At 36.7% G+C, this 72089-nt stretch overlaps 3 protein-coding genes across 3 annotated transcripts; 2 read left to right on the top strand and 1 right to left on the bottom strand.

The window, feature by feature from the left end:
• Positions 1-5091: 5091 nt before the first annotated feature.
• Positions 5092-5793, top strand: LOC121368577. The gene has a single exon (XM_041493316.1). The coding sequence runs from the start codon at positions 5092-5094 to the stop codon at positions 5791-5793; it is 702 nt and encodes a 233-aa protein (XP_041349250.1).
• A 1797-nt stretch (positions 5794-7590) lies between these two features.
• LOC121368578 (toll-like receptor 4) lies at positions 7591-9645 on the bottom strand. Its single transcript, XM_041493317.1, has 2 exons — positions 9090-9645; positions 7591-8084 (listed from the first exon to the last, which is right to left on the bottom strand). Exons 1-2 carry the CDS (start codon positions 9643-9645, stop codon positions 7591-7593), a joined length of 1050 nt encoding a protein of 349 aa, XP_041349251.1.
• Positions 9646-19408: 9763 nt separating this feature from the next.
• LOC121368579 (NACHT domain- and WD repeat-containing protein 1-like) lies at positions 19409-51226 on the top strand. Its single transcript, XM_041493318.1, has 28 exons — positions 19409-19679; positions 23292-23827; positions 24295-24497; positions 25068-25183; positions 25545-25756; positions 26588-26719; positions 27499-27624; positions 28095-28306; positions 28990-29132; positions 29407-29512; positions 29747-29959; positions 30611-30941; positions 31486-31638; positions 32004-32153; positions 32646-32862; positions 33151-33307; positions 36702-36870; positions 37527-37892; positions 38828-39082; positions 40786-41080; positions 42391-42508; positions 44102-44264; positions 44531-44643; positions 45029-45278; positions 45780-45944; positions 47706-47869; positions 48685-48844; positions 49834-51226. Exons 1-28 carry the CDS (start codon positions 19546-19548, stop codon positions 50007-50009), a joined length of 5535 nt encoding a protein of 1844 aa, XP_041349252.1. The 5' UTR covers positions 19409-19545; the 3' UTR covers positions 50010-51226.
• The last annotated feature ends 20863 nt before the right edge of the window (positions 51227-72089 follow it).

Consider the following 72089-nt stretch of genomic DNA (forward strand, 5'->3'; position numbering starts at 1 on the left):
AATGCGCATGTCGTATAGAGGTGTTTTGGCAGTATTCTTATTTTCATTTTCTGTATTGACATTACCAATCATCGTATCATCTACTTCTACAAATCTACGAGTTTTGTTTTTGGGCCTGCCGGATTGTGGCTTCGATGTCCGTGGATCTACCCTATCCCCTGTTTGCACTAACTGTAAACGTTCTGGTGACAATTCTGCTTGATAACTGGACCCGTCAATCATAACTATATAATTACCGGAAGGTAGAGTTGCTTTGATTGTAGCACTTCCTTTTTTATCGATAGTAACGCTATCTCCGACTTCAAAAGACGCCATGTTTGTTTGTCAACAATTTTGACAGGTGAAAATAGTTCTACGTTTTCGGTATATAATTTGCATAATAATGTAATTTGCATACTTAACCGGTCTCAGTGGCGTCGTGGCAGGCCATCGGTCTACAGGCTGGTAGGTACTGGGTTCGGATCCCAGTCGAGGAATGGGATTTTTAATCCAAATACCGACTCCAAACCCTGAGTGAGTGCTCCGCAAGGCTCAATGGGTAGGTGTAAACCACTTGCACCGACCAGTGATCCATAACTGGTTCAACAAAGGCCATGGTTTGTGCTATCCTGCCTGTGGGAAGCGCAAATAAAAGATCCCTTGCTGCCTGTCGTAAAAAAAGTAGCCTATGTGGCGACAGCGGGTTTCCTCTAAAAACAGTGTCAAAATGACCATATGTTTGACGTCCAATAGCCGATGATAAGATAAAAAATCAATGTGCTCTAGTGGCGTCGTTAAATAAAACAAACTTTACTTTACTTTGCATACTTATGTCTCAAAATATGTGATTTATGTAATAGGCGTGCCCAATGCTATTCCTTAGTAGTGATAAGATAAAACACATGTGAAATGCACCACGGGTGTAGGTCTTGGTCAAGTTTTTTTTAGTTTTTTTAAAATTATTATTATTATATTTTTTTTTATAGTTTTTTTTTTGCGTTTTACGTAAACCAGTGTTAACCCTAGGTTTTAATATAACCCGGTGTTACGAAACCCAGACATATGAAATCGGACCTAAGGTTTATAAGCACGGGCCCTGGCCGTAACCAATCCAAAAGAGCTCAAAAGCATCTCAGGAATCAACAGAACAGTAAATTTTAATGTACATGTATAATTTTGTATAAATTATGTTTTAAATCTACGTATGAAGCTGATCAGTCATTTCAATGGTAAAACTATAAAAGGGCCTGTGCACATTTTCCACATCACCCTTCAAGAGAAGAAGACAAGACAATAACAATAACAATAATATTCACGTGACAATATGGTTGATAATAAACATATACAAAGACTAATAGATATAATTTTATAAGAACAAGGTGTATATCAAAAACTCTAAATGCATTAAATGCATGTACATATTTATGAACATCGTTAAACACATTACCACAGGTAGGTGTTCCTATAAGTATAGATAAAATCTAGATATACAACATATCTGACCAAGTAATTACAAGCAAATATATCATCGTAAAAAATAATAATTATATATTTTTGTTTGATTTGGTTAGGGACGTTTAAAATTATTAATAATTTATCAAATATGCTAATTTCTTTAATGTTCTAATTCGTTTACTGTTCATTAAGTCTTTACATTTATAAGTACTTGATCGTTTATAGTAATATGAATGTATATACTGGACGCTTGAATTATGTAAAAAATACAACAAAAACAATTAGTGAAACTCATCGCCAATATCATTTACGTCACATGCCGTACAAAGTCTCTCATCTATACGTATGTTATACCAACACCAGTTTCAATGGGTAAGTAATGGTTAGACGTTTAAAATTTTATGATAACTGACCACAGCTTTTAAAGAAGTATACTATAATAATTTTGAAGAAGTAATTTTTCTTTATACAGCTCATAACGTTTCCCTCTCGTATTGCCTTTGTTTGATTTGTTGCGAAAGACAAGAAACTGATATGAAAGATTGAGATATCCATACATTGCTCATTCCTAAGTTATCCACAAAAAAATTTGATAACGATGGTCCAATTATAGTTAGTTCCTTTAGTAAGATGATCATTTAACATAGCTTTGAATAATAAGAAAAACAGTTTTGATTCTTTTTCTGATATAAGCCGTGCCCAGTAACATATCATTCTTCTGTGTATAAGTAATTCAACTGGCATTCTTATTAAAAAAATTCAGAGCTCGCCAGAGTCACCACTAGATGTAGGATTTTTTTTATTTTATTATTATTTGTTTATAAAATGCATTATTTATAATATGTAAGGTAAGATTATTAATATCTATACTATAGGCATCCCTATACTATTATTATATTATTTGTTTATACAACGTATTATTAAAGCCGCACACCCTAGTTCCATCCAGCGAAAATAAATTATAATTTGGTTAATCTACAAACCTGTAACACACTTAGATCACGTTTTTATCAAATGGAGTGAAAAAGCAGGTTTTATATCGATAAATACCATGGAAATCCCCATGTCCCAATTGCTTGAAATAATTTTGAAAGTTAGTATTCTGATGTCACCGGTAGATGTCGCTCGAAGCACAACAATGCCTACGTCACGACAAATTTCACAGACTTGGGATGCGTTCGTTTCACCTCTCCTGGACATGTTCCAACTGTTCTGTCCTGGTTGTATCCCCTCTCCAGATATCGTAAGACTTAGCACAATTATTGGTTTTAACGATTTGTAACGTTTTGTATTGAGACACTTACTTGTCTGAACTTTATTGTTACTGAAAATGTTCACGAACTGTGAAGAAAAATCTCACAAATGAACAACAACAAATCGGATGTTGATTGCGCGAACCGTGCACGAGAAAACAAACCGAACCAAAATGATAACGGTCACGTGATATACCAACGTCTGTGACATTGAAATGGAAATATCCCCTCTAAAAATAGATTGGACCTCGCTTGCTTAACGGTTTTTTCTCGACAACACGTCTTGTGAAAAAAAAAGCAAAAAATGCATTTCGTGGTTTTACAAACGTCAGGATTACCAAAAAGCACTTCAGGTGAATGGAAATGTGTATTCTAAATAATAAAATGTAAGTAAAGTGCAATTTTATTTGTGAAAAATGGGGTTTAATAGCGAAAAACAACGCCGTAATGGTTAACAAATAGCCGTAACTAGGGTGTGTCCCTTTAATGTACAATTAACATATATCCCATGAAGACTATTGTCTGTTCGCACACACATAAATACACGACACACACAGTAACGGTTTAAAGAGTGATATTGCATCGTCATCTTATAAACTCCCGTTTCGGTGATTAGCTGGACCGTCAGTTCACATGGATATTAGCTTTTGTCATAGGAACGGGATCTAGCTAAATCAACAGCTTGCTAACCTGGGGTGCATGGAGTGTGATCGGAGCTCCTCTGTGGACCCACTCTTTGACTGCGTTTTTCTGCGTGGCAGTTACAGCCTCACGCCTGGTCTATCAAACGGCGTAGAATGTGCTGTCCTGTCTGTGGGGAAAGTGCATATACGGGTTTCCTCTAAGTCAATATGTCAGAATAACCAAAACTGACATCCAGTTGCTGATGATTAATAAAATCAATATGTTCTAGTGGAGTCGTTAAACTTTCGAGAATTATGCGACTATCATGACCTAATGGACTGGTCTCACAAATTTGAATCAAAGTGTTTTAAAAATACTGGGTCATTACATGATTCTACTGCAGCCAAATAACAAGCTAACAATACAATCAACTTAATAAACCAATGATGTTCTTAAATACTTTAGACCAGTAAAACTATGCTGAATATGGCCGAACCTAGAACAAATTGCTACAGAAGGTTTTTTTGTTTTAAACAGTTCCCTAGAACCCCCTCTACAACATATTAAAAATTACCCCAAAGTTACCCCCCCCCCCCCCAAAGGGCCTTAATTTGCATAAATTCAAGATGGCCGCCATGTCAGAATTCAATGTACAGCAAACTTTTTATGTGTGGTTTTAGGGCCTATAAATGTATGAACAACTAGACACCTTAAAGGGAAGAGCCTTCCATTGGTATTCAAGAAATTGCCCCTGGTCGAAGTGGCCGACAAACAGCATGGAAAACTGGACACTTTGTGGAAAGTATCATGGTCCCTTCGACCACGGCCCCAGGCTGGAGTGGAATGATGCAGGCGTTGCGCAAGGGGACCATCCAGGGAAGGCTAGTGTTCACTTCCTTCCTATGTTGAATCTTGACCCAACTGATATGACATGCATTTATTCTACACTCCACTTCGTTGCTACTGAACGCAAGCATCAAGGCACAGTTCCAGTGGTCACATTCGACCAGCCTCTCTGGAAATCTAGAACAATCATTCTGAATGAAGATGCAGCCAGCATTCTCAAGCCAATCATACTGATACTTGGTGGTTTTCACACCACAATGAGTTACCTTGGCAGTATCGGTCACATATCGGTCACATAAAGGATCGGGCCTGAAGGAAACGCTGGAGCTAGTTTATGCTGGCAATGCTGTGGAGTACATGTTAGCTGAAAAGGCATATGCAAGGGCTGTTAGAGGACACTTCCTGGTAGACGCTGCTTTAAATGCGATCCTCTTAACACGATGGTATGATGTACCAGTTTTTTCAGGAGAGGAAGACGTCCCAGATACCTCAGATGACTTTCGGGAGGCCCTGAAATGCTGTGATGCTTTCCTGGCAGAGGAGATGACTGACGAAGTGGTTTGCCAGCAGGATGTATTTGACCGGATAAAGGAGAAAATGGAAGCAGAGAAAGAATGTTTGTCCGAGTTCCCAACAGGAAGACAGGATCCAGTACATGGGGATGGTTGAGTTGTTGAAGACGTTTCTGAGATCTCAAATGACGGATGACTTTCAATTGTACCTGAGGTGTCTCCAGGACATGCATCCCTATCTTGCCGCATCTGGACATAACTTCTACGTGTAATCAGTGCAGATCCATCTTCAGGATATGCTGTAATTGAAAGAAACAAGCCCTGATGTCTACAACAAGTTGAGTTCTGGTCTTTTTGTCATTCGGCACAGTGACCGCTTCTGGGCTGGGTTGCCAAGTGATCTGGTCATCGAACAGGCTCTTATGCAGACAATCAAATCTACAGGGGGTTTGACAAGAGGCCGGGGTATGGAAGAGAAGCAGCGGACACGCTGGCTTCTTGCAATGCCCGCCTGTGCTGACATCAATGAATCAATGCAGGAACTTACAGGTGCAAGATACAGTACTAGTGATCAGCATAAGGACCTTTTTGTTGCACGGAAGGAACGCGATCATAAAGACACTTACGAGATCTTCCAGTACCTCAGTGACTACAACCCATTTGTGTCAGAAGAAGGAGCATTACAGAGCGTAGCCACTGGCGTGACTGCAAGTGCCTCGTGTAACCCACATGAAGCAAGGAAAGTCGGAGAAGCTATCTTGGACAAAATAGAGGGACAAAACGCATTTGATTTTGTCTTCAGAAGGAAGGACCAAATAGAAACAATGGGACTGAAACAGCTGGTTGTGGATGGCAAAAAACTAAAAATTGACCCTCAGCTTCTCTTTCAGAGGCTGCTAATTCTAACTAATAACAGTGAGTATAGCATGGACGATCTATTGAAATATGAACTTTCTGCGCAACCAACAGCATTGTTTGATAAACACGGTCTTCTCCGCCCTGCAGACAAGCCACAACTGGCTGATGCGCTACCGTCCACTCCATCAAATGAAGGCCAGCAAACCAGTGTACAATGTCCTCGATGGAGGTTCTCTTTTACAGATATTTCCCTGGAAAAGGGGTGAAACATTTGACTCCATAGCTTCTACATACGTCAAGTATGTGAAAAAGTTTTCAAATCCAATTGTCGTTTTCGATGGATATGAAACGGACATCTCCACAAAATATGTGATTCATCTCAGGCGATCAAAGGGTGCAGTTGGACCAAAGGTGTTCTTTACTGGCAGCATGGCGCTAAAGTCGAAAAAGGAACACTTTTTGGCAAACGACGAAAATAAGCAGAAATTCATCAATTTCCTGTCTGAAAAACTCCAAAACCAGAGTATTAAAACATTGCACTCCAAAGGTGATGCTGATCTTTTGATTGCATTAACTAGGGTGAAGTGCGCAAAAAATGGTGCTACACATGTTATCGGAGAAGACACCGACCTTCTGGTGTTACTTTGTCACCATGCTGAAGAGGACATGGATGATTTGATATTTCGATCGGACAAAGCAGTGAAACCAGATAAAAACACTAAAATTAGAGAGTGGCAGATCAATGCTTTGCAAACTTCTCTGGGTATAAAGCTTTGCTACCTGTTACCCATCATCCATGCCACTGGAGGTTGTGAGACACTTCCAGATTGTACGGGATTGGCAAGGGACTACCACTTAAAAAGGCAATGTCAAACTCTTCATTTGCAAAGCGGCTGGAGCAAATGTTGGATTGTTCCACTCGTGAGGAGCTGAAACACTCAGGGGAGAAGGTCCTCGTGGAATTATACGGAGGCAAGAAGACAGAGTCCTTAGATTCACTATGGATAAGGAAGTTCAAGGACAAAGTAGTGAGGTGCGCTACCAGCGTAGAAATACAAAATCTTCCACCCTCACTGGATGCCAGACAGTACCATATCTATCGAGCCTTTTACCAGGCTAAATGTTGGATGTCGAAGGATGAGGAATGTACATTGAGGGCAGTAGATTAGGGATGGCAGAATCTGCAGGGCAAACTTCTACCTAGAACAATGGACTGTCAGCCTGCCCCTGACTATATTCTAAGTTGATAAGATGCCAGTGTAAAGGGGACTGCTCCACAAACGGATGTAGCTGTAGAAAGCAAGGCCTGAAATGCACAAATGCCTGTAGTGAATGTTGTGATGACTGTTCTAATAGCACAGCTATAGTTGACGTGACTGAGGATGACACGGACTTGTACCTACGGGCTGAGACAAGTAGTACAGCTGATTTAGTGGACTAAGTATTTGGTCCCAAAGAGTCTTCTAGGGCTAAAGAAACAGCAATCAAAACCAAATTCTACAGGGAATTACAATAACAAGGTACAAAATATATATTTTCTGTAAAATCAGGGACTACGTCATGTCATGACGTAATACTACGTCATAGTGACGTCATATCATGACTGAAGTAGCCTTATTTGATAGATTGTTATCACATACCTATCTGTTGTTCATACATTTATGGGCCCTAAAACCACCCATAAAAAAGTTTGCTGTACATTGAATTCTGACGTGGCGGCCATCTTGAATTTATGCAAATTAGGGCCCTTAGGCGGGTAACTTTGGGATAACTTTTGATATGATGTTCAGTGGGGTCCAATGAACCAGTCAAAGCAAAAAAACCTTCTGTAGCAATTTGTTCTAGGTATTTTACAACTTTACTGGACTACTTTTCAAATGATTACTAGTATATATAGTTTATATATAATTGTAACAACGAAATAGCCCATGCACCGTAAACAAATACACTGACTGTCTTGAATTAACATGGCCGTAAACAAGTACATAATTATACAAAGTTAACATACCTTTACATATTAACTGCTATAAATTTAATTATAGTATGACAGACTAACATCTTCGTTAAATAAGTCGAACCAGGTCATCCCATGATGTCTCTACTTCCTGATCTGGCATTGGAATAATCCTATCTTCATCCACGACACATAAAATACAATCGGGTAGCTCGCACGCTCGCCTAGGATCTCTTAATACAATAAGTCTGTATGGTGTTCTCCACGTCACAGCGCTAACCGCAACTTGAACTGTAAACCAAGACCAGCCATCGTCGATGAAGTTGTGTGTGAAAAGAAGAATCGTTTTCCAGCTGTTGTTTATGCCATACATAATCGACTCTGCAAGTGGTTCTCCAGGAATTGAGTTGCGGTCATGCAAATATATTTTGTAATTATGGCGTCTTTCCAAGTGCTCTGCTACAGCAAGACATGCTTCTCTCCAGTCCCTGTCGGCGTAGCACAGACAGATATCAAACTCAAAGTCTGCTCTTGTGGGACACATAGTACATTTGCGAATAAGGTTCTTAAAGAAATATATAGCTTGAGTTTTGTGTTTTATTACTGAAAATGATGACACATAAACTAAGATAATAAATATAGATAGTGGAACAGCTATGGATAACCACATTTGTCCAGCACAGTGACGCCACAGCCGTTCAGCATTAAGATCCATGACTCGAACAGTCGATCCAGTTCCTGTCGTACATGAATACTGTCCTCTGTTATACGTGTAATTGTTTCCCTGAAGCCAAAATATAAAATACACATTCTTGCCACAAACACAGGCAAAGGTATTCCCTGTCAGATCTAAATAAAACGAGTTTTTGTGGGCATGCTTGTCCAACGAACTAGTTGTGGATTTTTCGATAAATTCAATTTTATTGTGATCCATTTTCAGCGTCAACAAATTGGTACAGTCGTTGATACTGAATGGAATAATACGAAATTTGTTATTTGATAATATCAAAGTCTGAAGTTTGGGATTGCTTCGAAATATGCCCTTAGACAGGCATCTAATACCGTTACTAGATAGATCCAGAAACATCAACTCTGACAGATTTGAAAAAAGCCGTATGCTGTTTTGGCAAAAGTAGTTTTTGGGAAGGGATACATCATTCAAGTAGAGGTTTTCTAAACCAGGAAACGTGTCGAAAAACGACACAGCAAGTGTCATCTTAAGGTTGTGCGTTATTTTCAGTGTTTTTAACTTATCAAAGCCTATGACGCTTCCTTCCAATGACACCCGGTCAAAGTAACTTACTGACAACTTCTCAAGAACATTTGTTTTATTATCAAAATGGTAATTACCATTAACAGATAAATCTTTTATAAAGGCATCAATAATTAGAGTTTTCAACTTTCGAGGAAATCTGTATATGATGTCAGATTTCATATTCAAAAACAAAAATCTGCTAATATTTGTTTCGAGATAGCAAGCCAGTCGAGAAACATCTACATATTCAAGATTGCTTGTAATAAAAAAATCTACTGACAGGTTTGTATAGTTGCCATATAATATATTACCATGAACATCTAAGTGTTTAATGCATCTAGTGAATATATTACTTTTATTAAATAAGCTTTCCAAATCAATGTATAATATGTTGTTTTCAGCCAAATTCAATTCAGATACACATATAGTTTCTAAATACTGCAAATATTCCGAGAGGAGTTGCTCATCATAAATTCTGTCGATAATTGAAAAATATTCATTGTCGACTTTCTTGAAATTCAAAGATGACATGTTGGTTCCACGTAAACCATGCAGTACCTGTAAAGATTTGTGTAATCCAATTGGAGAATTTTCTAGGTTGAATTTTTTCAGATGTTTTAATGGTGCCAGCGCATCTACGTGCATTTTGTAAATGTTACAGGATGACAGATCCAAAGTCGATATGCTCGAAGAGTTAAAAACAGATAGAGAATCGTTATATAGAATTTCAATATTGCAGTGTGCAGATGTACCAGATAAGTTCAGTGCTGTAAGACTCTTCATTGCCCCAAAGCCTGAACTAAATTTAGCTTCTTTGAAACTGTCTATTGTTAATTCCTGTAGCCTGCTCAGGGGTTGAAATATTACGTCTGGGTATTCTCCAGTTTTACTGTTATCATTAAACCCCATGTTCAATGATATCAAGCTTCCCAGAAATTTGAACACATTATGTGGGAATGAGATATTATTATATCCTAAGTTGTTGCTACTAAGGTTAAGGTATTGCAGCTGAGAACACTGGGTGAATACCTCTTCTGGAAGACGGTTTAATCCATTATAGGAGAGATCAAGATACACAAGAGATGAATAATTAAAATCTTTAATCTGTAAGGTTACGTTATTTTTGCTCAAATCCAAGGCCGCTATGTTGGCATTCAGGCGAGGAACATTTTGGAGATTCCGTCGACTGCAATTCGCAAACAAACCTCCGAACTTTGCCGAATAATTAATGGAACAATTGTATGGCGTCATTCCAAGGACTACACAAAACGTCAGCGTTGATAGAATCATCAGTTGATCTGAAATCTATACAAATATATATAATAAGTAAATAAAAACACTATCACTACTACTGGACTAAGCATTTCTGTCTAGTTTCACATTGTACCTTTTATTATTTTATCAGTTCTGTGGGTCACAAACCGCAAGTGTGGGCTTGAAACGCTTTCTATGTTTTACAACTAGCATTCTATGTTGATTAATATATACTGACGACCAAACGAAAGTATACCAAAAGATTAGTATGTGAAATCGCAGTTTCTAACCCTAGTGCTGTTTGTAAGCTGAGTAGTACACATTTGACTGTTATTAGTGTGTATACTGTGTTCGTATTTCGCCAAATGATTATACTTTCGAAATACAACGTTAACACGGGCATCAACTTGTGTTTGGTGTCGTTTTTACTATTTATAAACAATTGATCGGTATGCTTTCTTTTAATCGTCAGTATAGTTTTACCCTGTAAATAGCATTCTAAACTATAGTAAACACGACAAAAGATACTAGTCGGTTCTAACAACACTTAATAGTAAATCTTAAGGCAGAGTTTAATATTACTTATAGAATGCAGGAAATTGCATTTCAGGATATCTAGTTTTCAAACGTTTACGGGGGAACATATCCCTAACCCCCTAGAAACTTTGCTTTGCGCACTCGGTCTCAATCAGCCCCCCCCCCCCCCCCCCCCCCCCCCCCCAATGTCTACTTGCTTCCGCCGTTCTATGGTATTAGTGGCGTGTGAACGCGTGAACAGCGCAAGGTATAGGTAGCTCTATAACAATTAGCATCTCACCGGAACGAAGTTCGAAATACATATATTTTTAAATGTCGCATTAAACAAAGACACGCTTGCCATTGGTGAGATATGTGACAAATATTGTTTTATCTGCCCAGTAAATTGCTGTAATTTAATTTTAATTAATGTCAATGTACTAGCTACTACTGTGCTTAAAACGTGTACTTCTGACTAACACCTTTATGTTTTGAATTTGACACCCAACAGCCGATGTATTTTTCGTACTGGGGTGTCGTTAAATATCTATTCTATTATATTCTATTATTTTGATTAACACAGCCTTTTAACAACTACAATTACACGTTAACTACAATGTTCTCTTGGTTAGAACATCAGTCTGTATATTCAATATACAGACACTGGTATTCTAAACAAGAAAATGCATTTTATATGTAATTTTAGTCATAAACATCTTCAAAGGCTAATTTTTATTGAAACATCTTTATATAGTCCAGGTTCAAGTAAAGTTTTTTTGCAAACGTTCCCTTTCGTTCCAGTAAAATATTTTATAAATATAACATGGTTTCGATCAATTTGTTGTTGTTGTTGTTGTTTTTCTAATAAGAGGTGGAGGTTATCAAAAATTACGAAAGATCTTTATGTAATGAAATACCATTTCATGGTGCTTTTACGAATACTCTGATGTGTGAAAATAATATTTTCATTCATTGTTTCACAATTCGTGAAAATATGTTTTTCACACATCTCTCGTTGACATAAAAATCGTATTAAAGAACCCCAATGAAATAAATAGCCTCTATGTATTGTACTGTACATTTCATTTCATTTATAATAATATCCATGTTTACATCCAATTAATGTTCAAGCACGTTGTCCTGGGCACACATCCCAGCTATCTGGGCTGTCTGCCCAGGACAGTGGGTTAGTGAGAGAGAAGTTGTAGTGACCGTACACCTACCCATTGAATGGTTACACTCCTTCTGGGTGGAAGCCGATACTGGGAGGCGAACCCAATACCTACTAACCTTATGTCCGATGGTGTAACCACTACACCACCGAGGCCGGTGTACTGTATATACTCTGCGTTGGTTCTGACGAACGATCCCCACAACTACTAGCCTTAAAGCCGATTGTTTAACCACTCCGTCATTGAGACATTATTTTAATCAGATTCAAAGACCAGGTAACGTGTGACAATTTACTAGCACAGTTGGAAGCGTTCTACTAAATTGTTTTACGGATTAAACCTATTTTGAAATTTAAATTAGTTGCGTGTGAACAAGTAACGTTAGTTGTCGAAAACTGTACAATTTTAAATTGGGGAATTGAAAAACGAAACCACGCAATATCGCTTATTGGCATAGCAAGGTACTTGTTTATTATATTTAGCACTTTTTGAACGAATAATAAAACATACATGTAAATTTGAAAAAAAAGGTAAGAATTGTTTCTCTAACAATATAATATTTCATTACAGTTTACATATTACACCTTCTATCATCATACTTAATACCATCTCGTTGTATTTCTACATATACGCGAGTTGTAATTTGGAAATAAGACAGGAGCGGAACGTCACCCAGTGCTAAAGCACTTGCATGATGCGCGGTTTAGGATCGATCCCCGTCGACCCATTGGACTATTTCTCGTTCAATCCAGTGCACCATGACTGGTATGTCAAAGGCATGGTATGTGTCTGTGGAAAAGTGCATATAAAATATCCCTTGCTGTATTAGGAAAAATGTAGCGGGTTTCCTTTGATGACTGTGTCAGAATTACCAAATGTCTGACATCCAAAATGTGCTCCAATGGTGTCGTTAAACTAAACGAACTTTAACTTTGGAAATAAGTCTTTTAAACAATAGATTATGTATGCTGGTTTGCTACTTGACATGTCTGTGTGTGTGTGTGTGTGTGTGTACATATATGTAATATATACACCTATATATTTTCAGTTTATATATTATGTACAATTTCTAACCTATAACATGACTGTAAGGTAGTGATATCAGGGATTCCAAATCCTGACACTACCAAATTTGTTTCTGAGGTTAATAAACTTTATTTTTTTAAATTGAAAAATACAAATACAAATTACAAATTGACAGTTTATGACTATCAGTGTTCGATGTTAGCCAACATACTGTACATTAATTACATGTATACATAATAATTTGCATGCACAATAACCAAATCGTATGTTTTAAAGTAAAATATGTTAAAACAAATAATTTGTCACACATTATCAGGACTGTCATCATGAATATAATTTACAGTCTACACCCTACAGAACATATTCGGTGCATAATAAAAACTATTATGAATTTGTCATTTAATTTAATTAAACTACATTGATTGATTAATTAGCCGTCACTCGACCATGCAAGTTCACATTGAAATTGACCGTAACAATAGCCACTATACATGGCTATGAATGGAATTTGAATCAAAGTTAGCACTGAGGAAAAGTTGGTTTTTGCCTATACTACATACCGCAAAGATTTGAATAATTTCTTTTTACATGGTATTTGACTTGTCATATACAATTGTTCTTAAATGTGGTAATATATCTAGACAATCTGAACTTATATTTTAATAGCAATTTATTTTATATTAAAAGTAGCATGTGCCAATATTGGTTTAATATTTTTAATGTCTATTAACATAGTTAATTTGTTCCAGATACCACAAATATTTACCTCCAACTACAGTAGGCTATAAATAAAATATGGTTTTGATGGTCCATTATGAAATTCAGCATGGCTGATGGGATTTGAAATTCCCGCACGTGGTGACTTGAAGACACATTCAGCATACAGTAACCCCATCCCCACTCCAAACAGTGAGGTAAAGGACATTGTATCATTCTTTCATACAGGTTCAGTCATGCTGATTTTTCGTTTCTCAGACACTGTATTTTTGAACAGTGATATTTCTTTATGTTCCCGTTAACCTTCTGACTACTGCAGGCGAGATATCTCGCCTGACCTCACACAAGTCGACATAGTGTACACTGTATACAGTGCATTCCCTAATTAATATATTCATTGTTATTTTATTTATTAATATTAGTAGTAGTGCTTTTATGAAAAAACTTACGTCACCACAAATATACTGAACAAAACATTTGTATTGCCTATCTTGACATTGGCGTAACATAATACATGGAAAGCACCCCCCCCCCCCCCCAATAACTTCCTAAATTATACAGCAAATACAGATATAGTGAAAGTAAATTAAAGTAAACAAACTATTTGAAAACAATGACACCAACATAAAGACGAAGGTGAAGGTTGACCTACTTGAAGGTCAACCGTTGTATAGGCCGATGGGAATGGGGAATTGTCCTCTTTTCATCATCGAAAATAGCACTATTGTCCCGAGCACGATTGCCCGGGTTGGTCTACAATATCTACCGAAATCATTTTCAAAATAATACAGTATGACACTTCTGGTTGTAACTTGAGGCACGGATCCAGGAGATTGTGTTTTGGCGATGTTCACCACCGTACCACTCCCGAATTTTTAAGTGCCCCGACATATCCAGTGTTTTGCGATTTGTATTTAGGGGGAGGGGTGGCGTAATATCTTTGTGATGCAGGGGATGATTTACAGCTGTATAATGTGTTAGTATGTGGTACATGCCCTTTGTAAACATTTCATCCCTACCTGGATACTTTAGGCGAATTTTTAAGCGTTGTACCCCACCCAAGAAACTTCCTGTACCCGCCCCTTATGTTTTCTGCTCAAAACATTAATTTCTGTACATCCTAATGTGTCTTTGATTGTCCTAGTGTCTATAAAAGCTTAAGACCGTCAGCATGTGACCGACTACCGGCCTCGTTGGTGTAGTGCTTAAGCCATTGGACACAAGTCTGGTAGGTGCTGGGTTTGCCTCCTGGTACCGGCTCCTGCCCAAAGTAAGTTTAACGACTCGGTGGGTAGGTGTAAGACCACTACACCGACTTCTCTCTCACTAACAACTAACCACTAATCCACTGTCCTGGACATACAGTCAAGATAGCTGATGTGTGTGTCCAGGACAGCATGCTTGAACCTTTATTGGATATAAGCACGAAAATATCTATACATGAAATGAAACTCGTGTAAGCGTATGGCGTAAGCCAAAATTTTGATGATATTGATTTGTTGTGCCAGCTTGTTTAACAACGAAGAATACTGTGATTATGAACATAAACATAAATTTTCATTCTCTCCAGACAAGGTTTGAATAGTCTTAGGTTGTGATGTGCCGGATGAATGTGCAAGTTTGTATACTATCAAAAATACCTTTTATGTGACTAGGTGTGAAAACAAAACAAAAAAATCAAACCTTTTTGACAGAAAAAACTATGCAATGTTTAACACGACAAAGTATCCTTTAAAACATCATTATTTATACGACTGTTAACAAAAGTTGAGACTTACTTTAAACATGGACGAATTCTTCATGTTGTTTGTAAAAGAACCTCTGGTTTGAACTGTGTCGTATCGTAAAGCGTAATACAACGTCCAGTTATTCCTTCTGGTGTTTCGGACCTCGGTGGACAAGCTAAACCTGCTCCTAGGTCTGCGTTAAACTAACGGGAGTACTGTGATGACGTTACAACACGCTCGCTACTCTGGGTTCTGGACTTATCATGAAGAGGATGTGATTCCGCAGGGGCAAATCAAAATTGTTAACGCGTATTTTCACAACTCTTTTGTCCTGAGCACAGCCCAAGTAAGATCGTCTGCTCTGTGAACCATACAGCAACAACACTGAAGCAGCTTCAGACTTTTTAAAGCATGTGTTCACCTTTCGTGTCAGACTAACATTTGATTTGATTAGATGGTTAACGACGAAAAATACATCGCTATTGGGCAGACTAAGAGGTGTATTTAGTCTTCAGAGTGTTGTGTGCCGTTTAATATTTAACAAAAACATATTCACAATACATGTAGAATAAACACAGCATCGAACTGTACGACCTGAATACGTATTAAGTTCGTGAGGTTTGTTTGTTCGCATGCAAGGTACTGGGATTCGAGTACGTGACTGAGTTAGGATTACAATTATTTGTATATAAGTAATGGAGAATGTACGAGGAAGAGTGGGTTGGTCAAAAATAACCCGCAAACCCCGGCCTGCTGCTTATAAAACGTTTAGAGTCTAGACTCGAGACTCTAACAGAACCTGAGACACTAATGTCATCACAACGCCATACAAACTGTATGCGTGTGACGTCATTAGAGATTGAGTCTGGATTATAAACGTTTTGTAAGCACGGGCCCAGAGGTCGAATTAATGATTTATTAATGTTCATCAATCCGCATTTTCGACTGCGTTCTCCAGTTGTATCCATTCTTCACTAAATGTAACAAGCGTCTGTAAAAATAACTGGGCCCGTGCTTATAAAACTTTTAGGGCATTGACTCAATCTATAATGACGTGACACGCATGCAGTTTGTATGGCGCTGCCATGACGTTAAAGTCTTAGACTCTGCTAGTGTTTAGTCTTCTTCTTCGTGGTACGCTCAGACAGGGACCCCAATGGCTGCTGCTGTATTCCGTAGGTTCTCCAAGGGGCCAAAGAGATTCTCCTTCAGGGGTTCATCTGGAGACCAGACTGCTTTTCTCTGGTTTTGGTACATGGACAGTGTTACAGGAAATGTTCCACAGTCATGGATGCCGTACCACATTAGCAGGTTCCACTGTTTCCCACTCGGAATTTGGTATGCATGTGGTAGTTGAGTCTACAGTGGCCGGTTCCCAGTCGTATCATTATCAGCTGGTCTTCTCTTGAAAGTTGGTAGTAACTGTCTCTGCTGTTATGATAGTCAAAACGTGGTCTGCGTTTAATACACGACTTTTGGCATGGGCACTCGCTAACAATATGATTGTGTTTAGCCCTATCATATTCATTTAACGTTACGTGCAAAAACACTCACATAATACTACACGCACACACTATGACACAAATCGTGACACAATGACACATACAAATACATGCACACCCCGTGACATACACTCACATAATATTACACGCACACACTGACACAAATCGTGACACAAAGACACATACAAATACATGCACACCCCGTGACATACACTTACATAATACTACACGCAGTTTTTTCCAGACATGAAGATTATTCTCCATATTTGGTTTTAGATCTTTGACCTTTTTATAAATTTTATTGCAAATTCCGCCCACCTCCAACTTACCCCCTACCCCCACACCCACCCCACCCCTCCCCAAAGGGGTTAGTGGATATATAGATCGGACTTTAAACTTTTAGACCTTCGTTTAAAATTTTATGTCGAAATTACTTCTTTTTTAAAAATATTATTAAATAGTCCGATCCTCTCTTCTCTCTCTTATTTATAGTTAGACTGTCCTTCTAAAATGCTCCAAATTATATAAATATTCGGTCGAGCAGTCAATTCTTTTTATTTTTGGCTTGTAACTTTTTATTATTATTATTCTATTAACTTTTTTACTAATTACTATTTTAAAACTTCTGTCCATTTTCAATTTTACTTCCCCCCCCACCACCCCCGCCCCCCACCCCCCACCCCACCCCCCGCCACCCACCACATCCCGAGTCAGGCCACCGATCTTTTCGGAGGTCGGACTCGGGATGGGCGTAGCAGCGTAGCAAACATCGACTAAGCGTAGCAAACTACGCCCAAAGCGTAGCAGTTGGCAGCTCTGCAGACTGTGACACAAATCGTGACACAATGAACATACAAATACACGCACACACACACACACACACACCCTCTGACATACACTCACATGGTACTAAATGCACACACTGTGACAAAAATCGTGACAATGACACATACAAAATACACACACACCCTGTGATATACACTCACATAATACTACACACATACACTGTGATACAAATTGTGACAATGACACATACAAATACACGCACACCCTGTGACATACACTCACATAATACTACACACATACACTGTGATACAAATTAGGACAATGACACATACAAATACACGCACACCCTGTGACATACATTTACATATTACTACACGCATACACTGTGACACAAATCGTGACAATAACACATACAAAATACACGTACACACTGTGACATAAACTCACATAACACTAAACGCATACTGTGACACAAATTGTGACAATGACATACAAAATACACGCACACCCTGTGACATACACTCACGTAGTACTACCCGCACACTCAATGATACATGCAAACTACGCCCAAAGCGTAGCAGTTGGCAGCTCTGCAGACTGTGACACAAATCGTGACACAATGAACATACAAATACACGCACACACACACACACACACACACACACACCCTCTGACATACACTCACATGGTACTAAATGCACACACTGTGACAAAAATCGTGACAATGACACATACAAAATACACACACACCCTGTGATATACAATCACATAATACTACACACATACACTGTGATACAAATTGTGACAATGACACATACAAATACACGCACACCCTGTGACATACACTTACATATTACTACACGCATACACTGTGACACAAATCGTGACAATAACACATACAAAATACACGCACACACTGTGACATAAAGTCACATAACACTAAACGCATACTGTGACACAAATTGTGACAATGACATACAAAATACACGCACACCCTGTGACATACACTCACGTAGTACTACCCGCACACTCAATGATACATGCACACACTATGACACGCACACACGGTGGTACAAACACATACAGACTGTGACACATACACACTTTCATTTCATTTCATTTCAAGTTATTTTCGTGCTTATATCCAGTTAATTTTCAAGCACGCTGCCCTGGGCACACACATCAGCTATATGGGCTGTCTGTTCAGGACAGTGGGTTAGTAGTTAATTGTTAGTGAGAGAGAAGAGGGTGTAGTGATCTTACACCTACCCATTGAGTCGTTAAAACTCGCTCTGGGTGGGAGCCGGTACCGGGTTGCGAACCTTGTACCTACCAGCCTTATGTCCGATAGGCTAACCACGACACCACCGAGGCCGGTCACATACACACAAAATGGAGGTGAACACCAAATTCGTATTCTGGTATTTTGTTAGATATTCGTGGGTACTGGAGGCAGCTAAGTGGCACAGAGCTCGCAAGAGGCGCGATGGGTTGTAGGATCGGCCCCAATTAGATCAAGTTTTAGTTTTTGCTTCTAACAACCAGTTCGCCATGGTTGGTATACCAAATGTCGTGGTACGAATCACCCTGTGTATGGGGAAAATGCATGTACAAATCAAAGTATTTGATGAGGTGTTAAACATTCCTTTTTTTCGTTTTACGTACATGAATACATGCATACATGTAGGCTATCGATGCAGGAAGGCACCCAGAGAAAGATGGACGGGCATACGGACGGACTGATAGATATAAATGGACGTACGGACGGATAAATAGAATAGAATAAATAGACGGCACAGAATACCACAGCTGCTGTTTACTGTCCACGCGTATTAATGTATTTACTGGTTACTATGGCGAGGTAAACAAACTGGCTGACAAAAATACCTGACCTATAAAACAAAGCACAGCGACTCAGTGACCCTGTGGTCATATACCGTGAAAGCTGGCTTTCGTGAGTGCCCTTGTTAATAACGTCTATCAAGAGTAAGTACATGTAGTATTCCTGTTGCGAAAGAGTTCGTAGCGACTGTGTGTTGTGAATAACACTGTGACATGCTGGGTGGATATAATGAACTGTTGTTCTCGAGTCGCGATCGGTAAACATGGATGATACTGTCAGTGGCCGAGTCGGTGATTTGTAGAGCTATGGGGTGTGGTAGCAGTAAAACTCCGGGTCACGGGGATCTGCCTAATAAACACACCACGGACCCAGGTGATCAACGGAAACAGATAGACGAAAGGTAAGCACATAATTATATAATAATAATAATAATAATAAGTTTTTACCACGTTAATTTGATAATATTATTAGTATATATAATATACTGTAATTGTGAGGACGTTGTCTTCAATATATACATTAATATATCAACTAATTGAATGGCATGTTCAGAATGACAGTATTTTAAATTCCATTGTAAATTATTTTCAGCATAGATTAGTTTTCCAGGATACAGTTAACTATTAAAATCCACATTTTGTGTACTGGATTCCCTGTGGACATCTATTATTCGAATAATGTTTATGATAAAATATTGAAAATAATGCTGAAATATTATTGACAATAATGTTATAAGGGGTCAGGACGTAGCCCAGTGGTAAAGCTTCATTATGCGCGGTCGATCTAGGATCTATCCCCGTCAGTGAGCCCATTGGGCTATTCCTCGCTCCAGCCAGTGCACCACGACTGGTATATCAAAGGCCGTGGCATGTGTTATCATGTTTGTGGGATGGTGCATATAAAATATATGTTACTATTAATGGAAAAAATGTAGCGGGTTTCCTTTTTAAGACTGTCAGAATTAACAAATGTTTGACATTCAATAGCCGATGATTAATAAATCAATGTGCTCTAGCTGTGTCGTTAAACAAACCAAACTTTGTTATTTTATAATAAATATTTCAAATACTGTTTCAAGCGCCGCATACGCGTTCAATATTATTGCACAATATTACATAGTACTGACCGTTAGTGACTGACATATTTTGACGAAGTATTGAAGTCCGTCAGTATAATTATGGAGTCAATAATATTGATTGTGTATGGGCCACGTTAACAAAGACCAACAATTAACCATATAATTGCGTACGGCATAATGTCTAACAGCTTTTCAAGTTAGAGTACAGGTGTTATACATGCATACGCACCAACGTGTACGTAGCTTCCAAGTTAATTAGAGCATCATTTGTATTGGCATTCGCTTTTGTTCAATGTATAATGGCGAAAAAGCTAATTATATATACTGAAACGCAAAATAAATCAAATATAATTTTTCTTGATGATATTTTTATAATTTCTTTAATTAAGATAATGGTAATAACTAGTCTACGATAAAGATTAATCATTCTTTTACTCAGTTTCACTTTGTTAATCATAAGGACGAGGGGGTTGGGTCTCTAAAGATTCAGAGAAAATCACTATCTGGTATGACGTTCGTTTGCGGCTATAGCAGCATGAATCCTTCTATGTACTGGGGGCGAGACGTAGCCCAGTGGTAAAGCGCTCGCTTGATGCGTGGTCGGTTTGGGATCGGCCCCCGTCAGTGGGCCCATTGGGCTATTTCTCGCTCCAGCCAGTGCACCACGACTGCTACATCAGAGGCCGTGGTATGTGTTATCCTGTCTATGGGATGCTGCATATAAAATATCCCTTGCTGCTAATCGAAAAGAGTAGCCCATGAAGTGGCGACAGCGGGTTTCCTCTCTCAAATTCTGTGTGGTCCTTAACCATATGTCTGACGCCACATAACCGTACATAAAATGTTTTGAGTGTGTCGTTAAATAAAACATTTCCCTCCCTTCTATGTATTAAGTTTATCAAACGATTGATTTGGAATCTAACGCACGATTATTTTTAACTAATCGTCACCGACCGGCCTCGGTGGCGTCGTGGTTAGGCCATCGGTCTATAGGCTGGTAGGTACTGGGTTCGGATCCCAGTCGAGGCATGGGATTTTTAATCCAGATACCGACTCCAAACCCTGAGTGAGTGCTCCGAAAGTCTCAATGGGTAGATGTAAACCACTTGCAGCGACCAGTGATCCATAACTGGTTCAACAAAGGCCATGGTTTGTGCTATCCTGCCTGTGGGAAGTGCAAATAAAAGATCCCTTGCTGCCTGTCGTAAAAGAGTAGCCTATGTGGCGACAGCGGGTTTCCTCTAAAAAAACCAGTGTCAGAATGACCATATGTTTGACGTCCAATAGCCGATGATAAGATAAAAAAAATCAATGTGCTCTAGTGGCGTCGTTAAATAAAACAAACTTTACTTCTTTTTTTTTAATCGTCACCGATTTCTATCTTACTATTCACATGGTCAATTCATATTTCATCATGTCAAATATATCGTGATCAATAGAGTGTTAAATTAATTAGAAAATTATGCCAGTTATCATTGTAATATCATTCAAGAAACAAAATATTGATCGTTAACTCTTCCATACCTTTTAGTATATATAACATGTAAGATATTTATGAGGTAATTGCTACTTATAGCCGAAATACAATAGAATAAACAAGATTAACGAAACTGCGGCGCCTCATTACACAGTGGTCAGATTAAGCCAGCAGATGATGGGTTCGAATCCCAGTACCGGGTTCAGTCCAGTAAAGGAAAGGAATGCTTGTTCAGCACATATAAACTACGGCAATTTTGGTATCTTAAGCTCACATCAGGTCGTCATTGTAATTACACAGATCTGGCCTCGGCGGTGTCGTGGTTAAGCCATCGGAGGGGGCGGGACGTAGCCCAGTGGTAAAGCGCTCGCTTGATGCGCGGTCGGACTAGGATCGATCTCCGTCGGTGGGCCCATTGGGCTATTTCTCGTTCCAGCCAGTGCACCACGACTGGTATATTAAAGGCCGTGTTATGTGTTATCCTGTCTGTGGGATGGTGCATATAAAAAATCCCTTGCTGCTAATCGAAAAGAGTAGCCCATGAAGTGGCGACAGCGGGTTTCATATCTCAATATCTGTGTTGTCCTTAACCATATGTGTGATGCCCTTAACCATATGTGTGATGCCATATAACCTTAAATAAAATGTGTTGAGTGCGTCGTTAAATAAAAAACCCAAAAAACCCCCAAAACAACAACATCGGACATAAGGCTGGTAGGTATTGGGCTCGTAGCCCGGTACCGGCTCCCACCGGCGAGTTTTAACGACTCAGTGGGTAGGTGTAAGACCACTATACCCTCTTCTCTCTCTCTCACTAACCACTAACAACTAACCAATTGTCCTGGACAGACATCCCTGATAGCTGAGGTGTGTACACAGGACAGCGTGTTTGTATCTTAATTGGATGAAAAATAAGCATGAAAAAAAAAGTTGAAATGAAAGGAAATAATTACACAGATCTGACAAGGTCAGGTCAGAGGGTTTTACATGCACATTCAGAGCAAGCTGTTGTAGCGCAAGCCTGTTCTGGGCGCAGGTGCCAGTGTGGGGAGATTTGACCCCGACAGGAGGGATTAAAAAACTTACGCCCTTGTAACATATCAGTGAAATCGCATTACTGAGCGAACTTGCCCGCTAGGAAACAAATGAAACCCTGTCAAGCATAACGTATTAAGAGTCAAACATAAAGGAGAGTTAAAATGTATAGGCTGTATAGTTTAATCAGCAGAAATGAACTGTGACTGGAATGGGGGCTAGACATATAATAGCTGAGTAGGAAAGCGCATGGCTGATGCACGGTCGATCTTGCATCGATCCCCGACAGTGGACCCCTTGGTCTAGTTTCCTTTTCTTTCATATCAAAATATACGAGTAAATAAAATTTAACTATTCGTTAATTATGTTTTTACGGTATATACGAAGCACTTATTTTATTTATTTATTTTATTTCATTTTAGACTGGAGAAAAACAGTGAGAGTTACAAACAAAAATCATTGGAACTGACATATAAGACACCTAAGGAAAACAATATACATAGAGACAAGTCAAAACACGACAAACCACAGGACGAGGAAAGTGCCAAAAGCAAAACACACATGTTTACAAATGTTAGCAATGAAAGACCCACATCAAATACCGCATCAGCAACAAAAGAAGACGCCAATTCGTCAGTACCGCCACTACCTCCTTCTCTTCCTGTCCCGCAACGAAGAAAAAGCAGACGTTTTTCAACTGACGAGAGAATTAAAAACTTAGAAAAAGTATTGCAGCAGCAAAGTGGCGATTATGACCTGCATCAGCGACCGAAGACAAGAGGTGGAGGGGACAGGCCAAAAACTAGTCAAACAAAATACAGACGTCGACAAAGTGAAATAGGCTTGCACCGTGAGCATGTGGGGAGTACTAGTGGACTTATTATTCAGGGAAAGGTGGATCTCGAGTGTCCATCCACCGCCAAGATTGTCAGAATATTTACAAGCAGTACTTTTACAGGTAATATATTCAGATTAACTTTCCGGAAGGTGATCGTTAAAGAAGGGTTTTATAATATATATATATATATAGAGAGAGAGAGAGAGAGAGAGAGAGAGAGAGAGAGAGAGAGAGAGAGAGAGAGAGAGAGAGAGAGAGAGAGAGAGAGAGAGACAGACAGAGAGAGAGAGAGAGAGACAGAGAGAGAGAGAGAGAGAGAGAGAGAGAGAGAGAGAGAGAGAGAGACAGACAGACAGACAGACAGACAGACAGACAGACAGAGAGAGAGAGAGACAGACAGAGAGAGAGAGAGAGACTCTGCATCATCTGAGACAGCCAGATAGAGACAAACAGAGAGAGGAGACAGACAGAAAAAGAAAGTGAGAGATCCTCTGTCTCTTCAGGGTCGATTTGTCACCAAGACACACTGGAGACTAGTCTGACATGAATATGATTACAAATTTCTGTTAATCTGGAACTATTTTCAGACACATTTCACGAGAGAAACACACTGATGGAGAAGGTGTACCCCAACCTGAAGAAGGTTTGTCAGGAGGAAGGGTACGAGTTCCAGGTGGTGGACATGCGCTGGGGAGTCCGAGACGAGGCCACTGACGACCACATGACCACGGAGCTGTGTCTTAGAGAAGTGGAACTCTGTAAGAAGCTCTCTACAGGACCGTGCTTTGTGGTACGATCTTAACGAAAATATTTACCAAGGTTTCGTGTAACAGATATGGAAATATATACTGAACAATAAGAGAAAAACAAACATTTAAAAAAATTATTATTTCATGATACAATAATTAATTTTGTAACTGAACTGTCTAAATGTGTTTAAAAATGTTCACAAGATGTTGATAATTTGAATATTCACAAGACCTAATAGGATTCAAAACTGAATCAGTTTAAATAAAATTAAAGTCAACTTAATATATATATATACGTTGGTTTTGGGGTATGTAAACGAAGTATAGCTTGACAAATGATTTTCTAGCATTGAAAACAAACATATTCCAAAAGTGGAGATAAACTCCTAAACCGCCCAACTCCCCACTTCTAGATTCTGTAGGCTTATTCATTTAATGACGTGTTTAACATACTTGTATATAAAGCTTCCACTAACTACATTTGCAAGGCATCGAAAAGCGTTGATGACAGATCTCGAGATGGAATAAAAATTAAAAAATAATTATTGGGAAATTCCAAATGGTATTATGATAAGAGGTATTACTTCTAACACATTATGGTTTATTTCCAGACGTTTCTGTCCCACAAGTATGGCTACAGATCCTTCCCTCGCTTAATCCCAGCAGACGAGTTTCAAAAGTTGACTGATGTGATACAGTTAGCAGAAGCTAAAGAAGTTATCCAAAAGTAAGTTCTTACCTTCTGAATTTTAAAAATATTTATTGGCTTGTATCACAATTTGATGAAATATGCAGTATTAGTTTGACTTTGCTGTTTTACAAATTGATTACCTTGTTTTTAACAAAATAACAGTTAATGATCATGTTCACATAATGCCATACCAGTTACTCTCATGAATATAATGTACGTATCAGGGTGGAGTATGACAAGAAAGCAAATATCTAGAGCAAATTTTAAATAAATGTTGCTATTCTGTCTGTGTGTATATTTAATACATTTTGTTTCGTAAGTAATCGTGTAATCATCAATCGGTTGAATGCAAATTACACATTTTGTATTAAATATTTTTGACAACATTCTTTTGCAGGTGGTTTATGCGGGATGATAATGCTGTACCACCCACGTATGTGCTACAACCAATCAGCAGCTTGCTGCCAGATTTCAAATCTTCAGACTCGGACCTTCGATCCCGGGCAAAGAAGGCTTGGTATGATGACAGCGCCATCATGCAGGATGCTATCGTTCCGGCAGCCAGTCAGTGTCTAGATACGGTCACGGCACACAAATATGAAATGTCAGGTAAGTAATCTGAATGACAAAACCGTATCTCTGCACAAGGCAGAGTCGAAAGATTGTTTAATGTAAAGTTCTGATTGCTTCTATGGTCCATTATCAGGTGCTCATCCTTAGGAGAAGCCCGACACCACTATGAGTAAAATGTTCCCCAACGCTGTAAAATCTTTTTCTGGTACTCTTGTGGGAGAATATTGTCTTAAGATTTATTATATCATAAGGCGATAGCCAATATATGATAGAGGTCGATTTAAAGACATTATGATTAGCTGTTAAATACTAAATCGTCCACTGATATTAACTACCGCAACCGATTTTACCCATATAAAATAACACATATAAGATTTTTGTGCAGCCTCGAGAGCTATCCTAGGTTTTAGGTAGAAATTGCATTTAGTGTTTTGTAAATCTGTTTCTGGGGATATGTAAAAAAGAGGCAAGTACACACACGTCAGCTAGACCACATCTATATTGCAACATTTGCAACGTATGTAAATCTCTTTTGCTTTGTGGCACATTTTTCAACACGTAACAAATGATATCTAATGACCACTCATGTAGTATTCTTTATATATACCCCTGCTTATTTATATATATCCCGAATTATTATTATTTATTAAACATGATATATATTTAGTGAATACAATGGTTTTCTACTGAATAACTAACCTGTATGTGTATATTGTGATTTATAAAACCCTCCGAAACGTCCATTTTAGAATGAATAACTTATTGCATATCTTATTATTAGAAATGTTATTTCGGTACTTGATAATTATATGTTAGTTTTTATATTAGTTACTGAATACCAAAATGCTATTTAAATTTTCTGTTTAGTTACTGAAGCCGAAATCCGAGAAGGTTTATTCACAGACGATAAATCATCAGGCAAACAGTGTGTTTGGTTTCACAGAATTATAGAAGATATAGAAAAAAAGGAACCCAACTACCAGTTGAGTCGATATATGGGTATGTGGTATATTATGTATTTTTCACACATATTTCTGAATCATCCATTGTACTTACAAACATAACACTAGATATAAAGGGGCTGTATCAAAAATCCATAATTGTGTATAAATTACATATTGTTGAAAACGAACCTTATTTAATTTTTTAAAATTCTGGTTCTGGTCGGTGAATACACACATACTTACATTTATACACGTACTTATACTTACACTTGTATGTGTGTGTGTGTATGTATGTGTGTGTTTGTGTAAATGTGTGTGTGTGTGTATGCGTGCGCATGTGTGTGTATCTATGTATGTATGTGAGGGTTTATGTGCAAATGTGTGTGTGTGTGTGTGTGTGCGTGTGTGTGTCTTTAAGAGTAAGTGTAAGTATGTGTGTACTCACCGACCAGTCTTTGCCACAGCCTAGCTATAGTAACCCTTATTATCTTATAAAATTGTGTTTTAGGTTGTTTTCTCGCCTCGTCTGGCCGCCACAGTGGCCAAACCACCATGACGTGATGAACTACAATTATATACAGTTAGTTATTCAATCGTATGTGAATAATCCGTACCTTAAACGAATCGATAACAAATTTCAAAGCTCTGACCATAACAACGATATTCTAACACGATTTACTGAATGTGCCACAATACATTAGAATGAAATACCAATGCAGTTTACTTAGCCATCTTCTTCTCTATGTTCATTCATTCCCAATAACCTTTTCTTGTATCTTATTAACCTGTAATTAATAACTTGATATTTATATGATATGTTATTGATTGTTCCAGATTGTTTGGGACCAGCAGAAAAAGTGAAAGAATCAAGACAATTACTTGATGAACTTAAAAAGGCATTACCGGAAAGAATTCCAAAGAATCACTTGATCCTTTACAAAATTAAATGGTCAGAAAATGGTGGGTAATTAAGTACATGTATATATGTTTGTGTCTATATCTCTGTGTGTCTTTCTCTCCTTTTTGGGGGGTGGGACATAAGTCAGTGGTAAAGTGCACGCCTGATGCGCGATCGGTCTAGGATCGATCCCCGTCGGTGGGCCCATTGGGCTATTTCTCGTTCCAGCCAGTGCACCACGACTGGTATATCAAAGCCCGTAGTATGTGCTGTTCTGTCTGTAGGATGATATATACTAATAAACAAATGTAGTGGGTTTCCTGTCTATGACTGTCAAAATGACCCTATGTTTGACATCCAATAGCCAATGTGCTCTAGTGGTGTCGATAAACAAAACACTTTTTTTCTCTTCTTTTCTATTCCTCTTTTTTTTCATTTATTTATGTATGTACATGAGTGTAAATGTCTGTAAATTTATGTTAATATAGAATTCATAAACACCAGCTTATCCTTAATTTGTGTCTATGATTAGGGGTCGATCCTGTAAAGAGTCCTCAACACAAAGAATATATTCGCAAATTATGTGTGGATTTCGAATCCAGTCTGTTGAAAATGATCAAAGATGGAATCAAAACAAGACTACAGACAGATCTGGCGAATCCACTGTTTGAAGAGATTGTTCAGCAAACACTGTTCTGTCAGGAGAAATGCAAAGCATTCCACGGGCGTCACGACACGCTGGAGGTAAACAACTGAAACTCATTTCATTTCAACTTATTTTGGCGCTTATATCCAATTAAGGTTCAAGCACGCTGTCATGGACACACACCTCAGCTATCTGGGCTGGCTGTCCAGGACAGAGTGTTAGTTGTTAGTTTGTTAGTGATTAGTGAGAGAGAAGAGGGTGTAGTGGTCTTACACCTACATACTGAGTCGTTAAAACTCGCTCTGGGTGGGAGTTTGTACCGAGCTGTGAACCCTGTACCTACCAGCCTTATGTCCGATGGCTTAACCACGACACCATCGAGGTCGGTACTGAAACAGAAGCAGCCGTTTCCTATTTTAAGCTAATATGCTCTGGAAATTGATCAATGTATTTTGTACTGAAATAAAGATAAAACGATGATAACGTTGAGATGATAACGAAATTAAATAAATAAGTAAATAAACAAGTAAGTAAATTAATTAATTAATTAATCAATAAAGGAGAGACAAAACCAAATGGTATAGGGCAAGTACATCGTTGCTTGTATATTCTGTAAGATGAGGTGTTATTGTATAGTGGGGTATGTTTTCATCTTTGCTTATACATAATGCTATTTGTTGTTCACTGTATTAAGGACACGGACTGCCACATGACATGGAAATTGATGCAGTATATATATATTTTGTTTTTATTACATTAACTTATGTTCTTCATATTCCAGAAAATATCCCACTATTTAGTTGACAAAAGCAGGATTCCATTTGTTGTTTACGGTCAGTCGGGATGTGGGAAAACATCAATTGTGGCTATGGCAGCAAAGAGCTGCTGGGATAAATTTGGTGGAAACGTTGTCGTTATAATAAGGTATGTATTAACAACAATAGATTATAAGTTTCGGTTTTACAAGATTATTCTTTTGTACTGTGGAACCAATAAATACACGCATATTGAATAACAAGGCGTATCTCCTAAAACAACAATCATTTTATGCCGTGAGTGCATGTACACTGGTTTAAAGAACGTCCAGGTACTATAGGATATTGAAATAGCCCCTTTTGATCATTTTAATTTTGCTAGAAATTTGAAAGTGTAGAAAACTATTCATAATTATTTGTTTTTAATTATGTTTTATTTCCAGGTTTATTGGGACAACACCAGACAGCTCAACAATTGGAGCTTTGCTCAGAAGCGTCACACTACAGATCATGAAAGTGTATGGACAACAAGCAGACGATATGCCAGTGGTATGCTTGAACTATTCTCTTTTTACCCAGTATTTAGTTAACATTTTGTGATGCCTGTGATTATGTTAAGGGTTGTATATATATACACACAATCATAACTGGACAATGGCATTTAAACTCGAGCATTGTACCACAGACATATAATTCTTGCAATTCCTTTAGATACAGCATTGAAAACATCAATTTAATCAAAACAGATATGTATCAAAATGTCAGTGCTTGTATTAATTTTAGGATATTAAAGAACTGACAGACGCCTTCCACAAATCATTGAAGCTAGCATCAGAGAAGAGACCACTGGTCATCCTGATGGATTCTCTTGATCAGTTCGATCCGTCTTGGGGAGCTCGCCAGCTCGGATGGCTGCCACAGAATCTTCCCCCACATGTGAAAATTATTGTGTCAACTTTACCTGAAGCTCAGTATGAAAGTCTACCAAGACTCAAGGTATATAGAAGATAATAAACTGGTTATTAGGTATTAAAAAATTCATGTCCCGAATGAAATAATTTTCAGCGAGTGACAAATGAAAATTATTTCATGACGAACACAAATTTGTTAATAACTGGTAGCGAGTTTGTTATTCTGTTTATTACCTCAGCTATATTTAAATTTGATAATAACTGGTAGCGAGTTTGTTATTCTGTTTATTACCTCAGCTATATTTAAATTTGATATTAACTGGTAGCGAGTTTGTTATTCTGTTTATTACCTCAGCTATATTTAAATTTGTTAATAACTGGTAGCGAGTTTGTTATTCTGTTTATTACCGCAGCTATATTTAAATTTGATAATAACTGGTAGCGAGTTTGTTATTCTATTTGTTACCTCAGCTATATTTAAATTTGATATTAACTGGTAGCGAGTTTGTTATTCTGTTTATTACCTCAGCTATATTTAAATTTGATAATAACTGGTTCCGAGTTTGTTATTCTGTTTATTATCTCAGCCTTATTTAAATTTGATAATAACTGGTACCGAGTTTGTTATTCTTTATACTGTGAGTAAACAATTTGATCTTTTCCTTAATATCTCAGAATGTATAGTTTGTCACATCGGGGAATTATGTGTATTTTTCAAATAAAGTCTATGTTCCAGGCTCTATATCCATCAGAAGAAAATTTTCTGGATGTCCCAAAGTTGCCTGACAATGACGTCAGTGGTATTCTTGACAAGTGGTTGGAAACAAATGGAAGAAAGCTGACTGATTTCCAAAGACGGAAGGTGATGACTGCCTTTCAGAAATGTCCTTTGCCTCTCTTTCTGAAGCTCTCGTTTGACCAGGCTTGCAGGTGGACATCTTACGCACCCACAGATCAGACTATATTACAAACCACCGTGAGAGGCAGCATCGATGCTTTGTTAGCTCGAGTTGAACAACTTCATGGGAAGCTGTTTGTATCCCATGCTCTTGCTTATCTCACTCTAAGTAAGTTGTGCAACTATTAACAATGTGTAACCTTTTTGTGTTCTGTTGCCCAGTTATTAATGCCTCCCACTTGTTACAATTGAATTATGTCTAATGGCAATATCGTATTCCAAAGTAATACAAATTTAAATGCACTGGATCCGGTTTTAAGGAAACAATCTAAACCGATCAAGTAAAAAAAAAAAAATATATATATACTATTCATACTGGGTTTTTTTTTATCAAGAGGATTATTACTTTTACTTTATTATTAATTACAAATTATGATTCAAGTCCATTGTTAAATCATATTGTATTGGAACATGTTAAGTACAGCAGCAGAAACAGTAGTAACAGCGGCAGCAATAGTAGTAGTATATTGCTAATATGTTTTAATATATTTAGTATTTCATGTTGTTTTATTAATTTGCATTTGGAGTTTGTTTCTCGGACGTGTAGTGTGCAGTAAATAATGTATCTTATCAATACACCGTAGTGACTCTTTTGACATATTTTATCCAATGAACTCTGAAGATCTTTTCATGGTATGCTAATTTTCGCTCAGGTAAAAGTGGTTTGACAGAGAGTGAACTGGAAGACATCTTGTCGTGTGATGACGAGGTACTGAACGACGTTTATACCTACTGGACACCACCGATGCGACGACTGCCACCATTTTTATTGGTGAGGCTCAAGGCAGAGCTAGGCCAATATTTAGGTTCGTATTAGTAAATTGTTTTGGTTTATTTTTTTCAGTTTTTAATAATTTAACTTTATCAGATATTTTTAGCATATTTCAGTGGTCGAAAAAGCTTCAGTGAAAACAATTACAATTGATTATTTCAAAAGAAAAATCATACTTCGTTGACAAATGAATTTTGGGGGGTTTTCTTTCAAAAACAATTTGTCTACTAATATACCAAAATATTACAGTTTTGTTCAAAGGTGAGTCAGTGGTAATCTACTTCAAAATTAATATTAATGTACACTCTAATCTTGACACGAGAAAAATCATACCATGAATCCAGCATATATTATTTAAAAAACTGTTTGGTTACAATTGATTGTTGGTCATCATTTCAGTGGACCGGGGTGCGGATGGAGTTCGGGTGTTCTACTGGTACCACAGACAGTTTATTGAGGCTGCTAGAGATCGCTACTGTTCTGACGAATCAGAAACAAGAAAGAGACACATGGATTTGGCCGAATTTTTCTCAGGAACGTGGTCTGCTGGTTAGTAATATATTATTTTCATAGGTATTTGACATACATGTACATATGAAGATGTATAGAGTTATTTAATGAGCACAGTTTAATATAAGTCAATGGTTAGAATGTTTGCTTGAATGACGTGTCCATATGTTTGGTAATTGTGGGACCTGAAACATTCATCCTTGCCTCACATCCGGTCTCGCTCGCCTAAGTAACAATTTGTTTCTTTTTGGTTTTTTACATTCCCTGGTAAGTGCTAACGTAATCTAAGAACAATATGAGCTTGTAGTATTACAACGATTAATATCTCTAAGTATACAATTATGATCCATGTTAGTAAATTAGGAACTACATTTATTATTGCTTGAAATTTAATGTTAAAGTTCATTTTAATTTGTTTCATTATAATGTTGAAAAAGTAAGGATATTTTTCAACTGTTACTAATTCAGTAGCTACATTTATTATACCTTTATATTTAATGTTTCTAAATTTTAACATTTCCTATGTCACAGGAAAACTTAAGGCTTACAAAGACAACAAAGGAAATGCAAGTGAAGCTGACCGCCTTGTGACATTACAGCCACTCAAATTTGGCAGTGCTTACAACTTCAGGAAGCTAACCAATCTACCATACCACCGACTTGAAGCAAGACAGATGGAAGAACTTAAAACAGAATGTCTTTTAAGCTTTGATTTCATTTTCGCCAAACTTCATGCTATAGGCTTAAGGTAACATTTTAACATTCAGAGTATAATAATATTCTGCATTAAATGGATCAAGATAAATATGTAATTAGATATTAATCGTTGCACATATGGTTATTAAACTGTCATGGAGTTGGGCATGATCCAGAGTCAGTGTTTGAGGCGATTGGAATTTGTGGGATTTGATGTTCTTTAAAATCAGTAATTCGAGACACTTAAACATATTAAATAATTTAATTATTGAATCAGTGGAGAGTTTGTTTATACTAACCTTTTGTTATCCAATTTATAACACTGAATATTGAATTTCAGACAAGTTCTAGATGACTTTTCTGAAGCTCGTAAAGTCTTGCCTAATGATCCAGAACTGAAAACACTGACAGAAACATTTCAGCTTTCTCAGGATGCACTGATTTCGTATCCAGATGAACTTCCATCACAGGTTCTTGGAAGAATATACAATCCTAAGGTAATAACTACATTTATATGTACTTCTAATATTGAATAATGTTGTTAAAACTAATACATGTGAACTAATACAAGTGAAAGTTTTTAGTTATATGACCGCATCTGGCTGTAGTACCGGTCCGAACAGCTGGTTCAGGAACCCATTCACAACCACCGGCTCTTCCACTATACACCCATGTCCCAAAAAGTCAATGCACAGTATTACAAAATAACATGGGCAAAATCCAGCCAGAAGGCTTACCATTGAAAAAGACCAATTGTTTTAATTCTTCCCCAATTACTAGAATTCAATATGTGAACCACAACATGTGTCAGAATTAGGAACTATAATGGACCGTGATGCATGAGCTCGCACCAGGAGTCAACTATATAGTAAGACCTTTACCATGGCTTCTAGATTATGGTAGCCTTGGTTAGTTATATTCAATGTTGGGCTAGTGAATAACTACTATTACCATGCCCGACGACTAGTGAAAAAAGAAAAAGAGTCAAATGTTGTAGCTAAGTCTATTTTGTAAATATGAATATCTCTATATCCTTCTTTAGGTAACATATCTGATTAGGCCAACAACAAAAAAATCGTTTGTTTCCGGTCACCCGACCGACCCTAAATTTTGCCACTGACCCTGAACTTTTTTTTTCTGCTGGGGTGGGGTGGGGTGGGGTGGGGTGGGGTGGGTGGAAGCGCACAGAGAAGTTGTGGTCGCGGATCGACAAAGCAGACGACAGAAGTATTCAAGTAGGATAACTCTTACACGTCAGTGTGTGTGTGTGCGGGGGGGGGGGGGGGGCAGCAGCGATGGGTTTTATACACCACCACCCCACTTTTTGGCACCTTCTTACGCCGTGCCCTGGACCCAATCACTGGCGTTGTTAGAGACTGGACCCAGACTAGACATGCCTGGACGTTGAATGGATATGAGCATAACTAATTTGTTTGAAATTGGAATCATTAACATGTGCTCTTATTAGGTACCACGGTAATTGGTGACACACGAGATCACATGACAGTACGGCTTTTATTACAAACTGCTAAATACTGTAGGCCTATAGAGAAAAATGTATCATATTATCGTAACTCCAGTCATCCCATACATTGTAGGTTTATTTTCCAAAAACAACAACGTGCGATCTCAACAAAACAATCAAGGATTTCTCGATACCACATACACAGACTACAAGTCATCGCGGTTTTTTTCCGCGTGCAAAGGTGAAGGTCATTTGAAGAAGACGTGGTACAATTTTCATTGTTGGCTACTGCTTAGGTCTAGTACCCAGAATTTGTTAATATACACGGGTGTAGCCTGTAGGAAGATACCAAAAAGTGGGGTGGGTGGGCACACACACGTATAAAATTAATATATAAACCATCGATGCTGCTACAAAGTACCCCCTTCCCCGCTTCCTACGCCAGTGATGTAGATAGGCCTATCAACTGCTGAGCATGGGTAATAATTAAATCAACGGAATATTCAAGAATAACCACAAACATTAAACAGTTCACATTTATTTCAGTGTTTCAGTTAATTGGGAATAAATTAATTTGGGTGATTTTAGCATGGGTCCGTTCAATAGGCTAATAAACATTAAAACTATAAGTCCGTCCCACAGGGAACGCCTTAGCCCGAGTACTCTGACTGTAAGAGAGCTAGACGGACATTTGAACATAAACACGCTTTCATTATTTATGTCCAAATGTCCGTCTAGCTCTCTTACAGTCAGAGTACTCAGGCTAGGAACACCTTTTTTATTACTATGAAATTTACTACAAGTTATTCATTTCTAAGCCGATTGATTTGTAAATTGCACACAAAATTAGTATTGTTTTGTTATTTCCAATACAAGTTGGACAAATCTGTGAAGTTTTTGTGCAGTCATCTACTGACTGGATAAATCTGTGAACTTTTTGTGCAAACATCCATTGACCAACTTGGACAAATTTGTGCAGTCATCCTCTGACAAAACTGGACAAAGCTGTGAAGTTTCTGTGCAGTCATCTACTGACTTTCATTGGTGAAAGGAATAGTTTTAACTTTTTTTGTTTTCCTGTCTTTTGAAAATGGCATGTGAAACTTAAAACTGACATTGACAGTGAGATTGTTTTTATTTCTCTCTGGCTGCAAAGAGTAAACTAAGATTTTTCAGACAGCTTGCCTTCATGTCTTTCATCTTGAGACTGAGTTTTTCTCTGGCAAACACATTTAAGGTAGGGTAACCTGACTTTGAACTAAAAAAAAAAAAAAAAAAAAAAAAAAATCCTACCTACCTACCCTACTTTTTTGGGCCATGTTACCTGAAACAAACTTTTTTTTTTGGCCTTGTAACTATTATTTAGAGGGGCGAGACGTAGCCCAGTGATAAAGAGCTAGCTTGATGCGCTATCGGTCTGAGGTCGGATTCCGTCTGTGGGCTCATTGGGCTGTTTCTCGCTCCAGCCAGTGCACCACGACTGGTATATCAAAGGTCGTGGTATGTGTTATCCTGTTTGTGGAATAGTGCATATAAAAGACCCCTTGCTGCTAATCGAAGAGAGTAGCCTATGAAGTGGCGACAGCGGGTTTCCTCTCTCAATATATGTGTGGTCCTTATCCATATGTCTGATGCCATATAACCGTAAATAAAATGTGTTAAGTGCGTCGTTAAATAAAACATTTCCTTCCTTCCTATTATTTAGTAAAATTATATTAACTAATGTAAAGTAGGGCTAGTTAATTTGTAATCGTGGCTAGTACATTTTTTAAATTACTGGTCGCATGGCTAGTGGATTTAAAAAAACATTCTTGCAGCTTTTACAGAATACCCCTTTCGTAACATCAGGGGTTTGCTTTTCAGGTGTAAAAAATTATTTCTTTGGGGTTTTGTATTTTATTTTATTATATTTTTTAAACATTTTTTTTTACTATGATAGTTTGTCCATAGTATTTATAAATATGAAAAACAAATTCAAATTCTTAGAAAAATATATTCAGCTTGCTTTATTCTGTTTTTGCGAATAACAGTAGTATTTTGTTATATGTTGTTGGCTATAATTAAATATTACTAGTACATATATTTCTCTTTTCCTTTCTAGTATATATCATACATATTCTTTATGAAAACCTCTAATGGTGCTTATTCATAATCCTTTATGACTAGACCTTTTAACAGATTCGTCCTCACTTTAGGTTTATGCCATTTTGTACGTTTTGATAATGTCCCAGTTATATTTTCTGTTAATTTTGTTCCGAATATTTGAAAATATTCTGAAATAACTGATGAATGCTCAGATATTCAATGAGAGAAATTTGTACGTGTTTTTTTTTATTACTTTGTAAATGAAAGACCAAGAAGAAAAGTGACGAAAAAGTATTTGTTTGAGACGTGTAACCTCTTTTGAATATACATTTCGTTTTCAGAGTTTAGAACAATTTCTTGAAGACTGCAGAAATTCACCATCATATTACCTCCTTCCAAATCAAAAGATATTGACTCCACCTGGTGGGAAACTTGTACATTGTCTTGCTGGACACAAAGGCGATGTTACAAGTATTGCTCTGTCTCCAGATGGACAAATTGCTGCAACATGTAAGTGTACAACATATAGACAGTATGTCGTGTATATATATGTAAATATATATATATATATATATATATATATATATATATATATATATATATATATAATTTATCACAGTGATGATATATACTTGCGAATGTTAGTGGCTAGCTCTTAAAGTCATATTCTGGGACATTTTAAATCAATAACATTCTAAATAAATTTAATAATCTGTTGTATAAAAATGCGGTCTGCATGTGCACACAATATATATATTACATATATACTGACAACAAAACAAACACAAATGTTAATTTAGTTTTATTTAATTTATTTACAATTATCCAATTTGAATCCCATTAGTTTTTGGATCTATTAAAATTATCAATATTTTGCTAATATTACAGATTTATATTGACAGTCTATTTGCCTAATAAAATGTGTGTGTGCGTGTGCGCGTGTGTGTGTGTGTGTGTGTGTGTGTGTGTGTGTGTGTGTGTGTGTGTGTGTGTGTGTGTGTGTGTGTGTGTGTGTGTGTGTGTGCGTGTGCGCGTGTGCGTGTGTGTGTGTGTGTGTGAATATTCACGTTTTAATATTTTTTAGTACATATTATGCTGGTATTCATGTATCCTAAATATTATATCCCAACATATTTTATGACGTCTGCTAAACTATATATTTCCAGGTGCAGCAGACAAATCTATCAAATTCTGGAGTATAACTGAAGGAAAGCTTGTACGTTCAACTGATGGAGTAGGGGATGACCCTGATAATCTCCACTTCTGCTGCAATGGGAAAATTGTCCTAGTCGGTCTCGACTATTCCATTCAGGGTTACATTGTCGAGACAGGAGTACCGGCTTATTCCATTGATTTGGCTGACACAGGCAGGATGCTGTTTTGTCCATGTGGCAAAAACAATTCCCTCGTGGGCATCGTGTTTGAAAAACACGTCCAATTGTATGACGCAATGACTGGCAAACTGCAGCATAAAATTGAATGCAATCTGTTAAATTCAGAACAGGATTTGGGAGACTTTGGAATGGGTATAGGTAAGGAAGATTTTATTTTTAGTGTGTTTGTTAATATTCTCATAAACCGTGTTCCATGGGTACTACTTGATTAACGTCTAGTATCATCAATGTTTTTTTCTGCATTGTGCAGAGCAATGATCTTAATCGCGGATAACAGTTTTGTTATTCAGATTTATGTGCAGTTGTTCAATATACATGTATTTTAAAATAGGAGGTTGCATATACATATACATAGTAACTGATTATTAAATATGATTATTCATTCCTGACACTGGAACATTTTGTTGTAAAACACATCTAGTTGAAACGATCACAACAGCAATGGAACAATTATGGTTGCCTTTTTATCCAACAACCCTATATGAAAAAAGAAAGAAATGTTTTATTTAACGACGCACTCAAAACATTTTATTTACGGTTATATGGCGTCAAACATATGGTTTAGGACCACACAGATTTTGAGAGGAAACCCGCTGTCGTCACTTCATGGGCTACTCTTTCCGATTAGCAGCAAGGGATCTTTTATTTGCGCTTCCCACAGGCAGAATAGCACAAACCATGGCCTTTGTTGAACCAGTTATGAATCACTGGTCGATGCAAGTGGTTTACACCTACCCATTGATCCTTGCGGAGCACTCACTCAGCAACCCTATATGAGTGCACACCGTGTTTGCTGATGTTGGATACTGCTTTGACATATTCCAATTGTCCAGTCATGAGTGGTCCTCCCATATAATAGGCACTAAATAGAGATTCATGGAATCAACCACTATGTTTCCCAGTGTTCATTCAACTCTGTATTGTGCAGAAATATGATTTTGATCATATTTAACAATGATAGTTTTAACGTCTTCATGCTTTGTTGTTTATATTTCAGAAGCCCTTTATGATACAACTGTTTCCTGTCCTAGAAATACATTTGCTAAACAGAGTATCTATACTTTGTATTGCAGGTAGTGAACGGTACCTAGCGTGCACGGATTCGGACCAGTTTTGGGTATTTGTTGTGGATCTTGCAACAAAATCATTCATCCATAAGGTGCAACCATTTCTACCTTTCACGACGGAGGATGGTGATGAAGACCAGTACACAATTGAAGCCATGGCAATGTCATCTGATGGAAAGGTGTTAATTATAGCAAACTGCTATGACAACAATCTCAATGTGTATGACATTAAAACTATGAAGAAGAAACATGAATGGAAAGGTAAATATTTCAAGGTTCAGGGATGTATTCCCAGGCTGAACCAGAAGTACGTTTAGATACAAAAACACGACTTTACAAAAAATAGCACAATACATTAATAACACGAATATCACATTTCTCTATAATTAATCACATTTACACTGTTCGTTTATTTATACAAATACTACTCCCACAATACATTCAAATTTGAGTCGTACTTCAATTTAACAGAATATATAAACATTATAATCATTACTATAAATAATAAGTTAAGACATGTAAACATATAATGCATATTCCATCATGTTTACAATATATGCATAATAAATACATATTTCTTAAACCAACAACACCATAGGAATCAGTGCAAGGGAAACGAACACGAGCGCAGGCCATTCTGCGTGTTTCACGCGATTTAAACAGTGTAACAACTACACACCTTCGTTGTGGGCGATGAGTCTCGCATTCATGAAATCAATAAAGCCGTGTCCCGTCGAAATAGTACTTATCAGCTAAAGCACTAATACATATGACCAAACATTACTTTAGTTATAATTAAAATACGACGTTACTCATTGTTACTTTACTGGTTGAAATGAAACTTCTAAACTTACTTTAATATATGTTCATTTACTAATTATTAGTTACAGTTTACCAGATATATTTAGACAATTTTTTTTTTTTTTTTTTTTTTTTTTTTTTTTTTTTTTTTAATAAATAGTTTATTGACCCTATTTTATACAATTTATAATAAATGTGCCAAATAAAACGAGCAATACATGCATATTATTCAAACCAGTGTTGTAATCAATGGCGATCCATGAGCATGAACAGAAAAGATGAAAACCCTTCTTCTTTGAAATCTTATGGTGTTGTGTCAGTGTATGAATGTTGCACGGACGTTACACGAAACATCACGTGATAAAATCAAACAATATCATTTGTTATCGAGCCGATAATAAGCTAGGGCGTTGTCCCAAAAATATGATGTTCTAAACAGAATATTGCAACCTAGAATACTGAAATAAAATATATACAGTAAATATTAAAATAAACTAGTTACAAATATTTACTCCCCGTTACATAGATATAGATATATATACATGCACACACACACACACACACACACACACATATATATATATATATATATATATATATATATATATATATATATACACACACATATATATATATATACACACACACACACACACACACATATATATATATATATATATATACACATATACATATACATATACATATACATACACATACACATACACACACATATATATATATATATATATATATATATATATATATATATATATATATATATATATACATACATACATACATACATACATACATACATACATACATACATATATATATATATATATATACTCAGCGTCACTATTGAAGGGTCACTCATATTGTTGGTACTACACATGTTAATGATGCCCGTCCAACACACTAATTATGAAAGAAGGAATGTATGGCCATCATGGATTAGGCCCAGAGTGAGGTTTCTTCATCATAATCTTCATCTTTTATTTTGTCTTCATTCAAATTTAGAAAATTGTTACTGACTACAGACTTGTTACTTATGGGTTTCTTGTTATTGTTTTTGTTTCTTTGTCTTGTTTCTTTGTTTTTGTTTTTTGGTTGAACCCAATCGCTGTAAAAAAAATATATTACGAGCATGTGTGTTTCAGGTCATGAAAAAGATTTTTCAGAAAAATTTCGATTCACTTCCAACTGTAAGACGCTGTATTTTCCAAGCAGACGAGAAATTGTTGTGTGGAATCTCAAAGATGGTACACGATCTGTTATTCTTCAACATCCAGTGAATATATTAGACGTTGTCACAACCAACCTGCATACTGTCGTCACTGTTGGTGATGACAGAGTGGTGCGAATCTGGGACACCAGTCGTGAAGAGATAGAAGATAGTCACAAAGGGCAGACTGATGGACCTGAAGAAAACACAAAAGAAGATATTCAGCTCAAGTAAGACACATCTAGAACTTCTGAATGTCTAAATGTACTTTCAATATAATCAACAATATGTAATGACCATTCTTGCTAAATGTGAACAAGTTCATTGCAATACATGTATATATTTGACATAATGGTACACATGCGATTTTCTAATATCAAACCACCTCAGTGAACCCACTGGCTTTATTCCCCTGTCTCAACCAGTGCACTACGACTGGTGTATTGAAATCCGAAATATATGCTGTCCTGTTTGTGGGAAAGTGCATATAAAATATCCCTTGCTGCTAATGGACAAATGCTGTGCGTTCCTTCTAAGTCTACGAGTCAAAAAATACCAAATGTTGACATCCAGTAGCCAATGATAAATAAACCAATGTGTTCTAGTGGTGTCGTCAAATAAAACGAACTTGTTTTCATTGAAATGATAATCTTCCTTCAAGTAGAGTGAATAAATACTTGTGATGTGAATCCATATGCTTACATTTTTCAAACCTTACATCTAAGCATAGTTATATATACTGAAAATATGTTCAGCCATCACTTCTATCAACTTATGGAGTTTCAGATAAGCATCGTTCCTGGCCCTATATTTGCCATATATGTTTGGATATTTAAATATAATAATATTTCATTTTGGTCAAAAGAGAACCGATGAATTTACATGTAATCTATAATGAATAAAGTTAATATATATATAAAAACATATTACTAAATTTTAAATCTGAACGACAAAACAATATTCCCATATTAACGCAAATAACTTTTTTTTTTTAAATTCAGAGTAAATAAAAATGTTTCTTTTTAAATTACCATCAAGTTGAAATAGGCATGAAGGCAACTGACGGAACAGCTAAGGTAAAGCATGTACATTTCATCATTTTGTATCTGTGTATTGCATTATTGATTACTCCAGTAACAATGCAAATAAAGCTGCATACATTGACTGCTCTAGAATTTAGTCTTTACCTCTGTATTAAAATTAATATTTAATCTAAATAATTTGATGGCAATTTTGTTAAAAAAAACCTTTTTACTTACACACAAATCAGAAATCATTGTGCAAAAAAAAAAAGTTATTTGCGTTTGTAGGGGTTTAAAACTTAATAATATCTTTAAATAAGAATTTTAACTTAATTCATAATTGAGATATATGCCAATTCATCGGTTCCCTTTTCACACAAACAGACTATACATGTAGGGCCTTTCGAAATTTATTTTACCTTTTATGAATACAACTTTGTGAAACATTAAAACAAACGCATTCCATTAACATTTAGCTTCAACTTTATAGTTATTGAATGCCACACTTGTATTTTTAGACATATTGAGTTGATGGAGAACCCACGCTACCTGTTACAAGATGGGAAAGATGTTGGAAACTTTTATTTACAAGTGTTTGACCTAGCCAAGTCTAAAGTGATCAGAGAGGCTAAACTCGTAAGTTGTATTATACAAATTTATTCGCACTTCAACCAATCCGCGTTCAGTGTACGTTGCCATATTTTATGCTACATTTTACTTATTTTTAGTTATTATTTTAATACGACAATACATCATATTGTTCTTCATGTTTTTTTCATAATATAATAATAATAATAATAATAATAATAAAAGCTCCAAACAGTGATTTAATGGTAGTGATGCAATTATGTAACATTATCCTAATTTCGAATTAGCATAATCAGAAATCTCAACATATCTGCTATATTTTAACTGCAGCTAAGGATCTTTCTCGATTGCCAAGGAATGTCTAATCATTTTAAAAACATTTTCTTTAATTTAACATTCCATATGAAGTAACAGACGACAGCTGTGGTGGCAGTACTCATGACGGATGCTCCACTTTCGCGAACATCTGACATCATCGCTGTTATGACAGTGATTCATGAGTGCATGTCATCACAGCTGTACTTATTCTAATGAGCTTCTTCTGTGCTAGTTTTGATTTAGTAAATTAGTCTGGGAATGGTAGTCCTCTTTTGGCAGAGTAAGAGGGATGAAATCTCCCGTAAAGGATTTCCTCTGGAGTGGCAGTCCTCCTATAGACAAGATACTAAATAGAGATTCATGGAATTAACCACTATTTTGTTAAATACCCAATCGACTCTGCATTGTGCAGAGATACGGACCTTGTCATTTATTACGGTTTTGTCGTTAAGATTACATAATAAAAAAGAGAATTATCTGAAATACTGTAGAACATGAAAGTTTTGTGAACAACAAAGTATTGCGAAAACTGCAAAAAACTAATCATCGCAGTACTTTATGTACATAATTATATAGCGACTTTTCTTACAAATAAAACAACCAAACATTTTAAATACATTGATGTATTGTATTATCAATCTATCGTTCAATGAACAAAACTAAACAAGAACCATTGTCAATCACCTTGTGTAATTAGCAAACTACACTATGGTTTATCTTCAGAGTAAAGTTCACACCACAGCAAGCAGACCTGATAAATGCCAGCCACGGGTAACGGTTTTGTTTGTCTTTCAATAACTGGTCAATGCATGCCACAATCCACCTGGCTTAAAACGGTTTGATCAAATTGATTCTTAGTCAACAGACTTGTTGGTGTTTTCTTTTATGTTCTTGGCCACAATGGCAGCATACCATTCCCTAAATTTTTACTTGATTGCTAATTTAAAATCTGCGTTCACTGATAAATCCATGGGCTGGAGCTCACCGCTACAACACAACATGCAACACACGGCGTGTAACAGTAAGCACTGTTCAACACTGACACAAAGCTTTTGCTTTTGAAGAAAGGTTTTATTTTTATTATCGCTGAGTACCAGCTAAGGTCGCAATACTTTTCGTGTAAGTTACATCTGATGTCGCAATACTTCTCGTGTAAGTTACATCTGATGTCGCAATACTTTTCGTGTAAGTTACATCTGAGGTCGCAATACTTTTCGTGTAAGTTACATCTGATGTCGCAATACTTTCTACACGCAGTTTGGCCTACTGTTTGCATACTGCAATGCATTCATGAGGAAATACATAATGGATATTTTATTTCAGAGCAATGCATGTGGAAACTTCAAACCTTTTGGAGACCATCACGCCATCCTACGAATAAATCGGAAACTGAAGTTACTTGATCTAATGACCATGACCTTTATCAAGACTTTTCAAGGGAAACTTTCTCCAAGTGGAAATTTCTTTTTAATTAATCATAACAAAGGTATTGTGAAATTTATTTTTGTATATAAAATTATTTAAAACTAGTGCATTTTGCTATTTTGATGACATCAGTTTTAGACTATGGACATTAAATAATAACGATGCAAACTAGCATGGAACTATTTCATTATCATTATTTCCATAGTTAAAAGACGATTTGTTGTAATTGCATAATTTTATTATAATGAAATTAAGATATAAGTCAGTATTTAAGGACTGACTAAACACTGATTCATAGTTTGCAAAAACTGAAATTATTATTTTCAGAAATCCTATGTTCTACACGAGGTAGGGAAAACATGAAAGTGCTCAGCATTGACAGTGGAAAGGCAATAAAAGTGATGGAAACACAACAAACTATGTTGATAGACAGTTTTGTGGTAAGTCACTCACCTTGTCTTCAAAATCAACAAACTGTTTTGATACATGCTATCGTGGTAAGTCACTTACCTTGCCTTCAAATTCAACAAACCACCTAGTCCTCATATTCAACAGTTAATGTTCATAGATGATAACACGGTAAGTCATCTCGTTTTCAAATTCAACAGACTATATTGATAGGTGATATTGTGGTATGTCACTCCCTGCCTTTAAATTCAAGATGGATCTCCATTAGCATAACTTGATAATTAAAAATATGATCGTTGCCATCATATAACGACCATTATATTTAAATTAAATAAATATGCATTAGAATGATATACACATTACAAAGGTCGCTTTTGTTTTCTTGAGTCAATAAAATCTTTTTTCTTCATATTGTAGGTTAATAAACCGGGAACTTTCGCTGCAGTTGGACTAGATGAAGGTCCCATTGTATTATTTAACTTGAAGACATACACGTTAATGTACTTACTGACAAAACAAGCAGTTGGCATGAATGACGACCTGTATATACAGGGTGCTCTCATTACTGATGATGGGAAATATTTTGTCTTCGAAGCAAGTAAAGTTCCCAAGGAAACACATCACTCCAGTGAAGAAATAATCTTACTTTCTTGGGATATCACGACCAGTAAGTTTGCACTTCACTCTCATTTATTCTAGAAACATCAACTTAAATAATTAGTATTGTCTGTAGTAGATGATTAATTAAAAAAAATACCCCCAGCGTTTTCATTTGACTAGATACGTATCAACCAATTATATTATGCCATCTGTGTATAAAATAACATTAATGAATTGTGAATATTAATTCTGTCTAATAACGTTTTGCTTATATATTGCTGGACATAGTTTCACAAAAGTTTATTCTGCACAAAAAACCGACATCTAATTGTTATCAATTCGTGTTGAGCTGTTTTCATGTGTTTGGTAGGGTAGGGGTGGATTCAGAATTTTGTGAGAGGGGACCAAGGGATATGAAATATACTAAATATAACGGAGGAACAATGTGAAATATGTGCAGCTTGCTTCCAAATGGGTCGTCACTTCACTCTAAATAATTCACCGCTCATTTTTGTTTTATATATTTATATCAGCTTGCTGTTATTATGAACACTGTTTTCATTCTTAGAAAAGCTGGCAGCGGAATTGGCAGATCTGGAATATTACAACAGATACCAGGATGCTGAGAATAATGAGTTGGATACGGGGGTGGAGTCATTCGTGCTGTTGAATGACAACACTGTCCTGGCCAACTTAAATGATGGAATAATCCGCATGTATAATCTAAAAACTGGTGAGCAAAGTCAAATACCAGGGCCCGTGCTTATATAACTTAAAGTCTAGACTTTAATAAAGTCCAGACTTTAACGTAATGCTATTTGAATAGCGTTGCCATGATGTTAAAGTCTAGACTTTAAGGTTGATAAGCACGGGGCCAGGTATTGTCAAACAGAACTGAGCTGATATTTATAAACATTTTAAAACGTTTTTAGAATATTCTATAAAACAATCTTAACATGGTAAAAATATTTTGAGTGGAGAAATATTCTTAACAATACTTTTAAACACACTTTTAGTTAAGTCATAAATATTACTTTGAGAAAATTATCAGATGGAATTTCGTTCATAATAAATCCCATATATATTTAACATCATGTGGCAAAACAAGCAGACGATCTGCCAGACTGAGTGTCATGGAGCTAGTCTATAACTAAAATAATCCTTTCTTTCTCTAAACGTTCGTGGATGACATCCTCCAAGCGGTACTATGGCAGCAGTTTTGTTTGGAATAAGAATAATTCTTAACCTACGTTAGGAGCCCTCTGTAGGTCGTCTAAGGTTTTCTTTTAATTTTGAGATTAATATGAGCACATTTTTAACATGTAAGAGAATCTCTTATGGATTCTAAGAATTACGTTTTAAATTCTTATATTTGTGAGTAACTAAGGCATTGCTAGACTTTTTTAAGGCACTTAATCATTTTATAAATGCCAGCTATGATCTTGTCCACTTTATGTCATAAGAGATGAGTCCCCTACTTTCTTGGACTTTTATAAAACTACAGTTGGGGTTGGGTTACGGTTGGGTTTTCTTTCATTTGGTGGGGTGAGATTTTTTTGGGGTGGGGGGGGGGGGGGTTGAGGGTATTTGAGTGTGTAGTGATGTAAAGCTATATAATTTGAAAAAAATACCATTGATTTAAAAAAAATTTTTTTATTAAATTTTAAAACTCGGGGTTTTGTGTATGTGCGAGTGGGAAGGGGTTGAAAACAAGTATTTTGAACATAGCCATTTCTTGTTGATATCCCACGATATTTATCTTTTATGTAATAAAATGTATAAAATGAAGGTTGATGCCTGTATTTACTGGTTCGAATGTACTCTCGTTTTATAGAAATAGCTATCTGTAAAACGTCTCAGGGTAGGAATTAACAGCACATAGATGATGTTTGCGTGGTCTTTGCCAAGTATGTTAACTAGGAAGGGAATTTGGTATTCGAATCACTGGAGTGGAAAGTGACACCCTACTAGATATGGTCATGCGTTTTTATGTTTTGCTTTTAATTTCATTTACACAAAGCCGAGGAACCTGTGTTGTATAACATTTTGACTGTAGTCGTGCATGTTTTTTTCTTAATGTTGAAGCTGGCCTTGCATTTCCTCAAAAGATAATTGTGTTCTAATTACTGTATGTCATCGTTTCGTTTCTTTTGTCACATTTTCACTCACACACACACACACACACACACACACACACACACACACACACACACACACACACACACACTTACACTTTCTGTAAAGACAGGTATTTCGAATCACCTTGATACACTCCCATCTATTTGGGGCACAGACTGCATCCTACTAACACAGTCTCTCGTTATTATTAGTACCAGTATTCCAACCAGCACAAATCTTGACTCCTCTAACAAAATCCGGGATTTGCTCAAACAAAGAGAACTCTGTGCAACGGTCCAGTCTCAACTCCCGGTAGGGATAGGTGGGGTTTTTTTTAATGTACCTTCTACTACAGTTTTATATTTTCTATTTTTAGGTGTTATAAAGCAGCGGTTTGATGGACACATTGGTAGTGCCACGATTAGTGTTGTTCCAGGGAGGCCGTATGTTCTGACGTATGGGACATGGGTTGAAGACAACACCTTCCAGCTGTTAGACAAGAATATGAAACGACTGGCTACATATTCACCAGATTATGATGTAAGATTAAGAAAATATGTTCTTTGTGGTCAAATTTAATCACCTTCGTTATGAGTGGTCCTTTATGAAATCGCACATTTCACCCCTTGTGCACTGTGATATTATCATTTTATGGGTTTTATTGAGTATACTCGTGTTTATTTATCGCCAAATTATTATTCTTTCAAAATATAACATTTCTATCAACTTGTGTTTTGTGTTGTTTTTAATACATTGAGAAAACAATTAGTATACTTTCTTTTGATCGTCATATATAAAGATCGCATATAAAATACACTTTGCAATGTTAATTAAATAAGAATACAGAACCTATTTTATGTATACATGTATGTGAATCCTACTTTGTGTTTTTATATAATATAGTTCAAGGGTTTAATGTTGCATCTGAAGTTGCATGTACATGTTGAGCAGTAGTGGTCCGTGGTGTACAATACAGGAAATTAGTGTTGATTATCTTGCTAACTAAATTATTATAAAATAACTAAATCGCCTTCCATAATGCCTTTATAAAATAGTGCTTGACTTTAATGATAGTCTGTGGTAATTTGATTACCAAAATTCAGACTGGACTATCAGATGCCCAAAGCTAGTACTTCAGTGGATCATATGACTCACAACTGAGTATAGTTATTCTGGCTATTGTTAAGGGATAGCAGATTTCAACAGCTGATATAAATTATGTGTTAGGCTATCATTGAAAAATAAAAGCCAAGGTCTGAAAAATCGTAAAAGCAATTACTATATTAATATACTCATTAAAAAAAGACTAAATCGCAAGTGAAGTAGAGTTTGTACATTTTTTGTATACTTTGCAGATAAATCAAGTGGAGCTTACCAAAGATGGTTACCATGTAGTTGGCTTCATGCGTAATCAGTCGAGGCCTGTAGTTTGGGAACTGAAAGGAGAACCGTCCAACAGTAAACCAGATGGTTACTCTCACTTGGACAGTTTTCCAGCAATATTTGGAGATGATGGTAAGTAATTGAACTGAACATTCAGATTATGTGTTTTTGTAAAACGCATTATTCAAGCATCCTCCTTATTAGTAATGTTCCAGTGATTAATTATAATCAAAACATTATTGGCTGAACTCTGCCGATGTGATGATCGTTTATGAAAGTTCATAACTGAATACTGCTCAAAATGCTAATTGTAATTGTTCCTACAGTTAAGATGTAGACTTGATATAAATGTGCTGGGGTTTGGATTTGTTTTCATGTCTACTGAATTGATACTGAATAGGAACCAAAGGTAAATTTAGCGAAATGAAGTCTGTGAACATCGCATTAGGTGCATAGTCATAATAATTTAAATCCTTAAGTTCGCATAATTTTTACTGATTCGATAATTTAAAAAATTAATCAGTTGGTGCAAACTGGTGGGTTGGTGGGGGGGTGGGGTTTTTGGTTTGTTTTGGGGGGTTGGGGGTGTTTTTTAATCAGTTGGTGCAAACTGATGATCGATGATGAAATTCCAACCAGCACCCAGCATTACTCACTGTCTTTTATATACAGCAGTGGCAGAAATATTTTAGAATACCAGTTATGGCATAATGATTTCGATATATGATGTCACTTTCACTGTTTCATAATTTCATCAGGTATTAGATATGAAGGAGAGTATAATTATTAAAACCTACGAAACAGTTTTCTAAAGTTTGCACAAATTGACATCTGCTATCATCATTGTAAGAGGCTATTGTGAAATTGGAAATCTATCAAAATGGTAAAGTTTTAGCCAATAAATTGTGGAGATGCTATTGTAGCCAAACCGGTTCAGTTTTAGCCAAAATGTTTAATTGTTTTTGTTTTTTTGTTTTTTTTAACTTGTTTTTTTTTTTTTTTTTTTTTTTGGGGGGGGTGGGGTGGTGGGGGGGGGGGGGGGGGGGGGGGGGGGCAGTGGTTTTGTTGTAACCTGATCCTATCGTAAAATCAATCTTATTACTGGTTCATTGTTTCTTTAGTTTTGGAGGTTGGTTTAACCTTACTGGAAGACGATGATGAACAAGATGATCCTGACGATCTAGACAAGGAAGAAGATGAACAAGATGATACTGATGATGATGATGATGATGAAGATGACGATGATGATGATTTAAATTTTGATGATGATTCAGACAAGGATTCGTTGACACGTTGATTATGACTAGTCATGGGACATATTTGTGTGTGGTCTGTTAGTGACATAGAACCAGTACACTGCAAAAAATGACTCACGTCCACACATGTGATTATTTTGTGACATGTGATAAGTATGGAAATTAATATGAGTAGTTATTTGCATTCATCTGAAAATTACTTTCTCCTTATTCTTGCTAAAGACTATTAGCAAGACATGGATTTGAACATTTGCTCAAATAAAATGTGTAGAACATATACTGAAAATGTTTGAAGATATGAATATGTAGAATTTTCGCATTAGAATATGTAACTAATCTTACTCGTATTGTAAAAATTCTTTGTTTAAAACTATATTTTGCTATACATTTTGACATACAATTTGCTAGATTTCTAGTAATATGCATGTTAAATATATTTGTTACAAAACTGTGATAATTAGTGTGAATTGTGCATGTGGTGCTATGTTTTAATTCATGATGTACAAGCATTCGAACTTAGCTGAACTTCACCAGCTCTATTGTGCCATTCTGAAAAGTGTGAAATTTGCAATGACATGTATCATATTAATAACAATTTTACTGTTTATTATTTATTGTAGTATTATACTATTTATTGAATTTAAAAAGTACCCAAGCTGTAGCTCTCCATATGTCTGGTGTTTTTGTTTTTGTTATTGTTGTTGTTTTTGTGTTCCATTTGTGTTTGTTTTATTTTTCTATAAACGTAACGTTTATTACAATATAGTGATCTGAGAGAATACATTTCTGCATTTTTATTAAATTTATTCAGGTAAATCAGTCTGTGATATCAGGTATTTGATACAGTATGCCCATTAATATTGTCGTACAATCATTTCCATAGACATTTCTACATTTACTGGAATGCTGAATTGTATACATATTGATAATATAAATATTGGCGTAGGCATGTTTTAATGTATATAATATATATTTCAGTAATATAAGTATGCAATAAGTTGTTGAATTGTAGGACACATGTATATAATTTATTCTTGTTAAAATATATGCATCAACATGGTAATACGTGTGATAATTGTTTTTGAAGTATATCATACTTTCCATTATGCATTCCATGCACGTGTAAAATTAAAACATGGTCTTACAATGCTCATGTTTTTGTTTTTTTTATTAATTTATTTCTGTTTTACTGTTTACGTTTTATTCGTTCAAGTTTGTAAAACCGGTATCATTACTAGTTGTTCAAATAAAAATTGTATTATCTCAGTTAAATGTGTAGTGTTCTGTTTTATTTCTATAAATTAGAGCACATTTGTGCGGAACAACTTCAGCTCCTGGCTTTATTGCTAAAATCAAAATAACAACTGCACCTTCTAACAGAAAAGAAAGTTTACTGGGACATAAACATTAAAATACCAATGCACATAAGCTCGCTTTGGTTCAAAACTAGTGCAGTTTTATGTGACCTGGACTGGACTGGAATTAAGAAACTTGAACTGGATTACCTAATGTTCAGCTGCGCACACGTACATAGGAACCATCAGCTGAAACTGGTCGTCCCATACCATGTTACATAAGATTGGGGATTGTATCACAAAATTGGCAACAGATTTGCTATGGCGGACCATAAAGGCAAGAAGACGGTAGAATAAGCCCAAAGAGGCAACAAAACAAAACCTAAATATCGGACTATACTTTTTGATGAATGTGCCAGCAATGACACATGCACAAATACACGCTCAGGATGTAACACATAAGCACACCTAGTGCTACACATGCACACAAACACGACCTATGGTACACACACATACAAAATGTGAAACACATGATGACACACGCATACACTGTGAAACATACACACATTCAAATGTATATGAATATCAAATGTATACACTAGTATTTTCTTAATAGAGAGGCAGGCAGGCAGGAAGGCAGGCAGGAGGGAGGCAGGCAGGCAGGCAGAGAGAGAGAGAGAGATAGAGAGATAGAGATAGAGAGAGAGAGAGAGAGAGAGAGAGACAGAGACAGAGACAGAGACGGAGAGAGACAGAGAGAGACAGAGAGAGACAGACAGAGACACAGAGACAGAGAGAGATGAGAGAGACATACATACATACATACATACAGAAATAGACAGATAGATAGATGGACACATAGACAGACAGACAGACAGATAGATAGATAGATAGATAGATAGATAGATAGATAGATAGATAGATAGATAGATAAGGTATATAGGTAGGTAGAAAAGTTTTTTTTACCGACACCACTACAGGACAGGTCTTAGAAGGAAACCCGCTATATCTTTCCATTTGTAGCAAGATATGTTGCATATGCATCATTCCACAGACAGGATTGTACGTACCACGGCCTTTCATATACCCGTCGTCGTGGTGCACTGGCTGGAATGAGAAATAGCTCAATTGGCCTACAGACGGTGATCGATTTCAAACAGGCAGGCAGGTAGGTAGGTAGGTAGGTAGGCGGGTAGGTAGGTAGGTAGGTAGGTAGGTAGGTAGGTAGGTACGTACGTACGTACGTACATACGTACATACGTACATACATACATACATACATACATACATACATACATACATACATACACACACACATACATACTAGCCAGTGCCAGGTCTGCCCACTGTTTCATGCACGTAAGCAGGATCGACCACGTAGATTGTAGGCCCCATGCATGTGGTTGAGTTAAAGAGCATCCTTTTTATGGATGCCGCAATAGCCCAGAGCGCATTGTGGTTAGTCTTGCAATTTGCGAGCCACAGGTTCGAGTCCCAGCAACGGCATGGGCAATTTGTGAGGCCAGAAAGGATTTAATTGTCCTCTGCGCCAGTGCGTTAATATCTGTGTATGCAACAGTCAACCTCGACATGCATACAATATATAGATATTCATACATCAATACATACATACATACATACATACATACATACATACATACATACATACATACATACAAATAAATACAATCGATAGACAGACAGACAGACAGAAAGATAGATATCACACCAACCAGTGTAGTAAGCTTTTAGTTAGTCCCTTTCTTTTAACACAATGATACATGAATGACAGCAGACGAATCACAACATATAGTACCACAACTGCAGTTTGTTGTCCACGCATTTGATCGTATTTACTAGTTTCTATGGCGAAGTAAATAAACTGGCTGAGAAAAAGCCATGACCTCAAAATATATCATATCGATTCGGTGACCCATGATTAAATACCATAAACCTGACCACCGTGTGCCCTCATTAATAATGCCTATCGAGAGATCGAATGTAATATTCCTGTAGCGATATGAATTCGTGGCGACTGTGTTGTGGATAACACTCTGACATGCTGGGTGGATATAATGCGATATTGCGATCGGTAAACATGGATGATACTGTCAGTCGGCGAGTCGGTGGGTTGTAGAGCAATGGGGTGTGGTAGCAGTAATACTTCGGGTCACGGGTGTCTGCGGAATAAACACACCACGGACCCAGGTGATCAACAGAAACAGATAGAAAGGTATGTACAGGCGAGAGAAAGAGACACACAGAGAGAGAGACAAAGAGAGACAGACAGACAGAGAGAGAGAGAGAGAGAGAGAGAGAGAGAGAGAGAGAGAGAGAGAGAGAGAGAGAGAGAGAGAGAGAGAGAGAGACAGACAGACAGACAGACAGAGAGAGAGAGAGAGAGAGAGAGAGAGAGAGAGAGAGAGAGAGAGAGAGAGAGAGAGAGAGAGTACAATTTTAAAAATCTAAAATAAAACAATATATGCTTGATGTTTTTTTCTGAGAATGGCCAGTGTGTTCTGAGCTCACATTTAAATACAAATCGAAACTCCTCCATGGCAATCCAGTTGGTCCGATGAATGGCGATCTTCGGGAAGTACCCCATTTGAAGTCGTCGACAGCAACAGTTAGATAGTTCGGTATTTTTATGAGTGTCAGTGGGGTGGGGTTCGTTTGCGCCCGATCTAATTAAAATTAGCTCCACTATTATATGTGGATCTAACAGCAGCCAATTGGAGCTCATGTCAACCAATCAAACCCTTACTTTCAGAATCATGCCAGTGATTTGAAAATAATTTGAAAACATTCCGAATTATCCTGAGGGTATACGATATGTTTCATGTGAATTACGAATGCCTTTATTTAGACCAGTAGAACTAATTTTAATCAGATTGCTAACAACACTGCGTAGTGTCTAATGTCCAGGTAACATTTCGTCTGTAAATAATAATTTAAATATTGACCAATCACACTTCGCCTTTTATAACGTTATTTGGGAGCATACACATTCTAAAAATATCGGGCGAGTCTATTTTAGTGGCCGCAGTACAGCGAACCATACCAATACGTACCGGATGGGTTATCAGTCTTCAATTTTACATTAAAAATTATATATTTATTTATAAAAAAACCCCACACCAAATCAGTCTTCAGTTTTACATTACAAATTATTTATTTTATAAAATAAAACATGTTTTAAGGCATTCGTAATTCACACGAAACATGTCGTATACCCTCAGGATAATTCGGAATGTTTTCAAATTATTTTTAAATCACTGGCAGGATTCTGCAAGTAAGGTTTTGATTGGTGGACATGAGCTCCAACTGGCTGCTGTTAGATCAACATGTAATAGTGAAGCTAATTTTAATTAGATTGGTTTGCGCCAGTTATGGCTCTGCAAGATGTCTATATATAACTATCAAACACAGCTAGATTAATGAACTGAACGACAAATCAAATTCTCCTTTTTTATCTTTCTTTAGAAATCGCTGGGGTTGCAGTAGTTAGGGAGGTTTGTGTGGAGAGTTCGTACAGTTTTAGAGAGAGAGAGAGAGAGAGAGAGAGAGAGAGAGAGAGAGAGAGAGAGAGAGAGAGAGAGAGAGAGAGAGAGAGAGAGAGAGAGATAGAATGTACACACATACAAGGAAAGGAATGTTTTATTTAGCGACGCACTAAACACATTTTATTTACGGTTATATTGGCGTCGGACACACAGTTCAAGAGAGAGAAAACCAACTGCCGCCACTACATGGGCTACTCAAGGGATCGTTTAAATGCACCATCCCACAGACAGGATATTACATACCACTTTGTTACACCAGTTGTGGGCACTGCCTGGCATGAGAAATAGCTTAATGGATCCACCAAGAGGAATTGATCCGACGACCCACCGCACCTTGAGCGGACGCAAAGTGCATTACGTTCCTGTTTAACATTCATTAAATAACCAAATAGGAAACCTGCTGCCGACACTCCACGGGCTAATCTTTTTGATTTATTTTAATTTAAATTATATTTTCGTGCTTATATCCAATTAAGGTTCAAGCACGCTGTCATGGTGACACATCTCAGCTGTCTGGGATGTCTGTCCATGGCAGATTAATTGTTAGTAGATGTAGGTGAGTGTTAATGAGAGAAATGAGCCCTTAAGAAGTCACCTTGAGTGGGATGCGGTACGGGGATGCGAAGCCTGTACCTACCAGCCTCTTGAGACCGACGGCTTAGACCACTGCACCGTCGATGTTGGTCTCTTTGATTAACAGGAAGGGATCTTATATATTCATCACACTGGTTAACAGTGACAAATTAGACTTTGAATGTACATATTGTCACACGGGCGAGAAAACGGGTTGATAGCGACATAATGGTCCAGGCGACAAAATGGGTAGTAACAGTACATTGCCTGACCATTTTGTCGCAGGACGAGAAAACGGTTCGACGACGACAAAATGGTCAGACATGTCTTATCATTTTGTCGCCGGCGACTAAATGATCTGTAACAGTCGCCCGTAACCAATAAAGCTCGCCACGGGCGACCGGGCAACTGTTAATTTTCAATCCTGTCTAAGGCTATATCTGCCCTACCTAGACAGATCCGTCCCTAGAATAGTGCCCTTTAAAAAATTATCAAAGGCAAATTACAAAGAAATATATGATAGTCAAACTTATATACGAAGAGCAAAGTTGATTCTATGGCTTTTTTCCCGGGTCCCCCTTACCATTCTCCCGCCCCCTGTCAACGTTAAAATCCACGATTTAGTGACTGAGATCTAAGAGTAACGGGTTTCAACTCTTCTAAATAATAATTTTTGGGTTATAAAACTCCAAAAAAGAGGAAGTGATCACTGTCTGAAAATGGGTAATTTTGCTATCTAGATGCCAAGGGGGATATATTTTGATGAAATATAAATGTCAATATACTGAGTCAATATTTACCATGATTTGGCCGTTTTAACAAAGATCAACCAACTAATCTTTCAATTACGCCCCACCTAATTTCCATCAGCTTTACAATCTAATAAGAGTACTGGTGTTATTAATATCGGCATACACACGCACCTTATAAACAAGTAGAATTATTAGCTTCCCGGTTAATTAGAGCGTCATTAATATTAATGTTCGCCTATGGTAGAGTTGAGTTGGTGTAATGGGGGAAGAGCTAATATAAGTAAAGTTTGTTTTATTTAACGACGCCGCTAGAGCACATTGATTTTTTATCTTATCATCGGCTATTGGACGTCAAACATATGGTCATTCTGACACTGTTTTTTAGAGGAAACCCGCTGTCGCCACATAGGCTACTCTTTTTACGACAGGCAGCAAGGGATCTTTTATTTGCTCTTCCCACAGGCAGGATAGCACAAACCATGGCCTTTGTTGAACCAGTTATGGATCACTGGTCGGTGCAAGTGGTTTACACCTACCCATTGAGCCTTGCGGAGCACTCACTCAGGGTTTGGAGTCGGTATCTCGATTAAAAATCCCATGCCTCGACTGGGATCCGAACCCAGTACCTACCAGCCTGTAGACCGATGGCCTGCCACGACGCCACCGAGGCCGGTAGAGCTAATATATACTGAAAAACAAAAGAAACGCAACAAACGATTTTCCTATTATTTTTACAATTTCTTTAATTAAGATAATGATAATAACTAGTCAACGATAACGATGAATCTCTCTTTTACGGCTTTACTCAATTCCTTTTTGTTAATCAACAGACAGTCGCACATTTCATAAGTAGGGGTTTGATTGAGTGCCTGAACCTTTTTTGGATATAGGCACGTTAATAAGAAAGTTAAAGATTGTCATGTAGCGGTCTCTAAATAACTTGAACCTGAACTCTATTTACGTGCCCATATCCAGTGGTATGATTTGGAACAGAATGGTATTTCTTTTAATGGAACAATTTTGTTATTACACTAAATAGGGAAGATGGACCTTTTAGAAGCGCCATGTCCAACAATACAATGTTATGGTTTATTGGCCATAAAATATTTTATTAAAGCGCATAATTTTGATCGGGCGTTTCTAAAGACAAAAAATCAAACAAAAACCCCCCAAAACCCACAATTAAATAGTACTTGCAATGTATCTGTGATCGTGTATTTAATGCCCTAGAAAGTTCAGAACGGAAAGGTTGGCCCCCGGCTCCACAGGAAAGATCGTCGTGAATTACGTTTGTCAGATGCCAGTCGTATTCGGAACTTCAGTTGATAAATTGAGGGGGGGGGGGAGAGGAGGCCAGACCCAATAGCCTAGAATATGCAAAACAAAATCTGTATCTGGTGTGACCTCCATGTGCAGCTTAAACAGTGCAGATCCTACATTAGACGACCGATTTGGAATCTAACACTTGGGTTTTTTTTAAAACTAATCGTTAGTAATTAACACCACCCCCCACCCGCGATTTCTACCTTAGCAATCGTCCACGTGTATGTACGCACAGGGTTCGACAAATCCAATAGTCTTAGCATGTAAGATATTTATTTATGAGGTCATTGCCGCTTATGTCCAAAATAGAATAAACACGATCAATGAAACTGCGACGTCGTATTGACATCATTACGCAGTGGTTATGCCGGCGGATTAACGCCGGCAGATGATGGGTTCGAATCCCAGTACCGGGTCCATTCCAGTAAAAGAAAGGAATGTTTGTTTGACGACAACTCAGCACATTGTAAACTATGGTTCATTGGTGTCTTAAGCCTAGCACAGGTCGCCCTTGCGAGGACACAGATCCGACCCCGACTGGATGGATAAAAACCCCACAAACTCAGGTGACAAATGAATGAAATCGCTAGCTACGTATGTAAGCCCATATGCGACAATCAGAGTGTAATGTACTTATGTCACATTAATGTTCAAACACGCTCACTGAGGCACAAACTCTGACTTGTGACAGAAAATGTGCTCCGGATGAGAAAAGGTGTTACGGGGTGAAAAGATGTATATGCAATTTGGAGAAAACAACTATTCATAGATCAGAAAGCTTATAATTAATAACCAAATAAAAAATTGTTTGTAAAACCCATAAGTTAATTCGCGTTCCAGGCAAGAAAAGGAACCCTGCCAAACATTATATACTATATAATACAGTTACAATGCAGAGGCTTTTTTTGTTTGGTCAGCAACAATGAACTCCGACTGGAATGCAGGAGGGACGTACAATGTAACCGAGTGGTAAAAACAGAAAGAAATGTTTTATTTAACGACGCACTCAACACATTGTATTTACGGTTATATGGCGTCAGACATATGGTTACGGACCACACTGATATTCAGAGAGGAAACTCGCTGTCGCCACTTCATGGGCTACTCTTTCCGATTAGCAGCAAGGGATCTTTTATATGCACCACCCCACAGACAGGGTAGTACATAACACGGCCTTTGATATACCAGTCGTGGTGCACAGGTTGGAACGAGAAATAGTCAAATGGGCCCACCGATGGGGATTGATCCCACACCGACCGCACATCGAGCGAGCGCTGTACCACTGGGCAACGTCTCGCCCTAGCCGAGTGGTAAAGCGTGCGCCTAATGCGCTATCAATCTTGAATCCTTTCCCGTCAGTGGACCTCATGACCTATTTTCCTTTTCTTTCCTATTAAAATTAAAATAAAATTTAACTGTTCATTAATTACGTTCTTGGATATATACCGGTGTACTTATTTTATTCATTTGTTCTATTTCATTTCAGACTGGAGAAAAATGAGAGTTACCAAGAAAAATCTTTGGAACTGGCACATAAGTCACCTGAGGAAAACATGCATAATGACAAGTCAAAACACGGTAAATCTCAGCACGAGAAAAGTGCCGAAAGCAAAACACATACGCATACAAATGTCAGCATGGAGAAATCCACATTAAATACTGCATCAGCAACAAAAACTGGTCAAACAAAATACAGACGTCGACAAAGTGAAGTAGGCTTGCACCGTGATCATCTGGGGACTACTAGTGAACTTATTATTCAGGGAAAGGTGGATCTGGAGTGTCCATCCACCGCCAAGATTGTCCGAATATTTACAAGCAGTACATTTACAGGTAATACAATGTATTTTCAGATTACGTTTCATAGCAGATGGCTTTATAATTTAGCTATGATATATATATATATATATATATATATATATATATATATATATATATATATATATATATATATATATATATATATATATATATATATATATATATATATATATATATATATGTAGTCAAACTTCGATAACTCGATCTTGAAGGGGACGAGATAATCAATGTAGTTTCAGGGAGTTCAAATTTGAAACTGCATTGCAGCTGGTTTATTTCGCTTAATATTGTAAGAAGCGTACGCTTCGCCGCCTACCTCTGAACTCTAAAAACTATGCATCCCCAGTTGAAAGGCGAAATGGTATATCAGTCACCTTACCCCAGGCCACCCCATCTCATCCCACCCCAGCCCAGCTGTTGGCATCTTGTAAAAGTAAGTAAATAAAACAAAAAGTATCACCCAGATGAATTTGAAATATATGCTTGGCCATATAGGCTACATGTATTTATTGACAGAAAAACCCCCATATATAAATAACAAAAAGTAACGTTAACGTATTTTACAGATGCCAAAACATGGCGGAACGTAACTAACAAATAAAACACTGAATGCCGAATACGTGCATTTGTTTTACACAAAATTATTTACGCTTCGCACCTCTACTTTCTTTCTCCAATCTGGCCACCCACCCTCCATTACTGGGCCCCAGGCAAGATTCCTTGAATGACAAGAAAGCAGAACTTTTTAAAACCGATCTGGCAAATCCCACATTACCGGGTCCTTCCCCAGATTGCTCGATCTGTGATGTATCAATGTTTAACATAACTAAATGACTGGTAATTGATAAACATTAACTGATACATAAATAGAAAAGCTAAAGTTTGACACGATTCACGCCTTTGAGAGTAAAAACAAACAGCGCTAACAATTATTACAAATGTTCTTTGAAGTTAACCAGACTGTGTCTGTAATTAAGTATTACGTTGCGAGGCTCTCCACCACGTACGAACACCGATTACCAAACATAGGATCATTTCGTTCCGCTTTAAAATACTATCGGCAATGACTGTTTGATCAATCCACATGCGTCGAGTTTTAGAGGTGCATACTCTATTAAATCGTTATGGCGGGACCAAAGAATTAGGTCGAGAGATCGAGGTTATCGAGTTTTTGAAGTTTGAGTTTTCGAAGGTCGTTATTACTAGTTTGTATAGCAACTCGGCCGGGACTGTCGCTTCAGATCTTCAGATCGAGAGATCGAAGTTTTCGAGAGATCGAAGGTGGAGTGATCGAAGTTTATATATATATATATATATATATATATATATATATATATATATATATATATATATATATATATATCAGCTGCATTATGACGGTCGATTTGTCCCTAAGACACATTGTAACCTAGTCTATCATAAATATGATTACATATTTCTGTTAATCTGGAAATATTTTCAGACACATTTCACGAGAGAAACACTCTGATGGAGAAAGTGTACCCCAACCTGAAGAAGGTTTGTCAGGAGGAAGGGTACGAGTTACAGGTGGTGGACATGCGCTGGGGAGTCCGAGACGAGGCCACTGACGACCACATGGGCACGGAGCTCTGCCTTAGAGAAGTGGAACTCTGTTTAAAGCTCTCTACAGGACCGTGTGGTACGATATTAACGAAAATATTTACGAAGGTTTCGTGTAGCAGATATGGAAATATACTCTGTCAAAAAAGAAACGCATATGGAATTATCTTTAATACAAAGTGGCATAATTTCGTTATTTATGATCGTATCAGTCAAATTTGACATGAGTATGTGACAATGTTCTTGCTATGGACTGACGGCAGTGGAGGCGTTTTTGTCACCAAACAGCGTCGCACGAGGGTGCTGAAATCAGTACCTTGTGTGGCCACCAGCAGCAGCAATCACTGCGCGACATCTCCTTGGCATTGACTGAATGAGTCTCTGAATCCGGGCACGTGGAATCCTAACCCATTCTTCCTGCAGTGCCTGTGACAGTTGCAGAATCGTCTGAGGCTCCAGGTCACGCTGGCGTACACGTCTGTCCAGTTCATCCCGTACATGTTCAGTGGGATTGAGATCTGGCGATCTTTATGGCCATGGCAGCACATTAATGTTCTCATTCTGTAGGAAATCCATTGTTACACGTGCCGTATGCGGCCTGGCATTGTCCTGCTGAAAAGTTCTCTCTGTCGATCCAAAATGGGAAGCATGTGATTGCGAGGAATTTCATCCCGGTAGCGTAGAGCTGTCAGGTTGCCTTGTACGAACACAAGTTCACTTCTGCCGGTGTATGAGATGGCTCCCCACATCATGACACTCCCTCCACCGAATCAGGCAACTTGGGCGACGCAGTTGTTGGCAAAACGTTCATTGCGGCGTCTGTAATCACGTTGTCGTCCATCACGTCGCTGTAGAAGGAAATGTTGCAGCTGTGTTTAGATGCTTAATGAAGTACGCCTTTTACGGATTATTTTTTATTAAATAGTTGACGAATGAAAATTACTCAGCTTGTATTAAATATTCTTGACAACGTTAACGTTCTTTAAACTTGTAGGTGGTTTATGCGAGATGACAATTCTGTACCACCCACATACGTATTACAGCCAATCAGCAGCTTGCTGCCAGATTTCAAATCTTCAGACATGGACCTTCGATCCCGGGCAAAGAAGGCTTGGTATGATGACAGCGCCATCATGCAGGATGCTATTGTTTCGGCAGCCATTCAGAGTCTGGATAAGGTCAAGGCTCACGAATACGAAATGTCTGGTACGTAATCTTGCAGGATGTGTTTATGACACTCTTCTGGAAGAATATTGTGTAAGATTTATTATATCATACGGCGATATCCAACATATGATGGACTTCGGTTTAAAGATATATGATTGGCTGCTGAATAATGATTTGTTAGATGTCAAAGCCAAATGGCTTACTGATATTAACTACCGCAACCGATGTTTACCCATATAAACTAAGACAATATACTAGTAAGCTTTTTTACGTAACTTCGAGTGTTATGCTAGGTTTTATTGGAAAATGGCATTTAGGGTTTTTTAAATCTGATACTGGGGATATGTAAGAAATAGAAACCTACACACATCAGTTAAGACTACATTTACCTTGCACCATCCTGTTTTAAACCCTATCCAAATATCTTTTGCTTGGTAGCAACTGTTTCAACAATGACAAATGATATCTAATGGTCACTTATGTAATGTTCTCAATGTGTATCCCCGCTTATTATTTATTTTTTTAACACGTAGACGTTTTAATATATTTAGTGAATACATTGTTTCAATATTTAATAACTAACATACTGTGCATATTGTGATTAACATAAATCACACATGGAGCTACAAAACGTCCATTTTAGAATGAATAAGATATTGCCTATCTTATTATTAGAAATGTTATTTCTGTACTTGATAATTATATGTTAGTTTTTATATTAGTTACTGAATACCAAAATGCTATTTACATTTTCTGTTTAGTTACTGAAGCCGAAATCCGAGACGTTTTATTCACAGAAGATAAATCAGCCGGCAAACAGTGTGTTTGGTTTCACAGAATTATAGAAGATATAGAAAAACAGGAACCCAACTACCAATTGAGTCGATATATGGGTATGTGCTATATTACGTGTTTCACACATATTTCCATATTATTCATTGTTGTTACAAACATAATACTATCTATAAAGGGACCGTATCAACATTCCATAATGACGGCATTCTGCTAAAAGTATAAGTTACATTTTGTTGAAAACGAATTTTTTTGATTTTAAAACAATTCCGGTATTGCTCGATGAGTACACACATTAACACAAACACAAACACAAACACACACATGTATGTATGCTTGCACCGTGTGTGTGTGTGTGTGTGTGTGTGCGCGCGTATGTGTGTATTTTAAGTGCAAGTGTTCTCACATTATGTCAATTATTGAACCAGCCATCTTCTCTATCTTCATTCCTCTCTAGTAACTCTTCTTGTATCCTACTAACGTTTAACTAGTAAATTGATATTTATATGATCTATTATTAATTATTGTAGACTGTTTGGGACCAGAAGAAAAAGTGAAAGAGTCAAGACAGTTACTTGGTGAACTTAAAAACGCATTACCGGAAAGAATTCCAAAGGATCACTTGAACCTTTACAAAATCAAATGGTCAGAAAATGGTGCGTAAATAAATTTCTCTATATGTCTCTTTCAATATATATATATATATATATATATATATATATATATATATATATATATATATATATATATATATATATATATATATATATATATATATATATATATATATATATGTGTGTGTGTGTGTGTGTGTGTGTGTGTGTGTGTGTGTGTGTGTGTGTGTATTATATGTGTATGTGTCTGTGTCATTTTGTGTGTGTATGTGTGTGTGTCTGTGTGTGTGTATCTGTCTGTCTGTCTCTGTATTCTTTTTGTATTTTTCCATGTACTAGTATGTATGTATGTATGTATGTATGTATGTATGTATATGCGTACATTTATATCTGATGTCTGTATATTTATGTTAATATATAATTCATAAACAACACATTTTGATTAATTTATGTGTATGATTAGGGGTCGATCCTGAAAAGAGTTCTCAACACAAAGAATATATTCACAAGTTATGTGCGGATTTCAAATCCAGTCTGTTGAAAATGATCAAAGATGGAATCAAAACGAGACTACAGACAGATCTGGCGAACCCACTGTTTGAAGAGATTGTTCAGCAAACACTGTTCTGTCAGGAGAAATGCAAAGCATTCCACGGGCGTCACTACACGCTGGAGGTAAACAACAACTGAAACTCAATCAGCTGTTTCCTATTTTAAACAAATTTGAACTGATAATTAGAACCACGTATTTTTGTACTCAAATAAAAATAACAGCTCCGTGAAATATAATAGCATGGTAATAAAGTTGAGAGATATAATGCTATTAAGTAAATAAATAACTTAGTAAGTAAATAAATAAAGGAGAAACAAATCAAATGGTTGTACTGTATATTCTATAAGATGGGGTGTTATTGTATAGGGGAATATGTTTTAATTGTAAAAACTATATACTAGTGCTTATACTTAATGCTTTACATTGCCCACGAAGTTAAGGTCACCAAATTATGTTCTTCGTATTTCAGAAAGTATCCCACTATTTAGTTGACAAAAACAGGATTCCATTTGTTGTTTACGGTCAGTCAGGATGTGGGAAAACATCAATTATGGCTATGGCAGCAAAGAGCTGCTGGGATGAATTTGGTGGAAACGTTGTCGTTATAATAAGGTATGTAGATTACAAGTTACGATTTTACAAGAGTATGCCTTTTGTATTGTGGAACTAATAAACACACGTATATTGAATAGTAGGCATACCTGTTCAGCAACATGCATTTTATGCCATGGATGCATGTACATTGGCTAAAGAATCTCCATCTGATATAGAATATCGCGACAGACACTTTTGATTTGCTAATTTTGAATTTGCTATAAATTTTGAAGTGCAGAAAACTATTTACAAATATATCTTTTTGATTTATGTTTTATTTCCAGGTTTATTGGGACAACACCAGGCAGTTCAACAATTGGAGCTTTGCTTACTAGCGTCACACTACAGATCATGAAAGTGTACGGACAACAAGCAGGCGATATACCAGCGGTATGCTTGAATTATTCTATTTTAAACAGTTTGGGATGCCTGGAATTATATTAAGGTGTATTGTTTATGTAACTGAAAAATATCATTTAAACTCTAGCGTTGTAACACGGACATATATTCATACCATTCTTCTGGAAAGAGCATGGGAAACATAAATTAATCAAGAAAGATATGTATCAAAATGTTTTGTGTTGTCAGTGCTAGTGTTAATTTTAGGATATTAAAGAACTGACAGACGCCTTCCACGAATCACTGAAGCTAGCATCAGAGAAGAGACCACTGGTCATCCTACTAGATTCTCTCGATCAGTTTGATCCTTCTTGGGGAGCTCGCCAGCTCGGATGGCTGCCACAGAATCTCCCCCCACATGTGAAAATTATTGTGTCAACTTTACCTGAAGCTCAGTATGAAAGTCTTCCAAGACTGAAGGTATGTTATATTACCACAGTGCCAAATATGAAAACAAAATAATATGCAGATTGAAATATACTTACATAGTCAGAATTAGCCTATGGGGAGTTTTTAAGACATTACTTTGTTAAATTATACTTCAAAAGAGATTCATTTTGGACATTATATATCTTTTATATGCTTTACTCTGACAAGGAAATGGTTATAATTTCTATTTCATGATTAAACAATATATTACAAAGGAACGCAAACAAACCTTTTGTTCAGTGATATTTAAAATAATAACGAACAAACACTTCAAAATAAGTTAGGATATATTGTTCTGTAGTACTTAACGAAGTTTTGAAATCAAGAAATTCAGTAATTATTACACTTTTAGCGTAATATTTGATGTACATTGCTGTCATGATGTAACAAAAGATTACTTTTTGATGCCATGTACCCCTACAGTGAGTAAACAGCTTCACCTTTTCCTTAACATCTCAGAATAGTTTGACTGATGAGGGAAGGTTGTCAAGTAACATCTATGATCCAGGCTCTATATACATCAGAAGAACATTTTCTGGATGTCCCAAAGTTACCTGACAATGACGTCAATGGTATTCTTGACAAGTGGCTGGAAACAAATGGAAGAAAGCTGACTGATTTTCAAAGACGGAAGGTGATGACTGCCTTTCAGAAATGTCCTTTGCCACTCTTTCTGAAGCTCTCGTTTGACCAGGCTTGCAGGTGGACATCTTATGCACCCCCAGATCAGACTATATTACAAACCACCGTGAGAGGCAGCATCGATGCTTTGTTAGCCGGAGTTGAACAACATCATGGGAAGCTGTTTGTATCCCATGCTCTTGCTTATCTCATTCTAAGTAAGTTGTGCAGCTATTGACACTGTATAACCTTTTTATGTTACAGAAATAATTTTGTTGAAATCTATTCTGTTCCCCAGCTATTAATTGATTCATATTTTTAAATCAGATAAATACTTGTTGTCAAAATATATTTTAATAGGTTAGTTTAGCCTTGAATATGTTTATAATATTGTTTGTGTAAACTTGATAGATGTGTGGCGTAGGAATGCAAAGTTTCATTGATAAATAGCTAAATGGAGTAGCAAACAACATGACGTTATTTTGGTAAATGACATCATTTGGTAAAGCAGCGTTCTCATTATGTGATTTTAGACGCGCCGATTTGTCTGTCTGCGATTTGTCGTAGTGACTGGAATCGTGTGTATGGGAAGACGTTATGTCATAATATTTGATGGTGTCAAACAAAGCTCATCAGTATAAAAATAATTTGCGGCAAATGTAATTGTGGCAAATTATTGACCACATCTGGACAATATTAGGTTTTATGGACCCATGAAATCCGAACACTTTGACATATTTATAAGCAAATTAAAACTAAACGGTTGTACTTTAATGCGATTTGATTTGGCTGAGAGCTTACGATTTGTCTTGAGAAACAGAACATGTACGATTCCGCCACGACTTGTCGTATAAGACTAAAGTTGTTCTGATTTAGGTGTTCTCACGGTACGATTCAATCGCATGCGACAAGTCGGTACGACTAATCGCGTAATGAGAATGACGTCATTTTCTGGGTATTTAATCTGTGCATTTTCATGTCTTGTTCAGTTATTTTGGAAGTCATTTAGTGTGTTCGTTAATGTGCAGTGTAATAAAATACTATACTCATTCCCATGTGATACCGTTTATATTACACGGAAACTCGTTTAGTATTATCTCTCTATAAAACTGTATACAGTTTATTTAATGAACAATGTTTTTGGTAAGACAATGGTTAAAATGTTTGCTTGAATGAAGTGTTCATATTTTGGTAATTGTTTGACCTGAAACATTCCTCCTCCTCGTACACCTAAGTAACAAGTTTATTTGGTGTTTAGAGGTAACCTAATCTAAAGATAATGTGAGCTTGTAGCATTACAGCAATTAATATCTCTGTGTATAAAATTGTGATCCATTATTTTGGTATTTTTTTCCAATATGGATATCATATATTTTAATTTTTTCACTACAATGATGATAAACTGGGGATATTTTTCGACCATTACTAATTTAGTAACTACATTTATTATGGTTTTATATTTAATGTTTCTAAAATTTAACATATCCAATGTCACAGGAAAACTTAAGGCTTACAAAGACAATAAAGGAAATGAAAGTGAAGTTGACCGTCACGTGACATTACAGCCATTCATATTTGGCAGTGCTTACAACTTGAGGAAACTAAACAATCTACCATACCACCGACTTGAAGCAAGACAGATGGAAGAACTTAAAACAGAATGTCTTTTAAGCTTTGATTTCATTTTCGCAAAACTACATGCTATAGGTTTACGGTAAGATTTTAACATTTAGGGTATAATAATATTCTGCATTAAATGGGTCGAGAGAAATATTTTATCAAGATATTAATAATTGCACATTATATATGATTAAACTTTGGTTGTTAGGCAAGGTCTAGCACCAGTAATTATGGCAGTGGTATTTGTGGTACTTGATATTCTTTAAAATACATAAATCGAGAAACAAAAATATGTCTTGACAATGTTATTATTGAAGCAGTGAAGAACTTGTTTATACTAACCTTTTGTTATCAAATTAAAGTGCTGTGGTATGCTAAGAAAGTCAGAAATGATGTTTCTAACACTAAATATTGAATTTCAGACAAGTTCTGGATGATTTTTCTGAAGCTCGTAAAGTCTTGCCTAATGATCCAGAACTGAAAACACTGACAGAAACACTTCAGCTTTCTCAGGATGCACTGATTTCGTATCCAGATGAACTTCCATCACAAGTTCTGGGAAGAATATACAATCCTAAGGTAATAACTACGTTTATATTAAATTGAAATATTCAATAATGATACATAAAACTAATGAATGCAGGCTCTTTCACAAGGTCTGGTTTTACAGAGACCATTGCCATAACATCAGTGTACTGGCAGTTTCTAAGTTTTACGCTCTCTTTTAGCTTTAGGCCAGCTATAAGACTGGCATCTGGACTGTCCTGTCTAATGAACTGATAGGCTTTATGCACACTTATTAAAAACGTTACTAACCAAACTACCACAGACATTAATATGCAATAATGTTTATAATTAAAAATCATATAAGATAAACTGTACTTGATGGGTGTTTTTTTTAGGTGTTAGCCATTTTTGTTTTCTTTATTTGTTTTTGTTGTTGGTGTATTTTGTTGTTGTTTTGTTTTGTTTTGTGCTTGCTTTTTTTTTTCTTTTGGGGTTGTTTTTTTTTTTTTTTTTTGGTGTGTGTGTGTGTGTGTGTGTGTGTGTGTGTGTGTGTGTGTGTGTGTGTGTGTGTGTGTGTGTGTGTTAATAGCTATAATAGTTTTGTCCACAGTATTTATAAATATAAAAACCATTGAAATTCTTAGAAAGGTTTGTTGAGGTTGCTATATTTTCTTCGATATAGCAGTAGTATTGTGTTATATGTTATTGGCTTTTATCATTACATCTTGCTAGTACATTATTTTCTGATATTCTTTCGCATATGTATTATAAATTTTCTTTTAGGAGAAAAATCTAATGATGATTTTGTCATTAGACGTTTTGTAAGTGGGCATTTAACTCAGATGCTGAAATTAAATTGGCATGTCTCCCCTGGATTTCTACAACAGGTTCGTACTCATTGTAGGTTTATTTCATGTTGTAATCTTTGATAATGTCCTTTGTGATTTTGTTATGTTTCCTGTTACTTTTAGACTATTCTAAAATAACTGATGAAGGCTCAGATATTAAATGACAGAAATCGAGATTTGTTTTGTTTATTTTGAAAATGAAAGAGCAGAAAGTAAAGTGTCTGAGATGTGTATTACATACCAATATATATTATTTTCAGGGTTTAGAACAATTTCTTGAAGACTGCAAAAATTCACCGTCATATTACCTCCTTCCAAACCAAAAGATATTGACTACACCTGGTGGGAAACTTGTACATTGTCTTGCTGGACACAAAGGCGATATTACGAGTATTGCTCTGTCTCCAGATGGACAAATTGCTGTAACATGTAAGTGTACAACATATAAATGGGATATCATACATTGAAATACAATGGATGTTGATGAAAATGTCCGGACCTTGCTCGTAGAATCACATTTTGAGGTATTTTAAACATGTTTTTTTCGCAATTTATTTTTTAAAACTGAGTTATGTAAATGTGCTGGTATTAATTTATCCCAAAGAATATATGTCCTAATGTATTTTATGATGTCTGCTGAACTATTTCTAGGTGCTGGAGACAAATCGATCAAATTCTGGAATGTAACTGAAGGAAAGCTTGTACGATCAACTGATGGAGTAGGAGATGATCCTGGAACTGTCCACTTCTGCTGTAATGGGAAAATTCTCCTAGTAGATTTTGACCTTTCCATTCTGGGTTACGATGTCAAGACAGGAGTACTGGCATATTCCATTGATTTATCTGACACCGGCAGAAGGCCGTTTAGTCCATGTGGCAAAAACAGTTCCCTGGTGGGCATCGTGTTTGACATGGACGTTAAATTTTATGACGCAATGACTGGCAAACTGCAGCATAAAATTGAATGCAATCTGTTAAAAGCAGGACAGTATTTGGGAGACTATGGATTGTGTATAGGTAAGGAAGGATTTATTTTTAGTGGTTTGGTACTATTCTCATGAACTTTTTGTGTCGACATATCACAACCTCTGAGATACCTTAGGGCCTGCTCATTGTATGCAGATTTCAAACAACGACATGTCATTCTGACACGGACGTTGTTCCATCAGGGTTATGATGTCCAGTGACTCCTGATGGCATTCAAAAGGTTTTATTGTAAACATTTGGAGGGTATATCAACTAAATACGTTGCATCATTAACCAAAATGATGGCTGATGCTATTCGATGTTTTGAAAATGTGTATACTTTTTCATTTGTTTGGTGAAACTTGCACATTTTATATTCAATGGGAGTGGATATCCTTCTACAGAAGAGACACTAGACAGAGATTCATTAAATCAACCACTATTTTGCCATATACTGCCTTTATCATATATTTCGGTTTTGTCCTTAAGATTTAACAATCATAGCTTTGACCTCTTCTCTATTTATTATTTATTTCTCAGAAACCATTTATGTTATAACTGTTTTCTGTCCTAGACTAACATTTACTGTGCGTTTCACAGGTAGTGAAAGATACCTGGTGTGCTTGGATTCGGATCAGTTTTGGGCATTTGTTGTGGATCTTGCAACAAAATCATTCATTCATAAGGTACAACCATTTCTACCTTTCACGACGATGGACGGTGATGACGACCAGGACACAATTGAAGCTATGGCAATGTCATCTGATGGAAAAGAGTTAATTATAGCAAACCGCTATGATAACAATCTCAATGTGTATGACATTAAAACCATGAAGAAGAAACATGAATGGAAAGGTAAATATTTCAAGTACATATTTTTAGTTTGTCGACATAGTCTACTGCACTTTCAGGCATAATCTTTGACACATCTAAATGTGCTTATGTGCTACCTATAGTTATTGATATGTATGTGCGTGCGTGCGTGTGCGCGCGTATGTGTGTGTGTGTGTGTGTGTGTGTGTGTGTGTGTGTGTGTGTTTGTTTATAATTATTATTTATAGAATTAAAATCATATTATGCAGTTATGTTCGATATCAAAATGATGAACTATAGAAAGTGCACCCAAAATTTGCTAAAATATAAGTGGATTTAATGGGTTGCATTTATCAAAGGTCTTGGACATCATGTACAATGTAATTGCCTCTTATTGATGATGGTGATGGTGTGTCTAATTAAGGACTGTTATTTCGTTTACGTTCATCGGGGTATGAACAAAACAAAATCATCCGAAAACTGTGTGAATTGGCGAAGCTGTTCTCACAGAAGTTTGCAGATGTTGCTTTTTTCATACCCAGATGAACGTAAAAGAAATAACAGACAATACCTATAATTAAATTTGAAACATACTTACTAATAAAAACATTAAACGTTCATAATTTATTTTGAATACATTTTTTTGTGTTAAAACAACAACGCTCAGTAAGACAAATTAGCAATATAAAATGACGTCATTAGGTATGGCGTTCCTTGTCGACGTAATTTTTACATTCATCGAGAAATTAACAAACTCCCGTTACTACGGCTGGACCAATGGGATGACGTTATATTGTATTATGGCATATACTATGAGAGTATAGATATTACATGTTCATGAATATTTCTTTTTTTATTCTCCTTGTTGTACTTTACATTATCTTCCTCATAATCATTATCTTCTTCCAGTTTTACTTTGGATATTTGTTACTCACAATCTTATTACTGGTGGATTTTGTATGTTTTTTCTTCTTCTTTTCTTTGGTTAAACCAAACCATTGTGAAAATATTACAATATGTGTTTCAGGCTATGAAAAGGATTTTTCTGAAAAATTTCGACTCACTTCCAACTGTAAAGAGCTGTATTTCCCAAGCAGACAAGAGGTTGTTGTGTGGAATCTGAAAGATGGATCACGATCTGTTATCCTTCAACATACAGTTAATGTAGTACAGGTTGTCACAACCGACCTGCATATTGTCGTCACTGTTGGCGATGATAGAGTGGTGCGAATCTGGGACACCAGTCGTGAAGAAATAGAAGATAGTCACAAAGGGCAGACTGATGAACCT

This window comes from Gigantopelta aegis, chromosome 3 (assembly GCF_016097555.1).
Source record: "Gigantopelta aegis isolate Gae_Host chromosome 3, Gae_host_genome, whole genome shotgun sequence".
In the NCBI taxonomy this organism is placed as follows: Eukaryota; Metazoa; Mollusca; class Gastropoda; order Neomphalida; family Peltospiridae; genus Gigantopelta; species Gigantopelta aegis.

Bases quoted from the DNA above. Each gene is read 5' to 3' on its own strand.
- LOC121368577 (XM_041493316.1), top strand. From the start codon at position 5,092: ATGCAGACAATCAAATCTACAGGGGGTTTGACAAGAGGCCGGGGTATG.
- LOC121368578 (XM_041493317.1), bottom strand. From the start codon at position 9,645: ATGGGGTTTAATGATAACAGTAAAACTGGAGAATACCCAGACGTAATA. The intron at 8,085-9,089 runs GTAATATATTCA...CATCATTTTCAG, and splicing joins GGAAAGCTTATTTAATAAAA to TAATAAAACACAAAACTCAA.
- LOC121368579 (XM_041493318.1), top strand. From the start codon at position 19,546: ATGATACTGTCAGTGGCCGAGTCGGTGATTTGTAGAGCTATGGGGTGT. The intron at 29,513-29,746 runs GTATGCTTGAAC...TATTAATTTTAG, and splicing joins AAGCAGACGATATGCCAGTG to GATATTAAAGAACTGACAGA. The intron at 45,945-47,705 runs GTGAGCAAAGTC...TTCTATTTTTAG, and splicing joins CATGTATAATCTAAAAACTG to GTGTTATAAAGCAGCGGTTT.